We start from the raw sequence: 71,627 nt of genomic DNA, 5'->3' as shown, positions 1-71,627 counted from the left end.
CTCCAGATACTTTTAACTGTACTTTCAAATCCGTAGTTTTATGTGTTTTTATGATACTGACTGCTTTATTTTTTTATGACACTGTATATGAAAAGGCCCAACTAGGGACAAAAGTTCAAATTAGCTAAAGCTCTAAACTCTTCTTGCAACACATCAGTTTCGTGCTCTGTACTGGAACTATGTTAAATTTTATCGTTTCTATCAAATAGAGTAAATTCAAATTCACGAGTATCTTAAAGTCCGACAGAAATCGCATTTAGTTATCCCAAACTACTGAAGTAGTTCTGTTTGGCCCTTCTGACTCCACCAGTCAGATCTGTCATGAACTTGTGCCCACTGTCAACATGTGTAAAAACCTCTGCATAAAACCTGCCAGATCTTTAACAGGTACATAAAAGCGCGAGCATTACTCCCCCGTACTCGCCTCCCTCTACTGGCTCCCTGTCAATTTTTGAATTCATTTTTAAAATTGTATTTCTTGTTATGAAGTCACTTCATGGATCGGCTCTCTCATATTTATCAGAACTCTTATTTTTTATTTCATTTTTATATTTGTTTGTGATCATTTGTTGTGTGTTTTTACAGTTTTATCTGCCACTGCCTGCGAAGCACTTTGGTCAGCTCACATTGTTTTAATGTGCTATACAAATACATTTGACTTGACTTGACTGAAGTGTGTTTTGGGCATCATTTTGTTTTAGTAAATAGTTTCAATATTTGTCACCTATTTGTTCATTTTGTGTCTTCAGTGGGAAGAAATGGGAACCAGTAGTTTGGAACACAGCGATGGTTTTAAAATTGCAACAAAAGATTTTTTTAAAGAAAATTACCCAGAAACTCATATTGCATTTATTTGCAACATAAACGTGACTGTAATCTGAGACACATTAAAAGACAGTTAAAAAGAGTAGCCTGAAATCCGACCAATATTCAACATTTCATACAGGGTCCACTTTTAAAGTGTTCCCAGGAAAACCAAGTTCTCACCTTCAGTAGGTCCAGGTAACCAAGAATAGCGATGAAGACAAACACAGCCAGGAAGAGGAAGCAGCACTTTGGAAGGTTTTTGCAGAACTTGTGTCTTATACAACCTTTGACCTCCATCAGTCCTCCTCTGGTTCTGAATTAAAACATACAACAAAAAACCATTTGGTAACTCAATCCTTGTTAAGCTAATAATACGATTTTTATTTGCTAAAATTTTAACTTAATTGTTAAGGTCCATATGAACGCCCCTCTTTGTGGGCATAAATATGTTGTATAATATTGTATTCGTATAAAAGAGCATCGCACTGGAGCGTCACAAACTCCTCAGCCGTATCTTTGACACCCCTAAATTATGACAAAGCTTCCTCCTTGGAGTGAGTTAGCAAGAACAGCTCCTCATACAGACACTCTTCTGCGTCGTGTGTAATGGTCCAGACCGTCTTGAGGTGAAAGTGTGCCAGTAGCCTATATGCCGAGGTTCAGCCTTGGACAGCCCCGTACTGATTTAACCCCTAGTAATAACAGTAAAAGTAATGTCTTTATGACTTCACAATAAACTGGTGAGACGTGCCCCCTCCCCATCCAGCTCATCATCTGTTGCCTATGTGACAGAATTGAGCTCAGTCAGGATGAGAGCGAAGCTGCAACTTCAAGAATCTATGACAATTAATTAAAAGGAGAGGATGAATTCTTAAAATGAGGCCACAATTTATGATCTCGTGTGCACAAGACTGTAAATCGAAGAAACTTTGACATGCTTGACTGCTTGACTTGCAGAAAAACAAACAAACTTGTCAGACTGGTATGTCAAGTGACACCCAGGTGTTTTAATAGTAGTTTGTATGACAGGTTTTAAAAGAGTTAGAGTTGTGTTTTCTTCTACAAATACAGGGATTAAGGTCACTAATTACATTTACTCAAATATTGTAGATGTAATGGAGTACAAATTACAATTTTCCTTCTGAAATGTATTGGAGCAGTACAAAGCAGCAAATTGGTACAGAAAAACTGAAATACAAATAAGTGAAGAGTTTACGAGAAGGGTTGTTGGAAACTTTTAGTTTTCACAATGTCTATAAAATGAAACTTCTATTACACTCAAAGGAATAGTATGTGTCAGAGTCAGTCAGAGGGCTGGGTTTTTATAACACCAAAGAAAGATAAAACTTGTGAAACAACCTGTGTTGGACAAGCTATAAATGTAGTGAGCTAAGCCACCAGTTACTCGACATTACATCTTGCTGCACTGAAGCTACCCCCCAGAGAAATGTAGCAAGCTAAGCTAAAGTAACAGTGTGTAATGATGGATGGATGGATAGACAGATAGACAAAGGCTTATTGTTCAGTCCAGGTAAAAGGTGCCACCAAAAATCCATCAAATGTCAGCTAACAGGCGACAAAGAGTTTCAAAAGGATAGACATTAGACATATGATAAACTGGCACAGAGACATGGGAAGACAAAGACTATCAAACACAGGTGAGACAACAAGAGGCAGGTGAAAACATCAAGGGCGGAGTGGATAATCAAACAAGCTGGGGCGCTTCTCTTTACATGAATTTGCATATCATCACACCCTGTCTCCTCAGCTGACCCGGAAATCATTCCCCCTCGGCCATGATGGAGGATCTTCCAATGTATTGAATCCACTTGGAGGAGAGAGGAGAGAGGAGAGAGGAGAGAGGAGGCTTCAGAAGGAGCTCAGAGCGAGGATACACAGGTGGATCCTACGCTGAAATGTTTTAACCAAAGACGTGACATGTTTGGTGTAGCAGTGCCGCATTTCAGATGCCGCATATCCACGCAGTTCGCTCTTTATTCTCACAGCGCAGATCTACAGAAAATATAACAGTTTAATGTGCCATGATGGCAAAATATATGATCACATATTACAGCTACATACCTAGATACAGAATAATTATATTACAAAGTGTTGAGGTGTTGGAAAAAAAATTGAAACTTTATAATTAAATGTTTTAGAGTTAAAGTTATATAATCAAAAGTTTTATAATGAAATGTTTTTGTTGAAACTTTATAGTCAAATGTTTTAAAAGTTAAAGTTCTTATAATGAAATGTCTTAAAGTTAAAGTTTTTATTGTCAAATGTCTTAAAGATAAAGTTTAACAGTCAAATGTTTTATAGTGAAGGTTTTACAGTCAAATGTTTTAAAGTAAATTCTTATAATCCAATGCTTTAAAGCTCTAAAATAGAATCCTAAGCTGAGAAACTCTCTGGGCTCATTATAAAAGCCAGGTGCAAATCAAAGGGTGGGAAACTGGCCGCCTTATCTGATCTAGTAGAAAAAAACACAGGTGTACAGTGCATGAGCGTGCCTAATTGGCCGGAGTGAGGAAGAGTCCTATGGAAAAGTTTGAAATGGGTCGGACGAAACTGAAGGGACACAAGCTGAGGGCAGAGAGCCAGAGTTGGGGGAAGGGGGGCTCCAGCAGGTGGTGGCACAAGTCTGCCACTCGCGACACACTTTAACTAATTAGGAGACCTGAAAATGGGAAAAAACTTGCCGAAGCCCAGCGAGGGAGGGGTTTAAAGTATATAAGACCAAGCAGCTAACCTGTGTGCAGTCTCATCCGGATGGACTCGGGTTTATTTGTTTGTATTTATGGTTTTTTTAACCAAGTTTTATTATCTATTGGAGATTGAAATTAAGTGGCTGACAAGAGGGTTCGGGGAACAGAGGCATCAGACACAGCAGCAGTAGGTCTATAATTTTATTATTTATTATTTACTTTACAATGAAATCAATAAATTCGCAGCTCTGTGCTGGATTTTTGTGCAGACGATAAAAAAGAAACTAAATAAAAAAAGAATCTATCTATAAATGCTGTGATCAGCCACCTCACAGGTAGTTTGTCTTAAATAATTATCCACGTCACCTGACCCCCTCTTGCCAGAGTCCAGGAAACAAAAGGTACAACCACTAATCCAACAGAAATGGGAGCCATGAGGAAAATCTAACAGAGCACAGGCAACAGGTAACCAGGGTTCCACGAGCATAGACGCAATGAACTGGGACAGGGACTAAATACACTGGGGAGGTGAGACTAATCGGACACAGGTGAGACAATCAAGGGAGCAGGTGAAAACAATAAGGGCAGTTATTCTATAACAGGCAACAAGGTTCCTCGGCTTCTCTCTGACAGAAGACCAAAGAGCAACGTTCCCTCTTTGCTGCTCTCTCTGCTTCATAAAGAGTAGCAGACTGATGAGCCAGCTCGGCTTGCCTCTGGCCTTCGATTTTGTCCTCAGCAGGCTCTTTTCTGGTTCATGAAGCCTTCCAGAATGGTGACCCAGCTCAGCTCAGGGCTCTCACTTGCTAAAGGGCAGAAAGTTTATTTTACTCAAACTGAATTTAAAGGTTCATAAATGTAAAGGTTAAAGAGCAAGAGGTGTTTCATATTGCATCGAGTCTTTTACAACTTTACAGTTTTTTATGGTTATCGTGGTTTCACAGTTTGGGAAATATGTTCAACTGCTTTTTTTCAGTTTGATAATGAGACTAATATCACTCATATCTGTATGAATGTATGTGTATGAAATTTTGCGTTGGAGCTAAAATTCAGTTAGCCTAGCTTGTTGTTTTACTGCAAATTACGTTTGTGTACAGATGGAATATCAAAGAAATGAGTTGTCCATTGCTTGCCTAACTGGTAAATTCCACCAGATGCGTGTTCGGTGTGTCTCCGCTCTGTAACAGCAGCGGAGCTGATAGGTTTCACTTTAGTCAATGAGAGTGCTTCCACCTGCTCCACTGCGCTGCACCTCAGCTGCGTCACAGCTCCGGCTGCCCGGAGGCAGAGTCAAACCACAGCGCAGCTGTTACGCAACAGACATGCAACCAGTGGAAGTCCGGGATTACAGGTCAGCTCCTTCTTCACCCCGGCGGGCCGGTACGATGCCTGCAATACTGCTAAAGCTGCACCAACCCTGCCTCTGACTCTAGCTAAATACTTTGCACAAACATTAGAGAGTTATCAATCGTATCATGTTACTCAGCATATTCCATTTAAAGTAAATTATTTTATGACAAAAAAAAACTGCTGGGTCCTGGAAGCAAAGGTATTCGCTCTGAAAGGTTTGTCTGCTCATTGCTGAAGTAAAGTGCAATCAAATATTTTGTATTTGTATTCAGCATTTAGAAAGAGGGCAGACTCCTCCACCAATTAATGACACGGTACAGATATGCAACCAGGATGTTAAAGTGGGTGTTGTTAACTTAGCTCTGATGGACGAGTCATAGATACGCATGCAAATGTACATCCACAAAACTTTTGCAATAAAAAGATTCACCCTGTCAAAACTCAAACTCAAAACTACAAGATTTCAAACCTGAAAAGCAAAGAACAGTGTCGCTGAAATTCTGACAATTTGAGACTGAATTTCAACCATGTAGGTGGTGGTGGTTGGTGGTACAGCCGCTGTGGCTCTGCCAGTCTGAATGGTGACTGGCATCGCGCAGGTGACCACATGGGTTGGGCGTCAGGCCTCCACTGGAAAACCTGGAAAACCCTTGCGCCTTACTCCATGAAGGCCACCAGAATGACGATCAAGTCTGTGTGAGAGGATCCAAGTTTTACTCCATGCTGGCTTTTCTTGTAGCACAGCGAGAGTGGTATTAGACTTTAGCACTTTCTCCTTTAACCTATTTTAAAGCATGCTTTATTAGTTATAGACACAGGTCCTAGTTACTGCTACTACCTGGGTTCTCTCAGTGTTTGTCTTGAAATTATGTGAACATTTCATCCCGTGCATGTTCAATGTGGTCATCACTAAGGTTCTCCTTTTAGAGATCATTAAGAATGATGGATGACCATAATTCAATTAACAGGCATCTGTGAAATCTTTGCATTCCTAAAAATGTGGGTGTTAAATCTGAAAATTTAAAAAACATGTAGAAGCAACATTAGGCAGGTAATATTATCATGTTACTTTGTTTCTTGAGCATAAAATACATTTTCATTAAATGATTATATGCGTACAACCTGATTTCTTGACTGTTTTCAATTCCCAGTGAGTTCATCTTTAAACTACTATCAGATTGTATAAGCACATTAAAGGATACTCCCTATTTCATATGCTCACAGGTTCTGTATGCATGATATTTAAAATGTAAAAAAGTGCAATATACAGAGATATCACATGTCCCCACTTTCCATCATCCACAACCAAAAGCATGACCCAGTTATAATTTTATTTTCTATAGATTATTTGGATATTTTAAATTACAAGTAATCACTCAGTAAATATATTATTGTTTAATGCATATAGTAGTTAAGTAGTATAATGTAGAAGCAAGCAGTTTGTATTGGAGTGATCCATGAAACATATTCACGTCTCTTGGGAGAATTTTGATCAATATGTTGCTGTTGCTGTTCCTACAAAGTGAATTCACTCCAATTTTTGCTCCATTGACTTTCTATATGAGAACCTCCCACCCTGCTGGATAACAACATTATCTGGAATATAAACCATCCCAGGAGTCATCTGATAACCATGTTACGCTTCAGTTCAGAAAGAATAAACCCTTGGCTGTAAGGAACAATAAACTGAACTGGTACTACTTACATCCCCAAGGTTTACAGCACTATTTAAACTAAGAAGTAGATATGAATTGGGAGAAGAGAAGCCACAACAATAATGTAATTCTGGTTCATGTGAATATTAAGAAAAATAACTTTTACCATTATGTACCATTGATTGATGTCATCCAATATTTGAGATAAAGACCCTATAATTCTGAACTATTCTTAACTGAACAGTAAGTTCCACCAAGTCCTCCTAAATCCACCTTTCTTCAGGTACTGACTTGCTGGGATGGTGAGGTTATCCAAGCGGTGATGACTGCCTGTAAGATGCTGCTCACCAGCACTGTAACCAGACAGAACTTCTCTGATGAATGGTTGAGAAGGTTCATTGTTCTAGCACCCTTTGGCAATGCCTACTTCCAGTCTCAGCCAGTCATGAGGAAAGCCCCGCAGGCGAACTTTCATGCGTTAACAGGGTGTCTGATCTAGCTTTCTGCTTCATGTTCCTGAACTGGTCAGCCCTATGCTCAAGATGATTGAAGACACGGCCCTGACCTTTTCCAATGTCTCCTGAAATTCCTGTACTCGCAAATGGTCCAACTGCTTAAGTCAGGCCAGATGTCGATCCTAAATTGACCAGATGAGTCAATGAATTGTCAGATCCAGAAATTTACATTCCCACGAAGGTAATGGAGCTTTTGATTTCATAGGTTGGCTTATTAAGAAATTGGCTTCGAGACTGACGTTTAATGAAATTTTGGGATTTTCTTTATCTGCTTGTCTGATTCTACCTTAGGGTGTGATTTCCTGCAGCGCCTGGAAAGTTGCTTTATAATCTCAAGACACAGCTCAAAGAGTTGAATGTGTAAAGCATTGTCACAGCCTCCCTAACTAAAGAAAGAAATGAACCTAAGGCTCAAAGTTGGGACCGCAACATATAAAAAGAGGTACAAGTTTAAACCCACAGGCTTTATTCAACCCAAAAATGTCATGAATACACTATGGAAAACAAAATGGGCTGGAGACCCCAGCCAAAATTAATTTATGATGGGAAGATGTTGCGTCAGCCACGCGATGGACAGTCGTTCTCAGCACCTCCCCCTAAACTAACTATAACCAGGAAAACTAGCATAAAACAAAAGACGAATAACTGGACTATCGGAGATCTCCAGCCCAAACTAAAACAGCAAACTAGCACAACAAACCCGAACAGCAAACAAAACATGCTGGGGAAAGACCTGCTTGGGAAAATTATATTAGAGGACACAAAAAAATAAAACTTTCAGTGTGTGTGTACCTTCCCCCACTCTGCACTCCTTGTACCTTCTCCCTGAGCGCGAGAAACATGGAGAGCAATAACAGGGCAAAACCAAAACGGGCCACACGTAACAAGCATTCAACAGTGTTTTTTATGAAAGCCAAGTTAACTTGGAGCTGTTTTCAGCCCTGTTCCGTCGCTTTTGTGCTCAACATCCACTGGTTAAAAATAGAGTAAAATAATCATACCTACTTAGTCTATGCATGGACTGCTGAAGGAAAATGCAGCACCTAGTAGAAACACAGGAGAACAAAAATAGTGTGGGAGAAATTCAAGTAAATGGATGTGTGCTTGAATTTCCCCAAAGTCTCTTCTTGTCCAAATCCACATCTAGCTGCCTTTTTGGGGGCACACGTAGGACAAGAGAACATCAATCATATTCTTAATGATGGGAGGTTGTGGATGAAGCAAATGTGGCAGGTGGTGAGCCAGAGTCATCTCCCAGGCGTCCACCAGACGAACATTAAGTCCTTTAAACATGGCTCTGAGGACCTTGTCTTCTTGAAGCGCGTACCAGTCACTGTTGGTAAGGGCCGATCTAAGTGTCAAAGTTTTAAGGTTTGGAGTCCTGATGACAACCAGAGTACCTGGAGACCTGTTCAGCAAACGCACCACTGCCCTGCGGATGCTCTGAAGCCGTCGGATGTAGAGCTCAACTGGGAAAGTACCAAAGTGAGCCCAGACGCCAAAAACTATGACAGTGTTGTCGCCGCCAGTTAACCCATCTATTTCATTGGCAATGTAATGCAGCGCGCTGCTTGACATGGTGTAAGAACGAAGAGGAAGACCGTGGCAGCGGTATGTTGCCAAGAATTGGTTTGCTTTGTCCAACAACATGAAAGGTCCTGCTTGTCTCATGCTGTACAGGTTGAACTCCTTGGCATCTGAAAAAAGTACAGAGTGGAGAGGTTAAGCAGAGGTGTAAATAAAATAAAACTGTTTCCAGAAATCCCTGTGGATCAGCTACCTGGTAGGAAAGCATCGAGGTATTCAAACCACTGCCTGATGGTGGAGTCTCCATACAGGTGGACAATCTTGCCTTTCAGACACTGATTGACGGCAGAGGTGGTGTTGAATTGGCGAACTTTGATTTCACCAAGTGCTCTCCACACACCCTGGTAGTAATAGCCAGAAACTCCAGACTTCCCAATGTTTTTCTTGTCCTCAGGTTGACCTGAGAGAAAAGGATGTGGGAAGAGTTATTTTATATTTTACTGATTGCAGACAATTCCCATGAAAAGACAAGAACCAGCAAATGACCCAGAGAAAAGTGAAAAGAATGGTCACGATCTTGACTTTCTTTCAATAAAAGTTAAACCATTTGTGGCACACCATTCATTTAATTTCTACAGAAAACATAAATCTTTATAAATGGGTCGATTACAAATACATTTATTGATCTAATGAGGTTCAGTTTTAGCAATACTCAAATATTGTGCATTTAGGACTTTGTACAGCTGCAGATAAAACATTTGTGCTTCTTACTGTGATCGACTCTAAATTAGTAGTTTTGAAATAAATAAGCACTTTGGCTACACAGGCAATGCAAAGTACAATCAGCCCATTCTTGGTTTTCTTCTTTTCCTGTGACTTGTTTAGACAAAAGGGAAAACATGGAACACTATCAGCCTTATTAGTTACAAAAGTTGCCTTTTCAGGGATCAAAACCTAAACTGACTTAACATCACACACCAACCTTTGAGTATGGTCTTCCAGAAATAATAATAATGCAAAAGCTAAAATAAGAGATCCATTTTGACTGCCTTGGATTCTAGTGTATCTACTAATAGCAGCCACTGAAGCTAACATGAAAATGTTCATCATTTAAGCAGAACATTGGCAGTTGTTAAGGTGTTGTTTATTATAATGGTTAACTTGTACTAAAAAGTTCTAGCTCTTGAGCTGTGTTTTTATGGTTTAATGAGCCTTTTATGGGATATTATTAATCCGGAGCAACTACATACACAGCGACTCTTTTCTGCCAACACTTTGCTCTGGCGTCAATACAGAGCTAGGTTGTGTGCGATTTTTGCAGACACTTTTACTTTCATGGTCTTAAGCACACAAGGTTTTGAATTGTTATCATAGGTAACGGTGAAGGTAGGAAAGATCCTGCTTTACCTTTCCTTTGAGGCAAAACAGCGACGTTAGCAGGTCCTGAAGCCTGAATGAAGACTTTCATGTTGACACCCCTGAAGAAAAGCTCACATAATAAAGTATCTCATACACACATTCAACATGTAAAACCAACGTCATGTTATTTATCAGAAGAAAATGCTTTAACATTCAATAATTCTGCTTCCTTAGTTGGACTTTGAAGATACGCTGTCTACTTTGTTAATATAAGTCAACGAATTGATTCAGACTGTTTTTTGTTATTCTTACTCTGGTAACATCTTTAGACTCGATCTTTACTGCCTGTTGTTACAAACTTGACATATTACACCAAGAAGAAACATAGTTAGCTCTACTGTATATATATATATATATATATAAATATGTATTATAATTGAAACTAAATTAACTTTCTTCTCTCTCCTCCCTCACCTTTGGAAAAGCTTATCCTCTGTGGCCTTGAGTGTTTGGAGTTCTTTGGAGTTTCCTATCATGTGGCTAATCCTGTCATCACAGCTCAGCTGTTTTGGCTTGTAGCAGAACCAAGGCTCACCCGTCCGGAGGTCCGTGAAGTTGCACAGCGGCTGCCCGGTTTCACGTAGGCAGACGTTACAGATGGTAGTTTGAGAAATTGAGCCTGAGCGGAAAAGGCTCTTGAAGGAAACCCTATCAGGCTCTTCTTTGGTCAGCCTGCGCAGCACTGTGACAGCCTCACTAGAGTGAACCAGCGTCACCTGATAGTACAGAGAACCAGAGTTTTCACTCAGTCATGTCAAGTTACCCGGCAGCTTACTTCATAGAGCAAATGTTTACTGATTAGCTACATGAAGCTAGCAACAGTTTGTTACATGCTACTGACAGTTTTAAGGTGACAAAAATGACAGCTGGTGATTAGAAATAAGAAGGAGAAGAATTGTTTTTTTTGTTGTTTCTTTGAGTCAGTAGAGAGGAGCGAGGAGTTATCACAGTTATATTACAAACTGTCTGCCCAAGGCTAATTCATAGATTAGCAAACTAAATAGTTAAGCACAGAATGAAATTGTTGTGTATGAGCCACATCGGCACCGGTCATGGCTGTAGTTTAATGGCAGTTACGACAGTCTGCCAGAAACAAGTGTTGTAAAAATCAGGAGGTTTTTCAGAGTTGTGATTTGCAGAGCACAATAAAGTAAAGTGTGTAAATTGGAGATGCGGTCCACACGTTCTTCAACACAACAGAAATGAACCTGGCACCCTCTTGTTAGCGAGTACAATTGGTCCTCTTACCACTACAGCCAGCCATTCTAAGTGACAAAAAACAATCCTGACATTTATGTACGGGCACCACAAATCAATCAGTGACAAACACTCGACTAGCTAACAAGCCAGGTAAAGCAAGTGCAGACACAGTTACCTGCTAGTAAGTGCTAACAGTTGAATAAAATTATACTAGATATTCACTCACCAAAAAAAATGGAGCAAGGACTTCTTGGGCAGTCATATAGTGCATTAACTACACAACTAGCCAATTAATTGATTGATAAAAATAAAAACAAGAATACTCTTAATTAAAGCCTAAATATTAAAACCCTGTTTTTAGTCTCTATAGTTCAAAGAAATATCCTCAAGAGTCTAAAAACATAAGAACCAAGCTGTAAACATGTTTATTTGGGTAGTAAAGTTGGGCATTTAACATGGAGATCAGTGGAGATTGGCTCACTATTAGAGGCAGCCTCCAGTGGTTATTAAAGGTACTGCAGTTTTTGGCACTTCCACAATGACTTAATTTATTGGTTCTGGAAGTTGACACTTGTTAGCAACAGTAAGTCAGTGGGGAGAGGTTTATATAACATATTTTAAACACCTATAGAACAATTACATTTAAAAAGATAGCCTTTAGCATTACCTCAACCTGTGCACTTCCTTCCCAGAGTAAAGAGAATACAGCAGAGTAGGAGCCATTGAGGTGATCCACCACTTGCCCGGCCACACCTGCTCCAAGTGTCTTGTTGTGCAACCGTGCAATTAAGACATCTCCTCCAGACTTCTTGGCTTGACCTTGAAAGTCGTATATTTTGATCATAACCTCCAGCTGATCCCCTACATGCCACTGCCCCCCCTCCCTCTTCCCTGGGAGAATGGTGAAGGTGCTGTGGGCAGGATCACTTGTCTGCTTCAGTGGAAGAGGAGCTGGCAAAAGTGGAGTTTCTGGCCAAGCAATCGAGTCTAATATGAGGCGTTCCTCTACAGCGTCTGTAGAGGACAGTGGCTGGAAGGTGCAGAAGCCATGATGCTTCTGAGGATCAGTGGTAGCTCCCTGGAGGTTGATGGGGGAGGTTTCTTCATACTTTAACTGGCAGGGGGTTGAGACAGAAAGATTGTGACAAAGATGCCTTAAACAAATGTAAGAAAAGCAAATGAACTAAATAAAACAAAAAGGGCAAGAAGGACATTTTTTTCTGCTCTACACAACAAAATGACACAATATTTATGGATGATAACAAACGTTGATCTGTTAGGTGTAAGCTGCTGGAATTCACTCTTAAATAGTTCTTGTTCTTTGTAGGTCATGGCGCAAGTGCATTTAGGACCCGCTCCACTTTTGCTTGTTATATGGCGCAAAATCTGGGCACACAGTAAAGCACATATTTAGTCTCTTAATTAATCAAAGATGTATTTTGCGTATAACATTAATCATATATAATCGCTTTCTTATGGCATAGCACCAACAGTGGTTGGTGCATCTTACCACACCCCATTTTAAGTCCTAGAGGCCCACAAGTGCTACTAATACAATATGGACGCTAGGTGTGAACAAATCTGCTATTTGCACTATGCACCTTTTTGCACTGCAGAAAGACTGGGCACTTTGTTTTTCTGACAATCAGGGGAGCATTAAGTAAAGCCAGTACATCTCACTGATTCCCCCAATGAATCTTTGCAGATCACAGCGGGGGAGATTGAGGTAAAGTGACGCAAATAGTTCAGGAGGGATTATAAGCTTTGAACACAACAGGGCAGTTAGATGCAGAGTCAAAAGTCATATTTAAATATATCCTCCAGATACTTTTAACTGTACTTTCAAATCCGTAGCTTTATGTGTTTTTATGATATTGACTGCTTTATTTTTTTATTACACTGTATATGTAAAGGCCCAACTAGGGACAAAAGTTCAAATTAGCTAAAGCTATAAACTCTTCTTGCAACACATCAGTTTCGTGCTCTGTACTGGAACTATGTTAAATTTTATCGTTTCTATCAAATAGAGTAAATTCAAATTCACGAGTATCTTAAAGTCCAACAGAAATCGCATTTAGTTATCCCAAACTACTGAAGTAGTTCTGTTTGGCCCTTCTGACTCCACCAGTCAGATCTGTCATGAACTTGTGCCCACTGTCAACATGTGTAAAAACCTCTGCATAAAACCTGCCAGATCTTTAACAGGTACATAAAAGCCTGAGCATTACTCCCCCGTACTCGCCTCCCTCTACTGGCTCCCTGTCAATTTTTGAATTCATTTTTAAAATTGTATTTCTTGTTATGAAGTCACTTCATGGATCAGTTCTCTCATATTTATCAGAACTCTTATTTTTTATTTCATTTTTATATTTGTTTGTGATCATTTGTTGTGTGTTTTTACAGTTTTATCTGCCACTGCCTGTGAAGCACTTTGGTCAGCTCACATTGTTTTAATGTGCTATACAAATACATTTGACTTGACTTGACTGAAGTGTGTTTTGGGCATCATTTTGTTGGGCATCATTTGGTTTTAGGAAATAGTTTCAATATTTGTCACCTATTTGTTCATTTTGTGTCTTCAGTGGGAAGAAATGGGAACCAGTAGTTTGGAACACAGCGATGGTTTTAAAATTGCAGCAAAAGATTTTTTCAAAGAAAATTACCCAGAAACTCATATTGCATTCATTTGCAACATAAACGTGACCGTTATCTGAGACACATTAAAAGACAGTTAAAAAGAGTAGCCTGAAATCTGACCAATATTCAACATTTCATACAGGGTCCACTTTTAAAGTGTTCCCAGGAAAACCAAGTTCTCACCTTCAGTAGGTCCAGGTAACCAAGAATAGCGATGAAGACAAACACAGCCAGGAAGAGGAAGCAGCACTTTGGAAGGTTTGTGCAGAACTTGTGTCTTATACAACCTTTGACCTCCATGTTTGGGGATCAGTCCTCCTCTGGTTCTGAATTAAAACATACAACAAAAAAGTAATTGGTAACTCACTCCTAGTTAAGCTTATAATATGACTTTATTAGCTAAAATTTTAACTTAATTGTTACAGTCCACATGAACGCCCCTCTTTGTGTGTTTGCTTATATATTAGGAAATGGCCGAGGCCATTATCTTTTTTTCAGAGCGGGGTGATATATAGTTATTCTGATTGTGTAAAGATTGTCTTTGTAATAATGTGTAAGAAAGATGTTGATTTTACCATTGGCCTCCTTTTTCCCCTCTGCCCTAATGCCCTTACATTTCCTGCACTATGTTATGGTAACATAATGCCGGATCCATTAAGCTCTATGGGGACATTTTTGCTGTTGTCTAGCAGTGTTGTTCTCTTGACTTTTGAGGAAACAAAAATTAAAACACATAAACACATCAAAACGTCCCATCGACACTTTCAGTTAGGCACATGATGTCATGTGATAACACAGAGACGAGACAAAGTTTGGCATGCTTGCACCTCAGCGAGGACAACAAAGGAAATCGTTAGGCTGGAATGTCAGGTCACTATCAGGAGTTTGTATTACAGGTTTTACAAGAGTTAGAGTTACGTTTTCTGCAGTCTGGCTACAAATACAGGCATTAAGGTCATTAATTATACTTTCTTGTTCTTCAGGTGTTTCCGATTGTTTCTTTAAACTTCTACACTTCAGATTTTAAAAACTGTACTTTTTATTCATCAAAATTCATTTTTAAGTTTCAGTTACTTTGCAGGTGAAGATAAATACAAAAGACAATCTACAAATAAATAAGGATGTATCGCTGAAGATCATATACATTAAGTAGTTCTAATTAGCCTTGTCTTTAGTAGCTTCCCAAAATCAATGCATCAATACAATACAAAAATACACTATAATATAAACAGTTTAAATGGATCATTTTGTTTTATGACTGCTTTTATTTTTGGTATTTTAAGTATATTTTGATGCCAATACTTCTTTATTTCAATAACATTTTTAATGCAGGACTATTTTTTGAAGATTTATAAGACTTATGGTGCATAAACAGATATAACATTAATTATTAAGTATCAACAAACCAACCCAGTAAATGTTATGGAGCACAAATTACGATTTTCCTTCTGAAATGTATTGGAGCAGTACAAAGCAGCAAATTGGTACAGAAAAACGAAAAAGTATACACATACACGAGAAGGGTTGTTCAAAAGATTTAGTTTCCACAATGTTCATAAAATGAAACTCAAAGGAATATTATGAGTCTTACCTTAGCACGGATTTATCCCGAGAGAACACAGTGATGAAATCTTAGTTTGATTCTTCAGTTTATCTCGAGGTTTTTTTCTGTTCGTTTAATTTCCTGGCAGTCAGTCAATGAAGCATAAATAAACCGTTCAGACATATGGCTGCTTACGCCTCTTTTTTAAGGCGTAGTCAGAGGGCTGTTTTTTTATAACACCATGGAAAGATGAAACTTGTGAAACACCCTGTGTTGGACAAGCTATAAATGTAGTGAGCTAAGCCACCAGTTACTCTATCACATTTAACTGCACTGAAGCTACCCCCCAGAGAAATGCAGCAAGCTAAGCTAAAGCAAAAAGGCAAAGTAGCTTGCTCTTTAAATCTATTTTCTTTTACAGTGTGTAATGGTAAAATTAATGTGAGCCTGTATCATCGTTGTAGAAGTGTACACATCGTTCCCCTCTCATTGCACAGGTTTAAAGTTATTATAATTAGGTGTTTATCAAAGACTGACTTCACTTCTCAGGCAGAAATAATTAGCAAAACTACCTCGAGAAGAGTTTGATGAGCATACTGTATTTTAAAAACTCCCAGTGATTGGCTACTCTTATCTCATTATTGCTTCACTAAAGCTTGAAGAAGAAACTGTTAACATGTTTGATAAATGACTCATGTACTCCCTATTTGCTATATAATATTCCATCTCGACTTAGCTGTTTTGTCAGACACTGTCAGGCTCCACTCAGTGTAAGCGGCTGAAATACAGCTGAGGTTTCTTTATTATAGATTTTGCCTCCCCACAGTGAACTGATTTTATTCCAAGTCAATGCTGTTGTTATGGTATTAATATTAGGAGCACTCTGTACTGAAAGTAGCTTTAGCTACATTTATATCAAGCAATTTACCCCACAGCATTTGGCTCAACTTAACCAACAGCCAAAGGTTCGGGGGTGGGGGACTTTGCAATTGAGTGTTGTGTCTGCTAAGATCAAGGCCTGGGCCAGATAAGAGTCCTTGACCCCCTTGGCACCGTGTGATGGCCTGTAACGAAGAGCCCATCGTTACTGGTGACTGATGGCTTGGTTGCCATGTAAATATTGCACACTGGGTTTGGTTAGAGGCACAACTTAAATTATGAATGGCACTTGGCACTTTGATAGCAGTATTTGCACTTTATTAGCAATCTTTGCACAGTACATTTATCACATTGCATATTTGCACATTTTAGGATTCAACATTATTTATTGATTGTGTACAAACAGTATTTATTCACGTTTTAAGCCCATGATTGAGGTGGTCTTCCGGCGGGTGCTGGCTTGAGAGCGCTGCTCCGCCTAAAAGAGAGGGGTCAGTTACACATAAAACACTCTCAAATTATTTGGTTTAGAATGCGGTTAATAGCATTCTATATATTACATGGTTTCTTTATTAATTAAACACAAAATTTACAAAGCTTTGTCATTGGTTTGATTAAGTTATACTAGTTCATTTTTCCTTTCTTTGAGTTACCTGGCTGCTGGCTCTCGTTCCTGGTTTGGCCAAAAGATGTGTCTTTGGGTGGAGTCTGGCTTTATGGAGGAGGACCATACCAAGTGCGCTGACAACATGGGGGGGGGTAGGGTTTTGTTGTATTCAGGTTTAGTTATGTTGTATGTTGTCCTCCCCTGCACGTTTAGTCTTGGTTTGGTCAGCTTGTATAAATGTCCCCCTCAGTTCTCATTTCATTAGGTTTGTTGGTTGAGTTTACATCTAGTTTAGTTATTTTTCAGTAGAGTTCTGTTCTGTAGACCTCTTTTAATTTGCTTGTTTAAGCAATATTGCTTTTGTTGAACCCCTTTGGAATAAAAATCCTGATTTTTGAGCTTCAAACCTCTGTTCCTTTGTGCCTTGACTGTTTGGTCCACGACACACCGTCAAATCAAAAATGCTTCTTAAAAACAATTGAAGTCTTGAAGTATAAACCGCAGACTGGCAGGACCTGATGCAATCAACAGTATATTGAAGTATTGACAGCAAATGCTACAATACACTCTCAGTGTCCCGGGATGGACTGACACTGTGCTGTAGGTTCCCATCTTAAATAGATTGGATGGTTATACATGGTTAACCGTGGTTCTCTGAGTGAAGAGACTATCCCTCCAGCTCAAGGCTGCTCTGGGATTCGTAACATCAAAATTATGACCAGTGAGGGTAGGTGCACAGGTGCTTTTATGCTGTGATCACTGCCACTACACAGGTAGCTTGTCTTAAATAATGATCCACGTCACCTGACCCCCTCTTGCCAGAGTCCAGGAAACAAAAGGCACAACCAATAATCCAACAGAAATGGGAGCCATGAGGGAAAATCTAACAGAGCACAGGCAACAGGTAACCAGGGTTCCACGAGCATAGACGCAATGAACTGGCACAGGGACATGGGAAGACACGGACTAAATACACTGGGGAGGTGAGACTAATCGGGCACAGGTGAGACAATCAAGGGAGCAGGTGAAAACAATAAGGGCAGTTATTCTATAACAGGCAACAAGGTTCCTCGGCTTCTCTCTGACAGAAGACCAAAGAGCAACGTTCCCTCTTTGCTGCTCTCTCTGCTTCATAAAGAGCAGCAGCCTGATAAGCCAGCTCGGCTTGCCTCTGGCCTTCGATTTTGTCCTCAGCAGGCTCTTTTCTGGTTCATGAAGCCTTCCAGAATGGTGACCCAGCTCAGCTCAGGGCTCTCACATGCTAAAGGGCAGAAAGTTTATTTTACTCAAACTGAATTTAAAGGTTCATAAATGTAAAGGTCACCTTAATCTCTTAGTGTACATCTACATTAATGTATAAGTGCAAACCCTCTCAGTTTACAGTATTGCAGAGAGACTAGACAATTGCTAATGGCTTAGAATCAATTTGGCATCAAATCAGGAGCATGCACATTCATGTTTAATTAATGTCAACTAACAGAGTCAAATTAGCTCATCTATAAATGTGAACAACACACATTTTATCATACACAAGTTTCATTAACTTTACGGTTCAGAACACCCAGAGTGCAGGAGCAGAAATGATCCCTAACTGAAAGCTATGTAAACACATTAGCAGCGGCAACAATGGCTAGCACTCTGTTTACATTGCTAGGTAGCTATAAAGTTATAAACTATTAAGCTATAAACTCTCACAAACTTCATACATGTAGTTCGACATGTTACGGTACTGTACCGCGACCACTGGCATGCATGCGCATGTAAATACATACCTAAAACAGGATATGTGAAAAAAGAAGGAAAACGTGCTGCCGTTCAGTATGGCTGCTCATATGAGAATGAGCAATAGCGGAAGCTCCTTGCCAATCCATAGCCCAGGCCACAGGTAAGGTCTCATACTGCCCTCTACTGACAACAACTGGAATAATACACTTAATTCAGGAAAGTTAAATGCTGCTGCCAGCCTTAATTATTCTGTTTACACAATTTATAAAACAACAACAACATGTGATAATACATTTTGTGTATGTCACACCATGTTTGAGAAGTGTATTTGTCGTGCATTTTGATTTTATAGTTTGACTCATGTCCCCTCTGTTAACATGGAGGAGGCGGGCTTTATGACCTATACTGCAGCCAGTCAGCAGGGGGCGCTCTAATGTTTTGGCTTCACTTTTAGGGAGCTGTCATGTCTGTGTTCAACAAACAAACATTTTAAAAGCAGTTTTCTTCTCCTCTTGAGGATGGACATTTTTACTTTTTACAAATCTGCATCAATGATGTTGAAACTTCGGCAAAGGCAGGAACAACAAAAACGGTTTCTTTTTCTGTAAACAATGCAGCACGCGGTAAAGGAAGTCTTGACTGGAAGTCATTAATCGCTAACCGCTGGCTATGTTCACCATTGTCCCCAGAGGCTATATCGTCGTTGGGATCTGAGATCATTAGAACACTAAAAACAACCGTTGTCATGACAACGCCGTCATGCTTGTGTAGAGCACTACTGATCTATGCTCAGCTGAAACTACTAAAACCCCGGATATTTGGCTTTACCTGATGCCTTATGATGTTGCTTCACTATATTATATTTTGTCTGCTATATTTCTATTTGTAGATGGTATTCATGTGATTTTGCATGCATATAGGTCTACCCACCAGCAGGCCAAAAAATTCAACCCACAGCAACAATTCAAAAGTAGCACTTTTGCGAGGGACATCAGCAAACCTGTCAACCCTGTACAGACGGGAGTGCTTCTTAGGCGAACATACTGGAATATGCTGGCTTAATTTGGCTGCAGCCAATTGCACACTTGGGAGGGGTGTCACACACTTATGTTTTCCTTGACAAATGGAAATAAATAGAAAATAAATAGGAAAGAACGGCAGACAAATCCGTTCATAGGGTCATATTTTCGACTGTATGTTGGGGGGGGGCAGATTGGTATTTTCTCCCATTTTTCGGCCCATCCAGTCGAGGCAGATGGCTGTTCAACATGAGTCTGGTTCTGCTCGAGGTTTCTGCCTGTTAAAAGGAGGTTTTTCCTTGCCAATGTGCCGAATATTGCCAAGTGCTACTCATGGTGATTCATGTTGGGCCTCTCTTTAAATAACATAAAGAGTCGGTCTATACCTGCTCTTTTTGTAAAGTGTCTCGAGATAACTCTGGTTATGATTTAGCGCTATACATATAAAATTTAAAATTTGAATTTGATTTGCTGAAAAAATCTAATCTCTGCTAATATGATTTTGTGTTTCCTTCTTTACAACTGAAGCACTAAATGTATAGTGTTTCTCCCACACAATTTAAGAGTAATATTTTCAAACTTTTGCAGATTCACATTTGCTCTTGTACTGCTGGTCTATGAAAGCTGAGTTTATAACACACACTTTTCAGAGACTCACCACACAAGAGCTTGCGTGAATCATTATTTCCGGCACTGTTGTCTACCAGCTCTGGTCTGAAACTCCCACACAAATATTATGACAAAAAAACAGCTGGGTCCAGCAAAGCAAAGGCATTCTCTCTTAAAGATATGTTTGCTCATTGCTGATGGAGTCAAACCACAGCGCAGCTGTTACGCAACAGACATGCAACCAGTGGTCATTAATGTTGTCAGTAAATTTGAGAAGCTTTGTATGAAAACTTTTCAAGATACATTCATTCTAATTTAAAAGTTTGGGCTGATGGTGGTGCGTGGCACTAGAGAACAGGTCAACTCACCAATAGGTTTCATTATCGAGGGGTTATTTCTTTATTCAACAGAAAAACAAAGTGCCTGACACAAAGACTTGGTCAACAATTGTATGTAAATCATTTTCTGGAGGCAAATATCCCTGGGGTCAGATTGACCCCAAGGGTAAAATGTGTTAGTTTAAAAAACGTGTGGGGGAAATTCAAGCAAATGGGTGTTTGCTGAATTTAGCAAAACTCTCATTGACCAAATCCACATCTAGCTGCCCTTTTGGGGGCACACGTAGGACAAGAGAACATCAATCATATTCTTAATGATGGGACGTGGTGGATGGATGTTGTGTGGCATATGGTGAGCCAGAGTCATCTCCAAGGCGTCCACCAGACAAACATTAAGTCCCTTGAAAATGGCTCTGAGAACCTTGTCTTGCTGAAGCGAGAACCAGTCACTGTTGGTAAGAGCCATTTTAAGCGTCAAAGCTCTCAGATTTGGAGTCCTGATGACAACCAGCGTGCCTGGAGCCCTGTCCAGCAGATGCACCACTGCCCTGCGGATGCTCTGAAGCCGTCGGATGTAGAGCTCAATTGGGAAACTGTTGAAGTGAGCCCAGACAGTTAAAACTATGACAGTGTTGTCGCCACCAGTTACCCCATCTATTTCATTGGCAATGTAATGCAGCTCACTGATTGGGACGTTGCGAAAAGAAATAGGAGGACCGTGGCAGCGGTATGTTACCAAGAATTTGTTTGCATTGTCCAACATCATGAAAGGTCCTACTTGCTTAAAGCTGTACAGGTTGAACTCCTTGGCATCTGAAAGTAGTACAGAGTGGAGAGGTTAAGCAGAGGTTTAAACAAAATAAAACTGTTTCCAGAAATCCCTGTGGATCAGCTACCTGGTAGGAAAGCATTGAGGTATTCAAACCACTGCCTGATGGTGGAGTCTCCATACAGGTGGACAATCTTGCCTTTCAGACACTGATTGACGGCAGAGGGGCTGTCGAATTGGCGAACTTTGATTCCACCTAGTGCTCTCCACACACCCTGGTAGTAATAGCCAGAAACTCCAGACTTCCCAATGCTTTCCTTGACCTCAGGTTGACCTGAGAGAAAAGGATGTGGGAAGAGTTATTTTGTATTTTACTGATTGCAGACAAATCCCATGAAAAGACAAGAATCAGTTTCTCTGCTTAACCTGTCTGTGGCACACCATTCATTTAATTTCTACAACATAAATCTTTATAAATGGGTCGAATACAAATACATTTATTAATCTAATGAGGTTCAGTTTAAGCAATACTCAAATATTGTGCATTTATTGGACTTTATTGTACAGCTGCAGATAAAACATTTATGTGGTTCTTACTGTGATCAACTCTAATTTAGTAGTTTTGAAATAAATAAGCACTTTGGCTACAAAGGCAATGCAAAGTACAATCAGCCCATTCTTGGTTTTCTTCTTTTCCTGTGACTTGTTTAGACAAAAGGGAAAACATGGAACACTATCAGCCTTATTAGTTACAAAAGTTGCCTTTTCAGGGATCAAAACCTAAACTGACTTAACATCACACATCAACCTTTGAGTATGGTCTTCCAGAAATAATAACAATGCAAACGCTAAAATAAGAGATCCATTTTGACTGCCTTGGATTCTAGTGTATCTACTAAAAACAGCCACTGAAGCTAACATGAAAATGTTCATCATTTAAGCAGAACATTGGCAGTTGTTAACTAACTTTGCTCTGGCGTCAATACAGAGCTAGGTTGTGTGCAATTTTTGCAGACACTTTTACTTTCATGGTCTTAAGCACATAAGGTTTTGAATTGTTATCATAGGTAACGGTGAAGGTAGGAAAGATCCTGCTTTACCTTTCCTTTGAGGCAAAACAGCGACATTAGCAGGTCCTGAAGCCTGAATGAAGACTTTCATGTTGACACCCCTGAAGAAAAGCTCACATAATAAAGTATCTCATACACACATTCAACATGTAAAACCAACGTCATGTTATTTATCAGAAGAAAATGCTTTAACATTCAATAATTCTTCTTCCTTAGTTGGACTTTGAAGATACGCTGTCTACTTTGTTAATATAAGTCAACGAATTGATTCAGACTGTTTTTTGTTATTCTTACTCTGGTAACATCTTTAGGCTCAATCTTTACTGCCTGTTGTTACAAACTTGAAATTTTACACCAAGAACAAACATAGTTAGCTCTACTGCATATATATATATACATATATATATATATATATATATATAAATATTTATTATAATGGAAACTTAATGAAAGTTTTTTCTCTCTCCTCCCTCACCTTTGGAAAAGCTTATCCTCTGTGGCCTTGAGTGTTTGGAGTTCTTTGGTGTCTCCGTTCACGTGGTTAATCCTGTCATCACAGCTCAGCTGTTTTGGCTTGTAGCAGAACCAAGGCTCACCCGTACGGAGGTCCGTGAAGTTGCACAGCGGCTGCCCGGTTTCACGTAGGCAGACGTTACAGATGGTAGTTTGAGAAATTGAGCCTGAGCGGAAGAGGCTCTTGAAGGAAACCCTATCAGGCTCTTCTTTGTTCAGCCTGCGCAGCACTGTGACAGCCTCACTAGAGTGAACCAGCGTCACCTGATAGTACAGAGAACAAGAATTTTCACTCAGTCATGTCAAATTACCCGGCAGCTTAGTGCAAATGTTTACTGATTAGCTACATGAAGCTAGCAACAGTTGTTAACGTGCTACTGACAGTTTTAAGGTGACAAAAATGACAGCTGGTGATTAGAAATAAGAAGGAGAAGAATTGTTTGTTTTTTTTTTGTTTCTTTGAGTCAGTAGAGAGGAGCGAGGAGTTATCACAGTTATATAATAAACTGTCTGCCCAAGGCTAATTCATAGGTTAACAAATTAAATAGTTAACCACAGAATGAAATGAACCTGACTCTCTTGTTGGCGAGTACAATTGGTCCTCTTACCTCTACAGCCAGCCATCTTCGAAGTGACAAAAAACAATTCTGACATTTATGTATGTGCACAACAAATCAATTAGTGAGAAATGACAAACACTTGACAAGCTAACAAGCCAGGTAAGGCAAGTGCAGACACAAATATCTGCTGATAAGTGCTAACAGTTAAATAACAGTATACTAGATATTCACACTGAGGTATATAAACCCTGTTTTTAGTCTCTATAGTTTAAAGAAATATCGTCAAGAGTCTAAAAACATAAGAACCAAGCTGTAAATATGTTTATTTGGGTAGTAAAGTTTTGCATTTAACATGGAGATCAGTGGAGATTGGCTCACTATTAGAGGCAGCCTCCAGTGGTTATTAAAGGTACTGCAGTTTTTGGCACTTCCACAATGACTTAATTTATTGGTTCTGGAAGTTGACACTTGTTAGCAACAGTAAGTCAGTGGGGAGAGGTTTATATAACATATTTTAAACACCTATAGAACAATTACATTTAAAGAGATAGCCTTTAGCATTACCTCAACCTGTGCACTTCCTTCCCAGAGTAAAGAGAATACAGCAGAGTAGGAGCCATTGAGGTGATCCACCACTTGCCCGGCCACACCTGCTCCAAGTGTCTTGTTGTGCAACCGTGCAATTAAGACATCTCCTCCAGACTTCTTGGCTTGACCTTGGAAGTCGTATATTTTGATCATAACCTCCAGCTGATCCCCTACATGCCACTGCCCCCCCTCCCTCTTCCCTGGGAGAATGGTGAAGGTGCTGTGGGCAGGATCACTTGTCTGATTCAGTGGAAGAGGAGCTGGCAAAAGTGGAGTTTCTGGCCAAGCAATCAAGTCTAATATGAGATGTTCCTCTAGAGCGTCTGTAGAGGACAGTGGCTGGAAGGTGCAGAAGCCATGATGCTTCTGAGGATCAGTGGTAGCTCCCTGGAGGTTGATGGTGGAGATTTCTTCATACTTTAACTGGCAGGGGGTTGAGACAGAAAGATTGTGACAAAGATGCCTTAAACAAATGTAAGAAAAGCAAATGAACTAAATAAAACAAAAAGGGCAAGAAGGACATTTTTTTCTGCTCTACACAACAAAATGATTTATGGATGGTAACAATCGTTGATCTGTTAGTTGTAAGCTGCTGGAATTCACTCTTAAATAGTTCTTGTTCTTTGTAGGTCATGGCGCAGGTGCATTTAGGACCCGCTCCACTTTTGCTTGTTATATGGTGCAAAATCTGGGCACACAGTAAAGCACATATTTAGTCTCTTAATTAATCAAAGATGTATTTTGCATATAACATTAATCATATATAATCGCTTTCTTATGGCATAGCACCAACAGTGGTTGGTGCATCTTACCACACCCCATTTTAAGTCCTAGAGGCCCACAAGTGCTACTAATACAATATGGATGCTAGGTGTGAACAAATCTGCTATTTGCACTATGCACCTTTTTGCACTGCAGAAAGACTGGGCACCTTGTTTTTCTGACGATCAGGGGAGCATTAAGTAAAGCCAGTACAGCTCACTGATTCCCCCAATGAATCTTTGCAGATCACAGCGGGGGAGATTGAGGTAAAGTAACGCAAATAGTTCAGGAGGGATTATAAGCTTTGAACACATCAGGGCAGTTAGATGCAGAGTCAAAAGTCATATTTAAATATATCCTCCAGATACTTTTAACTGTACTTTCAAATCCGTAGTTTTATGTGTTTTTATGATACTGACTGCTTTATTTTTTTATTACACTGTATATGAAAAGGCCCAACTAGGGAAAAAGTTCAAAATTAGCGAAAACTATAAACTCTTCATGCAACACATCAGTTTCGTGCTCTGTACTGGAACTACGTTAAATTTTATCGTTTCTATCAAATAGAGTAAATTCAAATTCACGAGTATCTTAAAGTCCGACAGAAATCGCATTTAGTTATCCCAAACTACTGAAGTAGTTCTGTTTGGCCCTTCTGACTCCACCAGTCAGATCGGTCATGAACTTGTGCCCACTGTCAACATGTGTAAAAACCTCTGCATAAAACCTGCCAGATCTTTAACAGGTACATAAAAGCCTGAGCATTACTCCCCCATACTCGCCTCCCTCTACTGGCTCCCTGTCAATTTTTGAATTCATTTTTAAAATTGTATTTCTTGTTATGAAGTCACTTCATGGATCGGCTCTCTCATATTTATCAGAACTCTTATTTTTTATTTCATTTTTATATTTGTTTGTGATCATTTGTTGTGTGTTTTTACAGTTTTATCTGCCACTGCCTGTGAAGCACTTTGGTCAGCTCACATTGTTTTAATGTGCTATACAAATACATTTGACTTGACTTGACTGAAGTGTGTTTTGGGCATCATTTTGTTTTAGGAAATAGTTTCAATATTTGTCACCTATTTGTTCATTTTGTGTTTTTAGTGGGAAGAAATGGGAACCAGTAGTTTGGAACACATCGATGGTTTTAAAATTGCAACAAAAGATTTTTTTTAAAGAAAATCACCCAGAAACTCATATTGCATTCATTTGCAACATAAACGTAACCGTTATCTGAGACACATTAAAAGACAGTTAAAAAGAGTAGCCTGAAATCTGACCAATATTCAACATTTCATACAGGGTCCACTTTTAAAGTGTTCCCAGGAAAACCAAGCTCTCACCGTCAGTAGGTCCAGGTAACCAAGAATAAAGATGAAGACAAACACAGCCAGGAAGAGGAAGCAGCACTTTGGAAGGTTTTTGCAGAACTTGTGTCTTATACAACCTTTGACCTCCATGTTTGGGGATCAGTCCTCCTCTGGTTCTGAATTAAAACATACAACAAAAAACTAATTGGTAACTCACTCCTTGTTAAGCTAATAATATGATTTTATTAGCTAAAATTTTAACTTAATTGTTAAGGTCCATATGAACGCCCCTCTTTGTGGGCATAAATATGTTGTATAATATTGTATAAATGAGGCCACAATTTATGATCTCGTGTGCACAAGATTGTAAATCGAAGAAACTTTGACATGCTTGACTGCTTGACTTGCAGAAAAACAAACAAACTTGTCAGACTGGTATGTCAAGTGACACCCAGGTGTTTTAATAGTAGTTTGTATGACAGGTTTTAAAAGAGTTAGAGTTGTGTTTTCTTCTACAAATACAGGGATTAAGGTCACTAATCACATTTACTCAAATATTGTACAGTTTTGAAGCAGGTTCTTTAGGTGTTACTGTGGTCAGTGAACTTTTGGGCCTTTGAATTTTCCTTTAGAAACAGAAAACAAATGTTTCTGCTTTATAAAAGGAGAAAAAGAAATTTAGTGGTATTTCAATTATGTATCTGCCAATTCTGACCAGGAAAACTGAAAATGACTTGTTTTTCATTTTGAAATGAAAATCAAATAACTATTAGGTTTTTGTTTTTTGATTTCTGTTTCTAAAATTTAAAGACCAAAAAGTACACTGACCCTGTTCTCTATACTTCTACTCTACATTCCAGATTCAAAAACTAGTTTTTATTCATCAAAATTAATCTGTAAGTTTCAGTAACTATACAGATTAAGATAAATACAATCAACATATAAATGATGATGTCTGAGATCATATACATTAAGTAGTTCTAATTAGCCCGGGTTATCAGCTTCAACAAAAAGTCATATCAATGCCTCAATAAAATATAAAAATATGATCTAAACTGTTGAAACTAACAATTTTGTTTTATGACTGCTTTTAATTTTGGTATTTTAAGTATATTTTGATGCCATTACTTCTTGGATGATGATACCAAGTAGATGTAATAGAGTACAAATTACAATTTTCCTTCTGAAATGTATTGGAGCAGTACAAAGCAGCAAATTGGTACAGAAAAACTGAAATACAAACATGTGTTCACAAACATCTTCAACACCTCATTAGAGACCTGCCACGTGCCAGCCTGCTTCAAGGCCTCCACCGTCATTCCTGTCCCCAAAAAGCCAAGGACCACAGGACTTAATGACTACAGACCCGTCGCACTGACCTCTGTGGTAATGAAGTCCTTTGAGCGCCTGGTGCTCTCACACCTCAAAGACATCCCAGACCCTCTCCTGGACCCTCTCCTGTCTCTGACGCCAGGACCATCAGCACCGGCTCCCCTCAAGGCTGCGTTTTGTAAAACCACAAAATGTATTCAATGATTACATTTAAGAATAATACATAAATGGAATTTATGCATAAAATTAACATACTAAGATCTGCCATTATGAACATGGTCTTTGTCACTTAAAGTCGAGGTGAAATGAAAAATGTCATTTTAATCCTTTTCGATCACATCCCCGGTCATATTTTGCATCTATTTGACAATATAGGGCAAAAAAAATACAGAAAATCAATTTCTTCGTATTCTTATATCAAAATCAGATCATTTTTTCTTCCAGTAAAAATAAATTTTATGCGTGCTTACGTAAGTCAGCACCAAACAATTTCAACCAATCAATCTGCAACTCTAGCCGCAGAGCACCAAGAACATTCGGTCAGTTAGCTAGCTACTGCGCTGTGGAGAACGTCTGTCTACGCCCACTTCTCAACAATCAAATCAAATCCCTCTAATGATATGTCCCGCCTGCATGTCCTGTTTCACTCGGACATACGTCACGATAGGGAAGCTAGATACTCTGGAAATGCCGTTTCAGCTCGACTTTAATGGTACTCATGAATGAATGAAACGAGAGAAAGAGAGACGCTTACTGCTTCACTCACTTCAGCTGCATTCTCCCTGACTCCTGAAGGAATAAGGTATTACCCAACAAGTAACTACAAATGGGTGACTGTTTCATTAGGCTCCTGTAGTCAGACTGAACTGAACTTCTGCACAGCTGTAGACCTAACTTAAAAACCTCCTATGGCCAAAGGACTCCTCACTGAACTCCTGTCTACCTCTCCCTTCCTCGCTGCCTTAGTGACCAATATTTGTGTGGGTTAGTTTTGACCTTGTTTTATTTCTGTCAATTATTAATATGTGTTCGTCTGTAATACTTCATGCTAAATTATGCAAGTGGCAAGTCAGGGCCTTTTAATCACATGCTGAGGTTTTACCTTAAGTGTCCCATCGCAACCAAAGACGCCAGGGCATGAGGGAATAGCAACTTTATGATATTTTAACACTTTTTTCCCCTGGCCCCAGTGAGAGAGAGATAGAGAGAGGCATGGGGTAGACATTGGCATCGGTAAAACCAAACATCCGGGGCTTTTTGAGCCTAGCCGCTTTGTTCCGGAGTTGATTTTAATGTAGCCTACTGTGATAGAACGGAACTTTAGTTGTAGTTTCAATTGTTTTTGGGGCGCATTAGAGCTCTGCGCAAGCATGATGTTGTTGTCATGATGGTTTTAAGTGTTGCGCAACGTTGCTGAATGGTCAGGCTGTGCCAAATATGGAGAGTCGAAAACAAACCAGCCTTCTTGTTTTTTTGCAAAGAGAAGAAAAGGTCACTTAGAAACAGGTCAACAAGCTTTTAAAATGATATCCAAAAAGTGATTATACAGAAAGAGGTTCTGTCACAAGACATATAAATGCATTAGCCTAATATCAGCAAGCTAGCACAACTAAACGTAAATTATGGCTAACACTATTTTTACTCATCCTCTTTGTGATGGACAGGCTGTTCACTATATGTTTGAGTCTGTTGCAAACTAATGTTGTTTCTGCTCAACTTTTTGCCGTGTTGTTCCTTGTCTGCACCTCACACCAGAATGTTGTCGATGACGTTCACAACTCAAAAGGTACATAACTTAGAACTGTCCTCATCTAGTTGTATTTGCCAGAAGCCATGGTTTGCATCCAAAACCGAAAATAACTTTGCATTTGGCATCTCCGCCACAACCTTCTCCACTGTCCGCAGAGGATAGTGTTTATAGCTTTGTTGAGGTCTTGGGGGTCAATGCAGAATCTTAGTTTTTTGTTTAGCTTTTGAACAGGGACCATGTGCTTAACCCAGTTAGTGGGTTCTGTTTGTATTTCAACCACTCCAAGTTTCTCCATTCTTTCCAGTTCACATTTGATTTTGTCTTTCAGTGCTAAAGGCACCTTTCTGGGTGGGTGAATAACTGGAGCTACGGCTGGATCAACCTGAATGTGAGGCTGTCCAGGTACACACCCCAAACCTGTGAACACATCTTTGTATTCCCTTTGGATGTCCTTTTCCTCTTTGTTGTCCACCTTGTAGATTCTTTTTTATTAGATCCATTGGTGTGCAAGAATCTTCTCCTGAGATAGCTTGAAGGTTTACTTCTAATGTCTGGAATTCCACTTCATGCATTTCAGTTTTAGACTCACACATCAGCTTTGCCATGCCCAATGGCACCACCTTGTGGCGGGAATATGTCACCAACATGCATCCTTTTCAGCCACTTGTAGAGGTGGTTTGACTATAGGCAGGACACTAGTTCATCATAACTAAACTACATAAATTAAAAAGCTTGACTTTCAGTGATCAAACTTCTATTAAATAATATCCTGGAGCGTGGAGACCTTGGATTGACTTTCTGTCATAAAATGAAGTAATTGATGTGGTTTTTGTAAACATATTTACAGCAGTAATGCTGCTGATGGATAAACTGGCACTGCTGGTGAACTACGTGAATGCAGTAACAACTTGCTGTCACTCGCTGATTTTTCTTTTTTCTTTCTTTTGTGTCCTAGAAACAACACATGCTTTCTGAACTCCACCTCAGTCACAAGCACCTGAAGCTCATTTCCTTCGGCTTCCTCTCAGTTGTTTCTGTGATTCACCGTAAACAACCTTCTGTCAGCCCACTAATTTCTATGCATTTCCATTCACGAGGTGCTTTGCATTGACCATTTATGGTGTAATGTTGGCGTGTAGAGGGTGCAATAAGTGGCTAATTCATGTGCGCACATTTCCAAGGGGATTATGAATTATTAGCATTATTTTTGGCGCACGCCATTTCCGGGTTTCCTCCGTAGGTACACTTTTAGTATTTAGGATTCTACGCACTCTTTCACTAATGAGACCCCTGATCTTTTATCACCCAATAGTTGGACGCATATATGTAGCGGTGAAGTCCACTCTTCCCTTATTCATCGCTTCCTGTCCCTGCATAGGAACTCAGCTCTATGAAAAAAATGTCCCGAAGGTTCCCTCAAATTTCATTGATTGCTAGCTTCTCATACTATCACTTAACAGAAAGCCTTCTTGCTCTCATCTTTAGGCTTCTTTTTTCTTTTTAACTGGGTGCCTGAAACGAAACGAAACAAATAATGACTGTGGAAAAGGCACCCCTCTCCAACTCCTATTAATCGTAGAGCCCATGTTTCTCCTATGCTGATTGGCCCATTCACGTGCCAGTCAAGCACCCTGATGACCAATCATGTCGCTACATTTTCGGGACTAATAGTTTTTCCCGCTCTCTCCACTCGACGACTGCTGAGTGAAGACCAGAGATCGTCAGAGGACTAGAGGGAAAGACTACAGTATGAGTTGAGCTTTGGAGCTTTCTTTTCCAGTCAAGTTATTAGTTGCTGCTTGTTGTTTATGTGTGCGTGCAGCTAAATGTAAGTACTGAATATAATTCTTTATGGTTTGTAATGTTTCAGTGGATGTTTCCACATGCTAGCAAGCAAATTGGCTTCATGCTATTTCCCTTGTTTCTGGTCATATGCAGCCACCTACTGTTTAGCCACTGTATAGCCTAAGCCTATTCATTAAGACTAAGATGGATATGTAACTGGCAAGCGTAGAGATTGTTGTTTGATTCTTGATACACCTTGTAATAACTGATGTCAATGGATGTGTAATTAAGCGTACACTGTTATTCTTTAATTTCTTTAAACAGAACCACATTTACATAACAAGTGGAGTGGTGTGAGTTTACTGGTGGGGACAATTTCTCATAAGAATTAAAATAAAACAGTATAATAAACATTTAAACCCACAGGCTTTATTCAACCCAAAAATGTTCAATAATATCATGAATGAACTAATGAAAAACAAACGTGGAAATGAACAAAAGATGGGAAGATGCTGGGTCAGCCATGCGATGGACTGTCGCTCCCAGCACATCCCCCTAAACTAACTATAACCAGGAAGACTAACATAAAACAAAAGACGAAAAACTGGACTTGTCAGGGTTCATTGTTCCCAAAAAGGTGAGGACCCAGAATTAAATGATTTAATAAAACAAAAATCCAACTGAAGAGCCAACAAAAACAGGCAAAACCACAAGGAGCCGGGTAATCCAAAATCCCAAATCCCAAATGATACATCGGCAAACACAGGAAGACATGTGTAGGGTTTTCACAGACAAAGACAATGAACCAGCACAGAGACAGGGGAGCACAAAGACTAAATAAACCTAGGAGGTGAGGCTAATCAGACACAGGTGAGACAATCAAGGGCAGGGGAAAACAATCAAACAAGCAGGAAACACAAAGGCAGGAAGTGGATCAACACGAGAGACAAGGTGACAAAGTAAAACAGGAAATGATCTAACCAAAGAGACACAAGTGAAATACTAAACTAAACAAGACTAACTACTGACAAGAACACAGAATAAACTAAATACAAAACTAAACGACGAGAACTCATGACATTAGACAAAGTGACAATGTGAAACAATAATAACTGAACACAGAAATACAAGACAAAACCAGAACTAAACTAGAAACTCATGACAGGACTACCAGAGATCTTCAGCCCAAACTAAAACAACAAACTCCCACAACAAAACCAAGCAATCAAACAAATTTCACTCAGGCCGAGCAGTCGCAGGGGGTGTGTGAGGCCCTGTGCGCATAGGCGCCGATTTATGTTTCTACCGGTGGGTGCTCAAAACAGTTGAATGTCCCACCCCCCCGCCCAAGTTAACCTTCTGAAATCACCATAGCCTCCATGTCTGGTTGCTATACGGATTTATTTTTATATTATTGATTCGATCTTATTGAGCCAAAGACAGAAGAGGAGCAGAGCTAACACAGATCTGTGTGTTTCTCATGCTCTGACGTCTGTGGTTAAAAAGGAAAAAAATAACTGAATTCTGATTTTTACCGTCTATTACCATGGCAACGACTGAAGCTTTGAAGCATGCGGGTCAGCCCTAAGCCACCTTCAATTCAATATGTCTCTTTCTCTATCTCTCTGTTTCTTTACAGAGAAATTAAGTGGGTGGTAAGCAAACTGTATCTAAGTTTTTAATACGGGACAATCCTGAAACGACTAGGGCAGGGGTCATCAACTAGATTTGTCCAATGGCCAGATTTTTTCTAAACAGACACTGTGGGGGCCAAACTCTCAAAAAATAAAAAAAATAATATTTAGGCCTAATTAGCAGGGTTTCCGTTAGAAATGAATCTGTGCCGGTCCACGTGTCCTGGAAGTTTTCAATGTTCCTGACAAATGGGTGAAATTACGGTCAAATATTATCTGCTCATCATCACTGGCTTAGAGTAAGGATTTTAGCAAGTCTATGCTGTCAAACCTGCAGTCTAAAGACCTAGAAGTCGTAGATGAGTTCCTAGCAAGAGGTTACTAAAGGGTATGTGTAAATACCTTAATTCCTCAGGAGCCCCTTTTTCTTCTGTGCTTTGTCGTTTAACGCCTCTTTCTGACCTTTTCTTCCATGATGAAATTCCAATGTCACCGCTCCCTGACCCTTGGGTTGGCTACCCCCTTCATTGATGGTTGCAAAGAAACGACGAGATCCTGGTTCCCCCGAAAGCTGTACGATCTATACCTGAGCTGTGGCCTGCCCCAATAAGGAAATCTTGGCTGCCCAAAGTTCCTACAGTCCTTGATGCTTGACTAATATCTGTAACAGCTTTGCTGCATAATTCAGTCATTGCATTTCAGGTGGTTTGCTGGGTTTAGAGCAGTCATATCTTTACTAACAATTGCTAATATGCTGGTAGGATAACAATTTTCTCTAGGAATTATATTTATCATGCAGCGCGGTGCTCATGAGAATTGCCACTAGGCGGGGTCTGAGGCCCAAACTTAGCACTGTCACTAGGTAGTATATTCCTCATGTAGCCGCGGTGCTTATGGGGAATGGCCACAAGGCAGGTGCCTAGTCTCACACATAGAGGTTCACTAGGTAGTATATTTCTCATGTAGCCGCGGTGCTTATGAGGAATGGCCACAAGGCGGGGTGCCTAGGCCAGCACATAGAAGATCCTCACAGCTTTAGTGTCAGGCTCCGCATATCTGCAGTTTTGGGGGGTTTAAGATATTATCTCATCACTCCTCAATTTCTGCATGTAGAATAAATCAGCGAGGAGTGATGAGGTCGGAGCCTAGACGCCAAACAAGCTATGTTCTGCTGCAATAAACATTTCAAACTAAAACAACGTGAGTTGTTTGACTGAACTATAATTTTGTTCAAAAATTAATATATGATACGCCTAATGTTGCACTTTCAACCTGCGGAGGAGTCGTGCATGAGACAGCCATCACTCTGTCTGTCCGTCACTGTTAACAAGGACTCCCGTCTACAGTTCACAGGAGCCCAGTGCACCAGCTGGGCATAAAAAATAGGTCTAATCTCTTACGTCAGACATAGCTATGACCAACTTCTTGATTGGAATTCATATGGAGTGCAGCAAGTCTAACTGGCGCCGATCGTAGCTGCGCCCGGTCTCATGATGTGCGTCCACGCGAACACTCGAAAAGCGGTGACTGTTACCAAGCAATGAAGATGAGGCAACATAAATAATTAAGCATGCAGTTGTCCAATGTACATTTTTCTTATCTCCCTCTTTTGTTTTTCAAAGGCCCTACTGGCACAAAATCTGAGCTCAATCAGCACCTGCAGGGCGGGGACAGCGCCGCATTTCTGTCCAACACATGCTGCAGCTGAGGGGAGAGCTCTTTAATTCTTTCCAACAGGACTTGTCTGACAGAACGAAACCTGTCTATCAACTTACTGCCTGATCACGGATGACACTCTCATTTTAACACCCTTTTATTTAAGTCTCACCTAAGTCTAACCAGTAAAAAAACGGCAATTACCGGATAACAGAAACCCAGGTATTATTTTGCGGGCCGTATGGGAAGCTTTGGCAGGCCGGATGTGGCCCGCGGGCTGCCAGTTGACGATCACTGGACTAGAGGGAGAGACAGCGGCAATACTGTAATCATGCAGCGCAGTGATGACACCTATCTGTGTGTGTTTCTCATGCTCTGCCCCTGACTCAATAGGGTTGCGATCTGTCCTGTATTTCTGTGAACCAGCTTTATAAAGGATAAACTACATCTCCACATGCTGTAAATGAGATTATTATTAGGGTTGGGTATCGTTTGGATTTTATGGATTCTGATTCTGCTTACTGATTCCGGTTCTTAACAATTCTCAAGTCAAGTCTTTGAAGAAAAAAACGTGCAAGGCCTCGCTCCTCTAAAGAAGAGGTCTTCACAGGTCCAAAATTTCGTGCCCGAACCCTAAGAGACCCGATATTGTGTGATCCGGAACCGAACCGGACATGTCTATCATTTGAAAGCTGGGACCTGAACTTTGCACAACCGAGAAATGCCGGACCCGACCCGAACCTATTCCGTGCACAGTTACTATAAAGTATAAGCTACCTCTCCACATGCTGTCATATGTCCATATGCTGTGTAGTTAATAAATTTCACTGATAAACACAGAGATGTAGAGGTGCATCAGGCAATTTTATATCATGTCATCACTTCAGTCTGTACTCACCCGATCCCTCCCTCCCTCCCTCTGTGCTCTTGCGCAGCAACTCTACCCGTCTTTGTGCTGCGAGTCTGCTTCACATTTTTTTGTATTATAGTATGATGTGTTTTAAAGTCTTATTACGATGCATAATGGAATTGACCAACAGGAATTTCATTTCAGAATCATTTTGGGTCAACCACATCCTTGAAAATATTATATGTAGTAAAAAACAAATGCAGGATTCAAAGCCTCATTCAAATATTCAAGTGACCTGTTTTGAACCTGCACTTCAAAGAATTGGAATCGAGAATCGTTAAAGCCCCTGGAAACTCAGCTTGAAATAGCAAAAATGCATATATGATATCAGTTGTGAGTGTGTCATAAAGCATCCACAAAAATCTGAGTGCAAATAAACGTTCAGAACCACTAGAAAATCTTCTTGAAAAACAGCTCGTTTGGCCGTGCAGACAATTTCTCAGGACTGTGTAGGCGTGGCAGCTCCCGTGTTGATTGACACCTGCCGGGGTCTGAGTTCTCATGGCAACTGGCAACACAACAATGGCGCATGGGAAAGCAGTGTTTCCTCTAGGATTTTTTTCAGCAGCAGGGTAGAGGGTGTTGTACCACCCAGGTGCGCATGTGCACATCATATCAAAACTATTGCTGTCAGGTGATTCAAAAAATTAATCTAATTAATTACAGGCTTTGTAATTAATTGATTTCAATTAATCTCATATATCAATGATTTCTGTGAGAAGCACATAACATGTAGACTTACCCTCTTTCTAGACGGTTATTTCTTACTTCCACACTTTAATTGTACTTTCTTCTTCACCTCATTAAGTTTTAATTCACAAACTACTTTAATCTGATCACTTTGCTTCAGTCCCCCAACACACCTGCACGTCTGCTCCCTGCACCACTACTGGCCCGGCTCAACCCCCCCGCCCCCGCTTCTGTCTGTCTCTCTGTCTGCTGTGTTGACTGTCTTCATCAGCAGTCTGTTTAATTAAGTCACAAAAGTTACATATTTTCTCTTTCACAATTCAGTTCTCACAGCACGTGAGTCGCGTGTGCACGAGGGACGTTATTAATGACGGAGTGATCTAAACGATCGATCGTTACCAAATGACATCTCCTTTTATAAGCTTTATAAAGCGTGACAATCAATGTATTTACAGTAGGGACGTACGGAGTTAGACAGACAATATCTCCTCATTTCAGTATAATATTGTGCAGCTTGCTGGAGGGAGATCGCCAGGGAGCTGAAAGTTTGATACTGAGCGCACAGCTGATATGGGCACGTGGATTGTTTACATTGCGTATTAGAACTGCGTATGTATGCCGATGTCAGCAATGTGGAGCGGACCCTCTTTTGCTGTTAGAAGTAAACTGGTTCCGCTGTTGTTTATGTGGTTGCCAAGACTTCACGAGTTCACTGTTTCAGTGCTCTTCCTCAATGAGGAGAGGATGGACGATCATTGATTTGCAGTGGAAATCTCCAAAGAGTCGTTCAATTACAACTTCTGAAGCAGCGGCTGCAACAATTCATTAAATGTATGTAGCGGAAACACTGCTGCTTCTCCAAGTCCGCCCCATTTAGAAAATAAAAGAATGACACGTTGTCATCTCAGGTGGTGGATGTGCACCCGGGGACAGCAGACACAGGCATGATGGGGAAAAAAGGCGATCCTTAGGTATATAACTGCAACAGGTATGTGCAGAGATGTTCAAGGTATGTGGACACGAGTTAGCGCAGACTCAGAGAGAGGGATTGATCGCGAGCCCAGAAGTGTTAGTGTGAACTGCTGTTGATCATTTCACGATTGGTTCGAGTAAATTTATGACGAATAAATAAATATCTTCACTGACCACACCCAATTTAACCCCAGCGTCAGGGAAGTTAACAAAGTAAGAATGACAATAACTCCAGTTTGGATTAAAAGTCATTTCTGAAACTTTTAACATGCTTACAAGTATGTACATAAGACTTTAAATTGAGAAGGATTTTGTGGATTTGGGTTTCCAGGGGCTTTAAGAACCGGAATCGATAAGCAGAATCTGAAGCAGAATCGTTAAAATCAATACCCTAGCAAAACGATACCCAACCCTAGTGCTCATTGCACTCAGGTGCGCAGCAGTCAGAAGGAGAAGGGAACGTAACAAGCATTCACCACTGTTTTTTATGAAAGCCAAGTTAACTTGGAGCTGTTTTCAGCCCTGTTCCGTCACTAAAATAAAATAATCATACCTACTTAGTCTATGCATGGACTGCTGAAGGAAAATCCAGCACTTAGTAGAAACACAGGAGAACAAAAAAACGTGTGGGAGAAATTCAAGCAAATGGGTGTTGGCTGAATTTCCCAAAAGTCTGTCATTGACCAAATCCACATCTAGCTGCCTTTTTGGGGGCACACGTAGGTCAAGAGAACATCAATCATATTCTTAATAATGGGAGGTTGTGGATGAAGCAAATGTGGCAGGTGGTGAGCCAGAGTCATCTCCCAGGCGTCCACCAGATGAACATTAAGTCCTTTAAACATGGCTCTGAGGACCTTGTCTTCCTGTAGGGAGTACCAGTCACTGTTGATAAGCGCCGAACTAAGTGTCAAAGTTTTAGGGTTTGGAGTCCTGATGACAACCAGAGTACCTGGAGACCTGTTCAGCAAACGCACCACTGCCCTGCGGATGCTCTGAAGCCGTCGGATGTAGAGCTCAACTGGGAAAGTACCGAAGTGAGCCCAGACGCCAAAAACTATGACAGTGTTGTCACCGCCAGTTAACCCATCTATTTCATTGGCAATGTAATGCAGCGCGCTGCTTGACATGGTGTAAGAACGAAGAGGAAGACCGTGGCAGCGGTATGTTGCCAAGAATTGGTTTGCTTTGTCCAACAACATGAAAGGTCCTGCTTGTCTCATGCTGTACAGGTTGAACTCCTTGGCATCTGAAAAAAGTACAGAGGGGAGAGGTTAAGCAGAGGTGTAAACAAAATAAAACTGTTGCCAGAAATCCCTGTGGATCAGCTACCTGGTAGGAAAGCATCGAGGTATTCAAACCACTGCCTGATGGTGGAGTCTCCATACAGGTGGACAATCTTGCCTTTCAGACACTGATTGACGGCAGAGGTGGTGTTGAATTGGCGAACTTTGATTCTACCAAGTGCTCTCCACACACCCTGGTAGTAATAGCCAGAAACTCCAGACTTCCCAATGCTTTCCTTGTCCTCAGGTTGACCTGAGAGAAAAGGATGTGGGAAGAGTTATTTTATATTTTACTGATTGTAAATGCCTGTCTGATCTAATGAGGTTCAGTTTAAGCAATACTCAAATATTGTGCATTTATTGGACTTTGTACAGCTGCAGATAAAAACATGTATGTGGTTCTTACTGTGATCAACTCTAATTTAGTAGTTTTGAAATAAATTAGCACTTTGGCTACAAAGGCAATGCAAAGTACAATCAGCCCATTCTTGGTTTTCTTCTTTTCCTGTGACTTGTTTAGACAAAAGGGAAAATATGGAACACTATCAGCCTTATTAGTTACAAAAGTTGCCTTTTCAGGGATCAAAACCTTAACTGACTTAACATCACACACCAACCTTTGAGTATGGTCTTCCAGAAATAATAACAATGCAAACGCTAAAATAAGAGATCCATTTTGACTGCCTTGGATTCTAGTGTATCTACTAAAAACAGCCACTGAAACTAACATGAAAATGTTCATCATTTAAGCAGAACATTGGCAGTTGTTAACTTGTAATAAAAAGTTCTAGCTCTTGAGCTGTGTTTTTATGGTTTAATGAGCCTTTTATGGGATATCATTACTCCGGAGCAACTACATAGACAGCGACTCTTTTCTGCCAACACTTTGCTCTGGCGTCAATACAGAGCTAGGTTGTGTGCGATTTTTCCAGACACTTTTACTTTCATGGTCTTAAGCACACAAGGTTATGAATTGTTATCATAGGTAATGGTGAAGGTAGGAAAGATCCTGCTTTACCTTTCCTTTGAGGCAAAACAGCGACATTAGCAGGTCCTGAAGCCTTAATGAAGACTTTCATGTTGACACCCCTGAAGAAAAGCTCACATAATAAAGTATCTCATACACACATTCAACATGTAAAACCAACGTCATGTTATTTATCAGAAGAAAATGCTTTAACATTCAATAATTCTGCTTCCTTAGTTGGACTTTGAAGATACGCTGTCTACTTTGTTAATATAAGTCAACGAATTGATTCAGACTGTTTTTTGTTATTCTTACTCTGGTAACATCTTTAGACTCAATCTTTACTGCCTGTTGTTACAAACTTGACATATTACACCAAGAAGAAACATAGTTAGCTCTACTGTATATATATATATATATATATATATATATATAAATATGTATTATAATTGAAACTAAATTAACTTTTTTCTCTCTCCTCCCTCACCTTTGGAAAAGCTTATCCTCTGTGGCCTTGAGTGTTTGGAGTTCTTTGGTGTCTCCTTTCACATGGTTAATCCTGTCATCACAGCTCAGCTGTTTTGGCTTGTAGCAGAACCAAGGCTCACCCGTCCGGAGGTCCGTGAAGTTGCACAGTGGCTGCCCGGTTTCACGTAGGCAGACGTTACAGATGGTAGTTTGAGAAATTGAGCCTGAGCGGAAGAGGCTCTTGAAGGAAACCCTATCAGGCTCTTCTTTGTTCAGCCTGCGCAGCACTGTGACAGCCTCACTAGGGTGAACCAGCGTCACCTGATAGTACAGAGAACCAGAGTTTTCACTCAGTCATGTCAAGTTACCCGGCAGCTTACTTCATAGAGCAAATGTTTACTGATTAGCTACATGAAGCTAGCAACAGTTGTTAACGTGCTACTGACAGTTTTAAGGTGAGAAAAACTACAGCTGGTGATTAGAAATAAGAAGGAGAATTGTTTTTTTTGTTGTTTCTTTGAGTCAGTAGAGAGGAGCGAGGAGTTATCACAGTTATATTACAAACTGTCTGCCCAAGGCTAATTCATAGATTAGCAAACTAAATAGTTAAGCACAGAATGAAATTGTTGTGTATGAGCCACATCGGCACCGGTCGTGGCTGTAGTTTAATGGCAGTTACGACAGTCTGCCAGAAACAAGTGTTGTAAAAATCAGGAGGTTTTTCAGAGTTGTGATTTGCAGAGCACAATAAAGTAAAGTGTGTAAATTGGAGATGCGGTCCGCACGTTCTTCAACACAACAGAAATTAACCTGGCACCCTCTTGTTAGCGAGTACAACTGGTCCTCTTACCACTACAGCCAGCCATTCTAAGTGACAAAAAACAATCCTGACATTTATGTACGGGCACCACAAATCAATCAGTGACAAACACTCGACTAGCTAACAAGCCAGGTAAAGCAAGTGCAGACACAGTTACCTGCTAGTAAGTGCTAACAGTTGAATAAAATTATACTAGATATTCACTCACCAAAAAATATGGAGCAAGGACTTCTTGGGCAGTCATATAGTGCATTAACTACACAACTAGCCAATTAATTGATTGATAAAAATAAAAACAAGAATACTCTTAATTAAAGCCTAAATATTAAAACCCTGTTTTAAGTTTCTATGGTTTAAAGAAATATCGTCAAGAGTCTAAAAACATAAGAACCAAGCTGTAAACATGTTTATTTGGGTAGTAAAGTTGGGCATTTAACATGGAGATCAGTGGAAATTGGCTCACTATTAGAGGCAGCCTCCAGTGGTTATTAAAGGTACTGCAGTTTTTGGCACTTCCACAATGACTTAATTTATTGGTTCTGGAAGTTGACACTTGTTAGCAACAGTAAGTCAGTGGGGAGAGGTTTATATAACATATTTTAAACACCTATAGAACAATTACATTTAAAAAGATAGCCTTTAGCATTACCTCAACCTGTGCACTTCCTTCCCAGAGTAAAGAGAATACAGCAGAGTAGGAGCCATTGAGGTGATCCACCACTTGCCCGGCCACACCTGCTCCAAGTGTCTTGTTGTGCAACCGTGCAATTAAGACATCTCCTCCAGACTTCTTGGCTTGACCTTGGAAGTCGTATATTTTGATCATAACCTCCAGCTGATCCCCTACATGCCACTGCCCCCCCTCCCTCTTCCCTGGGAGAATGGTGAAGGTGCTGTGGGCAGGATCACTTGTCTGCTTCAGTGGAAGAGGAGCTGGCAAAAGTGGAGTTTCTGGCCAAGCAATCAAGTCTAATATGAGGCGTTCCTCTACAGCGTCTGTAGAGGACAGTGGCTGGAAGGTGCAGAAGCCATGATGCTTCTGAGGATCAGTGGTAGCTCCCTGGAGGTTGATGGTGGAGATTTCTTCATACTTTAACTGGCAGGGGGTTGAGACAGAAAGATTGTGACAAAGATGCCTTAAACAAATGTAAGAAAAGCAAATGAACTAAATAAAACAAAAAGGACAAGAAGGACATTTTTTTCTGCTCTACACAACAAAATGACACAATATTTATGGATGGTAACAATCGTTGATCTGTTAGTTGTAAGCTGCTGGAATTCACTCTTAAATAGTTCTTGTTCTTTGTAGGTCATGGCGCAGGTGCATTTAGGACCTGCTCCACTTTTGCTTGTTATATGGCGCAAAATCTGGGCACACAGTAAAGCACATATTTAGTCTCTTAATTAATCAAAGATGTATTTTGCGTATAACATTAATCATATATAATCGCTTTCTTATGGCATAGCACCAACAGTGGTTGGTGCATCTTACCACACCCCATTTTAAGTCCAAGAGGCCCACAAGTGCTACTAATACAATATGGACGCCAGGTGTGAACAAATCTGCTATTTGCACTTTGCACCTTTTTGCACTGCAGAAAGACTGGGCACTTTGTTTTTGTGACGATCAGGGGAGCATTAAGTAAAGCCAGTACATCTCACTGATTCCCCCAATGAATCTTTGCAGATCACAGCGTGGGAGATTGAGGTAAAGTAACGCAAATAGTTCAGGAAGGATTATAAGCTTTGAACACAACAGGGCAGTTAGATGCAGAATCAAAAGTGTAGCGTAAATCGGTCGATTAATTATTTAATAATTAATTAGACTCGTCATAGAATGCCTGCACTCTATATTGACGAGAAGTTAACTTTAAAGTTAATTAAAAGACTTAACCTATCATAGGTATTTAACGGGGCACCACCCAATCTTGACAAAACAGGGAAAACGTATAATTAATTACCTAATTATTTAATTCAGTCTCATAATCTGAAAGTTGCTACAGGTTAGAATTGAGTTCGTTTCGCGGTGTACAGAGGCTTAGTACTTCACACACACAAAGACACTTGAATCAGTACTTTATAAATGAAGAATTTATTGACTAATACTACTAAACATACATGAGATAACTAAATATGGTGATGAACGTGAAATGACAAACAGGATGAATATGATGAAAGATGGATTGAAACCTGTTCAAAGGAGTGAAGTGTAGCAGCTGAGATATTAGGAGGTATATCGCCTAAAACCTTATACTAACCTTCCTAACAAATCTGTGACTAAAGCATCAACCCCAATATACAGTAAAACCAAAGTTAGACCTCCTCGGAGGGTGAGGAGGGTCAACCGCGTTGCTGATGAGGCGTGTGGAGAGCGTCAGGTCGGAGTGGTTCGGTGCTGATGCTGGGGTTTGTACCCGGGTTCCCTCGGAGCGGCACCGCACGGCCGGTTCGGTCTCTCTAGATGATGACGTGCCGGTCAGCCCCGCATTGCGGCCTGAGCCGGATGGAGGCTGAATGCGTCTTCTGGATTCGGGACTGAGATTCTGTCTGAGCACCGGGGCTTGAGCACCGGGAGAACTAGAGTCTGTATTTTGAGCAGTCAGATCTAATCAGATCTAATGCTGGAGCAATAGGGACACGCGAGGTCTTCAGCACCGTCCCTGGATCAAAGCCGGTGGTTCCTTATTTCCCCACAGCTAATCAACTAAGACAAACATTAACCGACTGTAATCCCATGGTTTATCAGGTGACGTCCTTCATCTGGTGTCTGTGGAATGTTGGTCCTGCAGACGAAGAGTTATAAAGTTTCCCCTGTGGACACAATCTTTACTTTATTGGTCCCCAGAACAGAGCTAGTGGTCTAGCTCTCTTCCTGGTGGGGTCAAATGACCAGGTCAGGCCTGGATCAGGCCTATCCTGATACCACGCTACAAAAGTCATATTTAAATATATCCTCCAGATACTTTTAACTGTACTTTCAAATCCGTAGTTTTATGTGTTTTTATGATACTGACTGCTTTATTTTTTTATGACACTGTGTATGAAAAGGCCCAACTAGGGACAAAAGTTCAAATTAGCTAAGGCTATAAACTCTTCATGCAACACATCAGTTTCGTGCTCTGTACTGGAACTATGTTAAATTTTATTGTTTCTATCAAATAGAGTAAATTCAAATTCACGAGTATCTTAAAGTCCAACAGAAATCGCATTTAGTTATCCCAAACTACTGAAGTAGTTCTGTTTGGCCCTTCTGACTCCACCAGTCAGATCTGTCATGAACTTGGCCCACTGTCAACATGTGTAAAAACCTCTGCATAAAACCTGCCAGATCTTTAACAGGTACATAAAAGCCTGAGCATTACTCCCCCGTACTCGCCTCCCTCTACTGGCTCCCTGTCAATTTTTGATTTCATTTTTAAAATTGTATTTCTTGTTATGAAGTCATTTCATGGATCGGCTCTCTCATATTTATCAGAACTCTTATTTTTTATTTCATTTTTATATTTGTTTGTGATCATTTGTTGTGTGTTTTTACAGTTTTATCTGCCACTGCCTGTGAAGCACTTTGGTCAGCTCACATTGTTTTAATGTGCTATACAAATACATTTGACTTGACTTGACTGAAGTGTGTTTTGGGCATCATTTGGTTTAAGTAAATAGTTTCAATATTTGTCACCTATTTGTTTATTTTGTGTCTTCAGTGGGAAGAAATGGGAACCAGTAGTTTGGAACACAGCGATGGTTTTAAAATTGCAACAAAAGATTTTTTTAAGAAAATTACCCAGAAACTCATATTGCATTTATTTGCAACATAAACGTGACCGTTATCTGAGACACATTAAAAGACAGTTAAAAAGAGTAGCCTGAAATCTGACCAATATTCAACATTTCATACAGGGTCCACTTTTAAAGTGTTCCCAGGAAAACCAAGTTCTCACCTTCAGTAGGTCCAGGTAACCAAGAATAAAGATGAAGACAAACACAGCCAGGAAGAGGAAGCAGCACTTTGGAAGGTTTTTGCAGAACTTGTGTCTTATACAACCTTTGACCTCCATGTTTGGGGATCAGTCCTCCTCTGGTTCTGAATTAAAACATACAACAAAAAACTAATTGGTAACTCACTCCTAGTTAAGCTTAAAATAAAAACTTAATTGTTACAGTCCATATGAACGGCCCTCTTTGTGTGTTTGCTTATATATTAGGAAATGGCCGAGGCCATTATCTTTTTTTCAGAGCGGGGTGATATATAGTTATTCTGATTGTGTAAAGATTGTCTTTGTAATAATGTGTAAGAAAGATGTTGATTTTAACATTGGCCTCCTTTTTCCCCTCTGCCCTAATGCCCTTAAATTTCCTGCACTATGTTATGGTAACATAATGCCGGATCCATTAAGCTCTATGGGGACATTTTTGCTGTTGTCTAGCAGTGTTGTTCTCTTGACTTTTGAGGAAACAAAAATGAAAACACATATTACCAAAACGTCCCATCGACACTTTCAGTTAGGCACATGATGTCATGTGATAACACAGAGACGAGACGAAGTTTGGCATGCTTGCACCTCAGCGAGGACAACAAAGGAAATAGTCAGGCTGGAATGTCAGGTCACTATCAGGAGTTTGTATTACAGGTTTTACAAGAGTTAGAGTTACGTTTTCTGCAGTCTGGCTACAAATACAGGCATTAAGGTCATTAATTATACTTTCTTGTTCTTCAGGTGTTTCCAATTGTTTCTTTAAACTTCTACACTTCAGATTTTAAAAACTGTACTTTTTATTCATCAAAATTCATTTTTAAGTTTCAGTTACTTTGCAGGTTAAGATAAATACAAAAGACAATCTACAAATAAATAAGGATGTATCGCTGAAGATCATATACATTAAGTAGTTCTAATTAGCCTTGTCTTTAGTAGCTTCCCAAAATCAATGCATCAATACAATACAAAAATACACTATAATATAAACAGTTTAAATGGATCATTTTGTTTTATGACTGCTTTTATTTTTGGTATTTTAAGTATATTTTGACGCCAATACTTCTTTATTTCAATAACATTTTTAATGCAGGACTATTTTTTGAAGATTTATTAAACTTATGGTACATAAACAGATATAACATTAATTATTAAGTATCAACAAACCAACCCAGTAAATGTAATGGAGCACAAATTACGATTTTCCTTCTGAAATGTATTGGAGCAGTACAAAGCAGCAAATTGGTACAGAAAAACTAAAAAGTATACACATACACGAGAAGGGTTGTTGGAAACATTTCGTTTCCACAATGTTCATAAAATGAAACTCAAAGGAATATTATGAGTCTTACCTTAGCACGGATTTATCCCGAGAGAACACAGTGATGAAATCTTAGTTTGATTCTTCAGTTTATCTCGATGTTTTTTTCTGTTCGTTTAATTTCCTGGCAGTCAGTCAATGAAGCATAAATAAACCGTTCAGTCATATGGTTGCTTACGCCTCTTTTTTAAGGCGTAGTCAGAGGGCTGTTTTTTTATAACACCATGGAAAGATGAAACTTGTGAAACACACTGTGTTGGACAAGCTATAAATGTAGTGAGCTAAGCCACCTATTACTCTATTACATTTAACTGCACTGAAGCTACCCCCCAGAGAAATGCAGCAAGCTAAGCTAAAGCAACAAGGCAAAGTAGCTTGCTCTTTAAATCTATTTTCTTTTACAGTGTGTAATGGTAAAATTAATGTGAGCCTGTATCATCGTTGTAGAAGTGTACACATCGTTCCCCTCTCATTGCACAGGTTTATAGTTATTATAATTAGGTGTTTATCAAAGACTGACTTCACTTCTCAGGCAGAAATAATTAGCAAAACTACCTTGAGAAGAGTTTGATGAGCATACTGTATTTTAAAAACTCCCAGTGATAGGCTACTCTTATCTCATTATTGCTTCACTAAAGCTTGAAGAAGAAACTGTTAACATGTTTGATAAATGACTCGTGTACTCCCTATTTGCTATATAATATTCCATCTCGACTTAGCTGTTTTGTCAGACACTGTCAGGCTCCACTCAGTGTAAGCGGCTGAAATACAGCTGAGGTTTCTTTATTATAGACTTTGCCTCCACACAGTGAACTGATTTTATTCCAAGTCAATGCTGTTATTATGGTATTAATATTAGGAGCACTCTGTACTGAAAGTAGCTTTAGCTACATTTATATCAAGCAATTTACCCCACAGCATTTGGCTCAACTTAACCAACAGCCAAAGGTTCAGGGGTGGGGGACTTTGCAATTGAGTGTTGTGTCTGCTAAGATCAAGGTCTGGGCCAGATAAGAGTCCTTGACCCCCTTGGCACCGTGTGATGGCCTGTAACGAAGAGCCCATTGTTACTGGTGACTGACGGCTTGGTTGCCATGTAAATATTGCACACTGGGTTTGGTTAGAGGCACAACTTAAATTATTAATGGCACTTGGCACTTTGATAGCAGTATTTGCACTTTATTAGCGATCTTTGCACAGTACAGTTATCACATTGCATATTTCCGGGAGGGACCAAGGGCTAAGATAGGCAGAGGGGAGGTGAAATAGTGTGGTGTATATTTATATTTATTGTAAGTACGGGTAATGGGGTTTATTTTGTGTTCAATAGCGGTCTGTGTTTATTGTTAATATTATGGATAGGGGTATAATATATACCTATTTTGGCAGCCCATTTTGTTTATCCATAATATTTTGGAGAGCACCTCCAAATAGGTTGGTCCAATACAAGTCTACCGGTGGCACAGTATAAAAGGCGCCATACATCATCTGTCTGTGTTGCCGGTCGTAGTTATGTTGGACCCTGTTAACTGCTGCTGTTTTTGTTGATGGCTGAATAAACATGTCTTTTGGTACACCTTACCACCAACTTGCCGTCATTTTCCACCCTGAACACTGCATCATCCAGCCGCTGAACGGGTCATTCTAACGCCGGGAACACACCGGATGCCGAAGCACTGCGAAGCGCCGCGCAACGAAAATCGCGCGCGAGCCAGAGCACTTCCGTTAACACCAGACGCGCATTTCTCCGCGCCGGTCGACAAGCGCCTCTGCTCCTCAGCTGTCGTTTACTCACATTTGGAGCTGTTTTCATGTTTTCATCATGCTCTCTCTCTCTGTTTGCGTGTGTGTTGTGACACCCCGCCCGCACCCCCTATAGCCAGTTCACTTTGTGTCTCTCTCTTTCTTGCACGAGCCGGCCGCGGAGGTGCGCGCCGCAGCGCGCCTGGTGTGAACGACACAATCGGTTAACATGGGCGCCGAAAGGAAACTGGCTCCGCTTCTCGGCGCTTCGCGGCTATTCGTGGCGCTTCGGCGTCCGGTGTGTTCCTGGAGTAACATGGCCACAGCCCCACAGTGAAAGGTTGTCTTACACACACACATCATTATCACATGTTAACTTAATCTTTATTTTAATTTGCAGTCAGTTACACATAAAACACTCTCAAATTATTTGGTTTAGAATGCGGTTAATAGCATTCTATATATTACATGGTTTCTTTATTAATTAAACACAAAATTTACAAAGCTTTGTCATTGGTTTGATTAAGTTATACTAGTTCATTTTTCCTTTCTTTGAGTTACCTGGCTGCTGGCTCTCGTTCCTGGTTTGGCCAAAAGATGTGTCTGTGGGTGGAGTCTGGCTTTATGGAGGAGGACCATACCAAGTGCGCTGACAGCATGGGGGGGGGTAGGGTTTCGTTGTATTCAGGTTTAGTTATGTTGTATGTTGTCCTCCCCTGCACGTTTAGTCTTGGTTTGGTCAGCCTGTATAAATGTCCCCCTCAGTTCCCATTTCGTTAGGTTTGTTGGTTGAGTTTACATCTAGTTTAGTTATTTTTCAGTAGAGTTCTGTTCTGTAGACCTCTTTTAATTTGCTTGTTTAAGCAATATTGCTTTTGTTGAACCCCTTTGGAATAAAAATCCTGATTTTTGAGCTTCAAACCTCTGTTCCTTTGTGCCTTGACTGTTTGGTCCACGACACACCGTCAAATCAAAAATGCTTCTTAAAAACAATTGAAGTCTTCAAAGTATAAACCGCAGACTGGCAGGACCTGATGCAATCAACAGTTTATTGAGTATTGACAGCAAATGCTACAATACTCTCTGAGTGTCCCGGGATGGACTGACACTGTGCTGTAAGTTCCAATCATTAAATGATTGGATGGTTATACATGGTTAACCGTGGTTCTCTGAGTGAAGAGACTATCCCTCCAGCTCAAGGCTGCTCTGGGATTCGTAACATCAAAATTATGACCAGTGAGGGTAGGTGCACAGGTGCTTTTATGCTGTGATCACTGCCACTACACAGGTAGCTTGTCTTAAATAATTATCCACGTCACCTGACCCCCTCTTGCCAGAGTCCAGGAAACAAAAGGCACAACCAATAATCCAACAGAAATGGGAGCCATGAGGGAAAATCTAACAGAGCACAGGCAACAGGTAACCAGGGTTCCACGAGCATAGACGCAATGAACTGGCACAGGGACATGGGAAGACACGGACTAAATACACTGGGGAGGTGAGACTAATCGGGCACAGGTGAGACAATCAAGGGAGCAGGTGAAAACAATAAGGGCAGTTATTCTATAACAGGCAACAATGTTCCTCGGCTTCTCTCTGACAGAAGACCAAAGAGCAACGTTCCCTCTTTGCTGCTCTCTCTGCTTCATAAAGAGCAGCAGCCTGATGAGCCAGCTCGGCTTGCCTCTGGCCTTCGATTTTGTCCTCAGCAGGCTCTTTTCTGGTTCATGAAGCCTTCCAGAATGGTGACCCAGCTCAGCTCAGGGCTCTCACTTGCTAAAGGGCAGAAAGTTTATTTTACTCAAACTGAATTTAAAGGTTCATAAATGTAAAGGTTAAAGAGCAAGAGGTGTTTCATATTGCATCGAGTCTTTTACAACTTTACATTTTTTTATGGTTATCGTGGTTTCACAGTTTGGGAAATATGTTCATCTGCTTTTTTTCAGTTTGATAATGAGACTAATATCACTCATATCTGTATGAATGTATGTGTATGAAATTTGGCGTTGGAGCTAAAATTCAGTTAGCCTAGCTTGTTGTTTTACTGCAAATTATGTTTGTGTACAGATGGAATGTCAAAGAAATGAGTTGTCCATTGCTTGCCTAACTGGTAAATTCCACCAGATGCGTGCTTCCACCTGCTCCACTGCGCTGCACCTCAGCTGCGTCACAGCTCCTGCAGCCCGGAGCACTGCGCATCGATTCAGCACGAAGCAGATCGAGTGAGACAGGAAATCAGACACCGAAACCACATTGAAACATCTGGTTAATTTTCAGAATAAAATACTATGTATATACAGTGTACTCCGTACATATTCTCCATACATGGACTGCATGCATATAACATACTCCGTAATACCCCAACAATAACCTCACGTGTGTATTATATTTATGTTTGTAATTGTTTTATAGCACATATGTCGTATTATCTCGCACAATCACGCATGATTCTGTAAGTACTCCAGCTGTCCGGCGATGCTGCAGAGGCGGAGTCAAACCACAGCGCAGCTGTTATGCAACCAGTGGATGTCCGGGATTACAGGTCAGCTCCTTCTTCAACCCGGCGGTCCAGTACGATGCCTGCAATACTGCTAAAGCTGCACCAACCCTGCCTCTGACTCTAGCTAAATACTTTGCACAAACATGAGAGTTATCAATCGTATCATGTTACTCAGCATATTCCATTTGAAGTTCATTATATTATGACAATAAAAAACTGCTGGGTCCTGGAAGCAAAGGCATTCTCTCTGAAAGGTTTGTCTGCTCATTTCTGAAGTAAAGTGCAATCAAATGTTTTATTTACAAAGAGGGCAGACTCCTCCACCAATTAATGACACGGTACGGATATGCAAACAGGATGTTAAAGTGGGTGTTGTTAACTTAGCTCTCATGGACGAGTCATCAATACGCATGCAAATGTACATCCACAAAACTTTTGCAATAAAAAGATTCACCCTGTCAAAACTCAAACTCAAAACTACAAGATTTCAAACCTGAAAAGCAAAGAACAGTGTCGCTGAAATTCTGACAATTTGAGACTGAATTTCAACCATGTAGTTTTTTTCTGTTTTAAAATTCTATATAATCACATTGGCCAATGAGAAGCGCTGATTTCTAAAAGTCAGACTTCATTAAATATTTCCACGTTTGTCCAAAGGTGATGCCCTCCGTGACCAGAACAACTACGGCTTCAGCACCAGCGACCGTGACAATGATGGTTGCTCCCCATGCATCTTTGGTGATATCGCTCAGATGGAGTGTACGCTTACAGGAGGTGGTGGTTGGTGGTACAGCCGCTGTGGCTCTGCCAGTCTGAATGGTGACTGGCATCGTGCAGGTGACCACATAGGTTGGGCGTCAGGCCTCCACTGGAAAACCTGGAAAACCCTTGCGCCTTACTCCATGAAGGCCACCAGAATGATGATCAAGTCTGTGTGAGAGGATCCAAGTTTTACTCCATGCTGGCTTTTCTTGTAGCACAGCGAGAGTGGTATTAGACTTTAGCACTTTCTCCTTTAACCTATTTTAAAGCATGCTTTATTAGTTATAGACACAGGTCCTAGTTACTGCTACTACCTGGGTTCTCTCAGTGTTTGTTTTGAAATTATGTGAACATTTCATCCCGTGCATGTTCAATGTGGTCATCACTAAGGTTCTCCTTTTAGAGATCATTAAGAATGATGGATGACCATAATTCAATTAACAGGCATCTGTGAAATCTTTGCATTCCTAAAAATGTGGGTGTTAAATCTGAAAATTTAACAAACATGTAGAAGCAATATTAGGCAGGTAATATTATCATGTTACTTTGTTTCTTGAGCATAAAATACATTTTCATTAAATGATTATATTTGCCCAACCTGATTTCTTGACTGTTTTCAATTCCCAGTTAGTTCATCTTTAAACTACTATCAGATTGTATAAGCACATTAAAGGATACTCCCTATTTCATATGCTCACAGGTTCTGTATGCCTGATATTTAAAATGTAAAAAAGTGCAACATACAGAGATATTACATGTCCCCACTTTCAGAAGCAAACAGTCTTTGTTGGAGTGATCCATGAAACATATTCACGTCTCTTGGGGGAGGTTTTTTAAAAATATGTTGCTGTTGCTGTTCCTACAAAGTGAATTCACTCCAATTTTTTCTTCATTGACTTTCTATATGAGAACCTCCCACCCTGCTGGATAACAACATTATCTGGTGTATAAACCATCCCAGGAGTCATCTGATACTGATCACTGATCACTGAGATTGTGCACCCCTTGGCCAGTCGTTAGCAAAGCCCCGCAGGTAAACTTTTGTGCGTTAACAGGGTTTCTGATCTAGCTTTCTGCTTCATGTTCCTGAACTGGTCAGCCCTATGCTCAAGATGAAGACCTGGCTGCACGCTTTGGCACTTTGCGCTGGGTATACGATGGGGCCCAGAGTCATTTATCTGTTTAATACAGATTTAGTTCAAAACATCCCCCTTGTGCCAAAAAAGTACGAGGGGGAAGAGAAAAGAAAACCTTCACGCTCTGCCAATTAAAGGCGCCTGGTACTCCCATCACAACAGGGCCCTAAGTCGCTAACTAGACTCTTCTCCTCAGCAGTCCCCAGGTTTGAGGAACGAGCTACCAAACTCCATTCGGTCCCTTTCACCTTTCAGAAGAAGCTACAGACCCAGCTCTTTCATGAACACCTCTGACCTTTATGACATTGATGCTATTGATGATGACGACATCAAGGATGTTGTTTATGCTGATTAGGATTTTCATGATGATAATGACTATACTGATCTTGTTGATGTTGCTGATGATGATTATTATTATTTAAAAAAAACAAAAAAACAACGCCCTTTACACTGCCTGTTGGCACCAGTGTCTAATCGCACTTGAAGCTGTTTTTTGACACTTACTGACTTGCTGACTTCGTTCCCTCCTGTCTTGATCGTTGCTTGTGTTGTATTAACTAGATGTACGTCACTTTGGACAAAAGCGTCTCCTAAATAAAATTCTAACATTGTAACCATGTAACAACCAAACAATCCTCAGGGACACGAGGCACCTGCACAAAATGTGACGGATTACTGGCTGTAACGTGCACTACTTACCTGTCTCAGATGAGGCGAGAAAAGCAAAGAGGAAGAGGCGTCTGCCCCCGCTGCTTATATGCTGTGGGGCCAGCCTCTTAAGGTCAGGTACTTTTTTGATATTATGGTCTCGAAGATAGGTAGAAGGATCATTCACGGTAAGACCGTGGTGACAGTCTGAGTGAGGTCGAAATAGATCTGTCAGGGTTTGTGGTAAAACCAAAAAGGTGAGGACCCAGATACAGACTTATACTTAGGTTTAATAAACAGAAGGCAAAAAATGCAAATTGCGTCAGGTGAGCGTATTGCGTCATTTCCTGTTTTCTCGCTGCTACTGTGTTGTTCTGTGCAGTTTGTAGCTGCTGCTAGAGCTCGAGCTAAATCGATTAATCTGCTGTAATTATCATCACTGCGGTTATTCAGCTGCTGTGCACTTAAACAGACACTAGTTTTCATCAAGCACTCTCGTTGTTGCATTAGCGTCATATCTGCTAAACCCTTAACTTTATACTCGGCTAGCTTAATCAATTGAAATGTCTTCTCCTTCTCCCTCCTGCTCTCCTGATCTGCCCTGTTCGGTGTGTCAGATGTTTAGCTCTACCTCGACCTCCTTTACGGATAATGGTACTTGTATGAAATGTAGTATTTTTGGAGCTATGGAGGCGAGGATCACGGAATTAGAGACGCGGCTCCGCACCTTGGAAAACCAAGCATCGCTAGCTGCTGTAGTCAGCAGCAAGCCCCCAGGGCCAGTAGCAGGTGCGGGCCGACCTAGCGTAGCTTCTCCCCCGGCAACTCCTGAGCAGCCGGGATGCAGTGGCTGGGTTACTCTCAGAGGGAAGCATAGCCGCAAGACGAAGCACACGGTTCACCACCAACCACTTCACGTTTCGAACAAGTTTTCCCCACTCAGCGACACACCCTCTGAGAAACCAACTCTGGTTATTGGCAGCTCCATAGTCAGAAACGTGAAGTTAGCGAAGCCAGTGGCCATAGTGAAATGTATTCCTGGGGCCAGAGTGGGCGACATCGAGTCAAATTTAAAACTGCTGACAAAGGATAATCGTAAATTTGATAAGATTGTAATTCATGTCGGCGTTAATGACTCCCGGTTACGCCAATCGGAAGTCACTAAAATTAATGTTGAGTCGTTGTGTGCATTTGCAAAGACGATGTCGGACTCCGTAGTTTTCTCTGGACCCCTGCCCAATCTGACGAGTGATGACATGTATAGCCGCATGTCATCATTCAACCGCTGGCTATCGAGGTGGTGCCCAGCAAACGATGTGGGCTTCATAGATACCTGGCAGACATTCTGGGGAAAGCCTGGTCTGATCGGAAGAGACGGCATTCATCCCACTTTGGATGGTGCAGCTCTTTTGTCTCGTAATATGGCTTAATATAAGTTTGTTAGTCGTAAAACCTCACAAACCAGAGTTGAGACCAGGAGGCAGAGCTGTAGTCCTACACACTCCTCTGAGCTTCCCTGTGAGCAGTTTCCCAGCCACAATGTTAATGTTATAGAGACTGTGTCTGCCCCCCAACCCAGGCCTGTTATTACAGTTAATTCAAACTCAAATAAAAAAGTAGTAAATCAAAACAATTTAATAAAAATTAAAACAACAACCGAAGTTATGCCAAAAAATATGAGAATTAAATGTGGTCTGTTAAATATCAGATCCCTGTCATCTAAAGCTCTATTAGTGAACGATCTGATATCAGTTTATCATATTGATTTACTCTCTTTAACTGAGACTTGGTTGTGTCAGGAAGAATATGTCAGCTTAAATGAATCCACTCCTCCCAGTCATCTTAATACTCATATTCCTCGAGACACTGGTCGAGGTGGAGTGGCAGCTATCTTCAGTTCCAGTCTTCTTATCTCTTCTTCTTTTTCACACCCAGCCTGGAAAACTTCACAGCCTGTTTTATTTGTGATAGTATACCGCCCTCCTGGCGCATACTCTGATTTTCTAACTGAATTCTCAGAGTTTTTATCAGATTTAGTCCTGAGTTCAGATAAAATAATTATTGTAGGGGACTTCAATATTCATGTAGATGTTGATAATGATAGTCTTAGCATGGCATTTATGTCCCTTTTGGACTCTATTGGTTTCACTCAAAGTGTAAACCAGCCTACTCACCGCTTTAACCACACCCTTGACCTTGTTCTAGCTTATGGCCTTGAAACCGAAAACTTAATTGTCTTCCCACAAAATCCTCTTTTATCAGATCACTATTTAGTAACATTAGATGTCCTATTAACCGACTACTCTCCAGTTAACAAAAATGTTCAACAAAAATTCTTTACCACATCTGTTTACTACAGAAAGCTCTAATGTTAGTCCCTCTCAGCTTGATCAGTTTGTTGATAGTACTGCAGGTTTGCTGAGAAGTACTCTAGACTTGATTGCCCCCTTAAAAAAGAAGATTATTAAACGACAGAGGCTAGCTCCATTGTATGACTCAGAAACTCGTAACTTGAAGCAAATGTCGCGAAGAAGAAGAACTAACTACACTGCTCAAAAAAATAAAGGGAACACTTAAACAACACATCATAGATCTCGATGAATGAAATATTCCAGTTGAAAATCTTTATTCATTACATAGTAGAATACGTTGAGAACAAAATAACATAAGAATGATCAATGGAAATCAAAATCGTTAACCCATGGAGGACTGGATTCAGAATCATACTCAAAATAAAAGTGGAAAAAAATCAGATCACAGGCTGATCCAACTTCTGTGGAAATTCCTCAAGACAATTCAAAATGAGGCTCAGTAGTGTGTGTGGCCTCCACATGCCTGTGTGCACTCCCGACACTGTCTGGTTATGCTCCTGATGAGACGACGGATGTTCTCCTGAGGGATCTCCTCCCAGACCTGGATCAGGGCATCAGTCAACTCCTGGACAGTCTGTGGTGCGACGTGGCGTCGGTGGATGGAAAGAGACATGATGCCCCAGAGGTGCTCGATTGGATTCAGGTCTGGGGAACGGGCAGGCCAGTCCATAGCATCAATGCCCTCGTCATGCAGGAACTGCTGACACACTCCAGCCACATCAGGCTTGCATCAGAAGGAACCCAGGGCCCACCGCAGCAGCATATGGTCTGACAATGGGTCTGAGGATCTCATCCCGGTACCTAATGGCAGTCAGGGTACCTCTGGCTAGCACATGGAGGTCTGTGCGGCCCTCCAAGGTTATGCCTCCCCAGACCATCACTGACCCACCACCAAACTGGTCATGCTGAAGGATGTTGCAGGCAGCAGAACGTTCTCCATGGCATCTCCAGACTCTTTCACATCTGTCACATGTGCTCAGTGTGAACCTGCTCTCATCCATGAAGAGCACAGGGCGCCAATGGCGAATCTGCCAATCCTGGTGTTCTCTGAAAAATGCCAATCGGGCTGCATGGTGCTGGGCTGTGAGCACAGGCCCCACTTGTGGATGTCGGGCCCTCATACCACCCTCATGGAGTCTGTTTCTGACAGTTTGAGCAGAAACATGCACATTAGTGTCCTGCTGGAGGTCATTTTGTAGGGCTCTGGCAGTGCTCCTCCTGTTCCTCCTTGCACAAAGGAGCAGATAGCGGTCCTGCTGCTGGGTTGTTGTCCTCCTACGGAACCATTCCACGTCTCCTGGTGTACTGGTCTGTCTCCTGGTATCTCCTCCATGCTCTTGACACTGTGCTGGGAGACACAGCAAACCTTCTTGCCACAGCGTGCATTGATGTGCCATCCTGGATGAGTTGCACTACCTGAGCAACTTCTGTGGGTTGCAGACACCGCCTCATGCTACCTCTAGTGGCGAGGGCACTTTCAAAATGCAAAAGTGACCAAAATCAGCCAGAAAGGATGAGGTCAGGGAAATGGTAGAACCATTTCCTTTATAGGGGTTGTCTTGCTAATTCCCTCTCATTTCCACCTGTTGTATGTTCCATTTGCACAACAGCAGGTGAAATTAATTCACAATCAGTGTTGCTTCCTAACTGGTCAAGTTGATATCCCAGAAGTGTGATTGACTTGGAGTTACATTTTGATGTTTATGTGTTCCCTTTATTTTTTTGAGCAGTGTATAATGACAGAAACCATTGTGACACCTCGGTCAGTGCTAACAGGTTAAGTATCCTGAAACAGGATATGTGAAAAAAGAAGGAAACGTGCTGCCGTTCAGTATGGCTGCTCATATGAGAATGTTTATTTCACAAAGATTCACATTTCAGTGCAATGTCATTAAGTCTATTTTCTGTTCAGTGTATACATAATATAAAAACATATTTCTTTAAGAAAATAAACAGTAGAAATATACACAAGCCTAACGCCGGGAACACACCGGATGCCGAAGCGCTGCGCAACGAAAATCGCGCGCGAGCCGGAGCACTTCCGTTCACACCAGACGCGCATTTTTTTTAATCATGCTCTCTCTCTCTCTGTTTGCGTGTGTGTTTTGACACCCCGCCCGCACCCCCTATAGCCAGTCCACTTTGTGTCTCTCTCTTTCTTGTGTGTGTGTGTGTGTGTGTGTGTGTGTATGTGTGCGTGTGTGCCTGTCTGTGTCTGTGTCTATGTCCATGTGTGTGTGTGTGTGTGTGTGTGTGTGTGTGTGTGTGTTTGTATCTTCATCTCTCTCGCCCTCTGTTTAGATACTGACAAATATATAAAAGCACACAAATATAACATCGCATTTGTCAATCGCGGTGTTTTATTTTGAAAATTGTTTTAATTTTGAAAATTGACTGGATTCTCTCGTTGTTTCATGTGTGACTTCCTGCCAGGATTGACGCGATCGCTCGCGGCTCGCGCAAAAAATAGACCAGACGCCGAAACGATCGCTGCAGGGCGCGAGCCGGCCGCGGAGGTGCGTCTGGTGTGAACGACACAATCGGTTAACATGGGCGCCGAAAGGAAACGGGCTCCGCTCCGCGGCTATTCGCGGCGCTTCGGCGTCTGGTGTGTTCCCGGCGTAACTGTTACCAAAATAAATGACTCAGTTTCTTCCTAATGTGTAGCAGATTACACCTGTACAACATTCATATCTGTATTATACATTCTAAACATTATATACTTATGCGTCACCTTAATCTCTTAGTGTACATCTACATTAATGTATAAGTGCAAACCCTCTCAGTTTACAGTATTGCAGAGAGACTAGACAATTGCTAATGGCTTAGAATCAATTTGGCATCAAATCAGGAGCATGCACATTCATGTTTAATTAATGTCAACTAACAGAGTCAAATTAGCTCATCTATAAATGTTAACACACATTTTTATCATACACAAGTTTCATTAACTTTACGGTTCAGAACACCCAGAGTGCAGGAGCAGAAATGATCCCTAACTGAAAGCTATGTAAACACATTAGCAGCGGCAACAATGGCTAGCACTCTGTTTACATTGCTAGGTAGCTATAAAGTTATAAACTATTAAGCTATAAACTCTCACAAACTTCATACATGTAGTTCGACATGTTACGGTACTGTACCGCGACCACTGGCATGCATGCGCATGTAAATACATACCTAAAACAGGATATGTGAAAAAAGAAGGAAAACGTGCTGCCGTTCAGTATGGCTGCTCATATGAGAATGAGCAATAGCGGAAGCTCCTTGCCAATCCATAGCCCAGGCCACAGGTAAGGTCTCATACTGCCCTCTACTGACAACAACTGGAATAATACACTTAATTCAGGAAAGTTAAATGCTGCTGCCGGCCTTAATTATTCTGTTTACACAATTTATAAAACAACAACATGTGATAATACATTTTGTGTATGTCACACCATGTTTGAGAAAAGTGTATTTGTCGTGCATTTTGATTTTATAGTTTGACTCATGTCCCCTCTGTTAACATGGAGGAGGCGGGCTTTATGACCTATACTGCAGCCAGTCAGCAGGGGGCGCTCTAATGTTTTGGCTTCACTTTTAGGGAGCTGTCATGTCTGTGTTCAACAAACAAACATTTTAAAAGCAGTTTTCTTCTCCTCTTGAGGATGGACATTTTTACTTTTTACAAATCTGCATCAATGATGTTGAAACTTCGGCAAAGGCAGGAACAACAAAAACGGTTTCTTTTTCTGTAAACAATGCAGCACACGGTAAAGGAAGTCTTGACTGGAAGTCATTAATCGCTAACCGCTGGCTATGTTCACCATTGTCCCCAGAGGCTATATCGTCGTTGGGATCTGAGATCATTAGAACACTAAAAACAACCGTTGTCATGACAACGCCGTCATGCTTGTGTAGAGCACTACTGATCTATGCTCAGCTGAAACTACTAAAACCCCGGATATTTGGCTTTACCTGATGCCTTATGATGTTGCTTCACTATATTATATTTTGTCTGCTATATTTCTATTTGTAGATGGTATTCATGTGATTTTGCATGCATATAGGTCTACCCACCAGCAGGCCAAAAAATTCAACCCACAGCAACAATTCAAAAGTAGCACTTTTGCGAGGGACATCAGCAAACCTGTCAACCCTGTACAGACGGGAGTGCTTCTTAGGCGAACATACTGGAATATGCTGGCTTAATTTGGCTGCAGCCAATTGCACACTTGGGAGGGGTGTCACACACTTATGTTTTCCTTGACAAATGGAAATAAATAGAAAATAAATAGGAAAGAACAGCAGACAAATCCGTTCATAGGGTCATATTTTCGACTGTATGTTGGGGGGGGGCAGATTGGTATTTTCTCCCATTTTTCGGCCCATCCAGTCGAGGCAGATGGCTGTTCAACATGAGTCTGGTTCTGCTCGAGGTTTCTGCCTGTTAAAAGGAGGTTTTTCCTTGCCAATGTGCCGAATATTGCCAAGTGCTACTCATGGTGATTCATGTTGGGCCTCTCTTTAAATAACATAAAGAGTCGGTCTATACCTGCTCTTTTTGTAAAGTGTCTCGAGATAACTCTGGTTATGATTTAGCGCTATACATATAAAATTTAAAATTTGAATTTGATTTGCTGAAAAAATCTAATCTCTGCTAATATGATTTTGTGTTTCCTTCTTTACAACTGAAGCACTAAATGTATAGTGTTTCTCCCACACAATTTAAGAGTAATATTTTCAAACTTTTGCAGATTCACATTTGCTCTTGTACTGCAGGCTGGTCTATGAAAGCTGAGTTTATAACACACACTTTTCAGAGACTCACCACACAAGAGCTTGCGTGAATCATTATTTCCGGCACTGTTGTCTACCAGCTCTGGTCTGAAACTCCCACACAAATATTATGACAAAAAAACAGCTGGGTCCAGCAAAGCAAAGGCATTCTCTCTTAAAGATATGTTTGCTCATTGCTGATGGAGTCAAACCACAGCGCAGCTGTTACGCAACAGACATGCAACCAGTGGTCATTAATGTTGTCAGTAAATTTGAGAAGCTTTGTATGAAAACTTTTCAAGATACATTCATTCTAATTTAAAAGTTTGGGCTGATGGTGATGCGTGGCACTAGAGAACAGGTCAACTCACCAATAGGTTTCATTATCGAGGGGTTATTTCTTTATTCAACAGAAAAACAAAGTGCCTGACACAAAGACTTGGTCAACAATTGTATGTAAATCATTTTCTGGAGGCAAATATCCCTGGGGTCAGATTGACCCCAAGGGTAAAATGTGTTAGTTTAAAAAACGTGTGGGGGAAATTCAAGCAAATGGGTGTTTGCTGAATTTAGCAAAACTCTCATTGACCAAATCCACATCTAGCTGCCCTTTTGGGGGCATACGTAGGACAAGAGAACATCAATCATATTCTTAATGATGGGACGTGGTGGATGGATGTTGTGTGGCATATGGTGAGCCAGAGTCATCTCCAAGGCGTCCACCAGACAAACATTAAGTCCCTTGAAAATGGCTCTGAGAACCTTGTCTTGCTGAAGCGAGAACCAGTCACTGTTGGTAAGAGCCATTTTAAGCGTCAAAGCTCTCAGATTTGGAGTCCTGATGACAACCAGCGTGCCTGGAGCCCTGTCCAGCAAACGCACCACTGCCCTGCGGATGCTCTGAAGCCGTCGGATGTAGAGCTCAATTGGGAAACTGTTGAAGTGAGCCCAGACAGTTAAAACTATGACAGTGTTGTCGCCACCAGTTACCCCATCTATTTCATTGGCAATGTAACGCAACTGGCTGATTGGGACGTTGCGAAAAGAAATAGGAGGACCGTGGCAGCGGTATGTTACCAAGAATTTGTTTGCATTGTCCAACATCATGAAAGGTCCTACTTGCTTAAAGCTGTACAGGTTGAACTCCTTGGCATCTGAAAGTAGTACAGAGTGGAGAGGTTAAGCAGAGGTTTAAACAAAATAAAACTGTTTCCAGAAATCCCTGTGGATCAGCTACCTGGTAGGAAAGCATTGAGGTATTCAAACCACTGCCTGATGGTGGAGTCTCCATACAGGTGGACAATCTTGCCTTTCAGACACTGATTGACGGCAGAGGGGCTGTCGAATTGGCGAACTTTGATTCCACCTAGTGCTCTCCACACACCCTGGTAGTAATAGCCAGAAACTCCAGACTTCCCAATGCTTTCCTTGACCTCAGGTTGACCTGAGAGAAAAGGATGTGGGAAGAGTTATTTTATATTTTACTGATTGCAGACAAATCCCATGAAAAGACAAGAATCAGTTTCTCTGCTTAACCTGTCTGTGGCACACCATTCATTTAATTTCTACAACATAAATCTTTATAAATGGGTCGAATACAAATACATTTATTAATCTAATGAGGTTCAGTTTAAGCAATACTCAAATATTGTGCATTTATTGGACTTTATTGTACAGCTGCAGATAAAACATTTATGTGGTTCTTACTGTGATCAACTCTAATTTAGTAGTTTTGAAATAAATAAGCACTTTGGCTACAAAGGCAATGCAAAGTACAATCAGCCCATTCTTGGTTTTCTTCTTTTCCTGTGACTTGTTTAGACAAAAGGGAAAACATGGAACACTATCAGCCTTATAAGTTACAAAAGTTGCCTTTTCAGGGATCAAAACCTAAACTGACTTAACATCACACACCAACCTTTGAGTATGGTCTTCCAGAAATAATAATAATGCAAAAGCTAAAATAAGAGATCCATTTTGACTGCCTTGGATTCTAGTGTATCTACTAAAAACAGCCACTGAAGCTAACATGAAAATGTTCATCATTTAAGCAGAACATTGGCAGTTGTTAACTAACTTTGCTCTGGCGTCAATACAGAGCTAGGTTGTGTGCAATTTTTGCAGACACTTTTACTTTCATGGTCTTAAGCACATAAGGTTTTGAATTGTTATCATAGGTAACGGTGAAGGTAGGAAAGATCCTGCTTTACCTTTCCTTTGAGGCAAAACAGCGACGTTAGCAGGTCCTGAAGCCTGAATGAAGACTTTCATGTTGACACCCCTGAAGAAAAGCTCACATAATAAAGTATCTCATACACACATTCAACATGTAAAACCAACGTCATGTTATTTATCAGAAGAAAATGCTTTAACATTCAATAATTCTTCTTCCTTAGTTGGACTTTGAAGATACGCTGTCTACTTTGTTAATATAAGTCAACGAATTGATTCAGACTGTTTTTTGTTATTCTTACTCTGGTAACATCTTTAGGCTCAATCTTTACTGCCTGTTGTTACAAACTTGAAATTTTACACCAAGAACAAACATAGTTAGCTCTACTGCATATATATATATACATATATATATATATATATATATATATAAATATTTATTATAATGGAAACTTAATGAAAGTTTTTTCTCTCTCCTCCCTCACCTTTGGAAAAGCTTATCCTCTGTGGCCTTGAGTGTTTGGAGTTCTTTGGTGTCTCCGTTCACGTGGTTAATCCTGTCATCACAGCTCAGCTGTTTTGGCTTGTAGCAGAACCAAGGCTCACCCGTACGGAGGTCCGTGAAGTTGCACAGCGGCTGCCCGGTTTCACGTAGGCAGACGTTACAGATGGTAGTTTGAGAAATTGAGCCTGAGCGGAAGAGGCTCTTGAAGGAAACCCTATCAGGCTCTTCTTTGTTCAGCCTGCGCAGCACTGTGACAGCCTCACTAGGGTGAACCAGCGTCACCTGATAGTACAGAGAACAAGAATTTTCACTCAGTCATGTCAAATTACCCGGCAGCTTAGTGCAAATGTTTACTGATTAGCTACATGAAGCTAGCAACAGTTGTTAACGTGCTACTGACAGTTTTAAGGTGACAAAAATGACAGCTGGTGATTAGAAATAAGAAGGAGAAGAATTGTTTGTTTTTTTTTTGTTTCTTTGAGTCAGTAGAGAGGAGCGAGGAGTTATCACAGTTATATAATAAACTGTCTGCCCAAGGCTAATTCATAGGTTAACAAATTAAATAGTTAACCACAGAATGAAATGAACCTGACACTCTCTTGTTGGCGAGTACAATTGGTCCTCTTACCTCTACAGCCAGCCATCTTCGAAGTGACAAAAAACAATCCTGACATTTATGTATGTGCACCACAAATCAATCAGTGAGAAATGACAAACACTCGACAAGCTAACAAGCCAGGTAAGGCAAGTGCAGACACAAATATCTGCTGTAAGTGCTAAGTGTTAAATAACAGTATACTAGATATTCACACTGAGGTATATAAACCCTGTTTTTAGTCTCTATAGTTTAAAGAAATATCGTCAAGAGTCTAAAAACATAAGAACCAAGCTGTAAATATGTTTATTTGGGTAGTAAAGTTTTGCATTTAACATGGAGATCAGTGGAGATTGGCTCACTATTAGAGGCAGCCTCCAGTGGTCATTGGAGGTACTGCAGTTTTTGGCACTTCCACAATGACTTAATTTATTGGTTCTGGAAGTTGACACTTGTTAGCAACAGTAAGTCAGTGGGGAGAGGTTTATATAACATATTTTAAACACCTATAGAACAATTACATTTAAAGAGATAGCCTTTAGCATTACCTCAACCTGTGCACTTCCTTCCCAGAGTAAAGAGAATACAGCAGAGTAGGAGCCATTGAGGTGATCCACCACTTGCCCGGCCACACCTGCTCCAAGTGTCTTGTTGTGCAACCGTGCAATTAAGACATCTCCTCCAGACTTCTTGGCTTGACCTTGGAAGTCGTATATTTTGATCATAACCTCCAGCTGATCCCCTACATGCCACTGCCCCCCCTCCCTCTTCCCTGGGAGAATGGTGAAGGTGCTGTGGGCAGGATCACTTGTCTGATTCAGTGGAAGAGGAGCTGGCAAAAGTGGAGTTTCTGGCCAAGCAATCGAGTCTAATATGAGGCGTTCCTCTACAGCGTCTGTAGAGGACAGTGGCTGGAAGGTGCAGAAGCCATGATGCTTCTGAGGATCAGTGGTAGCTCCCTGGAGGTTGATGGTGGAGATTTCTTCATACTTCAACTGGCAGGGGGTTGAGACAGAAAGATTGTGACAAAGATGCCTTAAACAAGCAAATGAACTAAATAAAACAAAAAGGGCAAGAAGGACATTTTTTTCTGCTCTACACAACAAAATGACACAATATTCATGGATGGTAACAATCGTTGATCTGTTAGGTGTAAGCTGCTGGAATTCACTCTTAAATAGTTCTTGTTCTTTGTAGGTCATGGCGCAAGTGCATTTAGGACCCGCTCCACTTTTGCTTGTTAAATGGCGCAAAATCTGGGCACACAGTAAAGCACATATTTAGTCTCTTAATTAATCAAAGATGTATTTTGCATATAACATTAATCATATATAATCGCTTTCTTATGGCATAGCACCAACAGTGGTTGGTGCATCTTACCACACCCCATTTTAAGTCCTAGAGGCCCACAAGTGCTACTAATACAGTATGGACGCCAGGTGTGAACAAATCTGCTATTTGCACTTTGCACCTTTTTGCACTGCAGAAAGACTGGGCACTTTGTTTTTCTGACGATCAGGGGAGCATTAAGTAAAGCCAGTACATCTCACTGATTCCCCCAATGAATCTTTGCAGATCACAGCGGGGGAGATTGAGGTAAAGTGACACAAATAGTTCAGGAGGGATTATAAGCTTTGAACACAATAGGGCAGTTAGATGCAGAGTCAAAAGTCATATTTAAATATATCCTCCAGATACTTTTAACTGTACTTTCAAATCCGTAGTTTTATGTGTTTTTATGATACTGACTGCTTTATTTTTTTATGACACTGTATATGAAAAGGCCCAACTAGGGACAAAAGTTCAAATTAGCTAAAGCTCTAAACTCTTCTTGCAACACATCAGTTTCGTGCTCTGTACTGGAACTATGTTAAATTTTATCGTTTCTATCAAATAGAGTAAATTCAAATTCACGAGTATCTTAAAGTCCGACAGAAATCGCATTTAGTTATCCCAAACTACTGAAGTAGTTCTGTTTGGCCCTTCTGACTCCACCAGTCAGATCTGTCATGAACTTGTGCCCACTGTCAACATGTGTAAAAACCTCTGCATAAAACCTGCCAGATCTTTAACAGGTACATAAAAGCGCGAGCATTACTCCCCCGTACTCGCCTCCCTCTACTGGCTCCCTGTCAATTTTTGAATTCATTTTTAAAATTGTATTTCTTGTTATGAAGTCACTTCATGGATCGGCTCTCTCATATTTATCAGAACTCTTATTTTTTATTTCATTTTTATATTTGTTTGTGATCATTTGTTGTGTGTTTTTACAGTTTTATCTGCCACTGCCTGCGAAGCACTTTGGTCAGCTCACATTGTTTTAATGTGCTATACAAATACATTTGACTTGACTTGACTGAAGTGTGTTTTGGGCATCATTTTGTTTTAGTAAATAGTTTCAATATTTGTCACCTATTTGTTCATTTTGTGTCTTCAGTGGGAAGAAATGGGAACCAGTAGTTTGGAACACAGCGATGGTTTTAAAATTGCAACAAAAGATTTTTTTAAAGAAAATTACCCAGAAACTCATATTGCATTTATTTGCAACATAAACGTGACCGTAATCTGAGACACATTAAAAGACAGTTAAAAAGAGTAGCCTGAAATCCGACCAATATTCAACATTTCATACAGGGTCCACTTTTAAAGTGTTCCCAGGAAAACCAAGTTCTCACCTTCAGTAGGTCCAGGTAACCAAGAATAGCGATGAAGACAAACACAGCCAGGAAGAGGAAGCAGCACTTTGGAAGGTTTTTGCAGAACTTGTGTCTTATACAACCTTTGACCTCCATCAGTCCTCCTCTGGTTCTGAATTAAAACATACAACAAAAAACCATTTGGTAACTCAATCCTTGTTAAGCTAATAATACGATTTTTATTTGCTAAAATTTTAACTTAATTGTTAAGGTCCATATGAACGCCCCTCTTTGTGGGCATAAATATGTTGTATAATATTGTATTCGTATAAAAGAGCATCGCACTGGAGCGTCACAAACTCCTCAGCCGTATCTTTGACACCCCTAAATTATGACAAAGCTTCCTCCTTGGAGTGAGTTAGCAAGAACAGCTCCTCATACAGACACTCTTCTGCGTCGTGTGTAATGGTCCAGACCGTCTTGAGGTGAAAGTGTGCCAGTAGCCTATATGCCGAGGTTCAGCCTTGGACAGCCCCGTACTGATTTAACCCCTAGTAATAACAGTAAAAGTAATGTCTTTATGACTTCACAATAAACTGGTGAGACGTGCCCCCCTCCCCATCCAGCTCATCATCTGTTGCCTATGTGACAGAATTGAGCTCAGTCAGGATGAGAGCGAAGCTGCAACTTCAAGAATCTATGACAATTAATTAAAAGGAGAGGATGAATTCTTAAAATGAGGCCACAATTTATGATCTCGTGTGCACAAGACTTTAAATCGAAGAAACTTTGACATGCTTGACTGCTTGACTTGCAGAAAAACAAACAAACTTGTCAGACTGGTATGTCAAGTGACACCCAGGTGTTTTAACAGTAGTTTGTATGACAGGTTTTAAAAGAGTTAGAGTTGTGTTTTCTTCTACAAATACAGGGATTAAGGTCACTAATTACATTTACTCAAATATTGTAGATGTAATGGAGTACAAATTACAATTTTCCTTCTGAAATGTATTGGAGCAGTACAAAGCAGCAAATTGGTACAGAAAAACTGAAATACAAATAAGTGAAGAGTTTACGAGAAGGGTTGTTGGAAACTTTTAGTTTTCACAATGTCTATAAAATGAAACTTCTATTACACTCAAAGGAATAGTATGTGTCAGAGTCAGTCAGAGGGCTGGGTTTTTATAACACCAAAGAAAGATAAAACTTGTGAAACAACCTGTGTTGGACAAGCTATAAATGTAGTGAGCTAAGCCACCAGTTACTCGACATTACATCTTGCTGCACTGAAGCTACCCCCCAGAGAAATGTAGCAAGCTAAGCTAAAGCAACAGTGTGTAATGATGGATGGATAGATAGATAGATAGACAAAGGCTTATTGTTCAGTCCAGGTAAAAGGTGCAACCAAAAATCCATCAAATGTCAGCTAACAGGCGACAAAGAGTTTCAGAAGGATAGACATTAGACATATGATAAACTGGCACAGAGACATGGGAAGACAAAGACTATCAAACACAGGTGAGACAACAAGAGGCAGGTGAAAACATCAAGGGCGGAGTGGATAATCAAACAAGCTGGGGCGCTTCTCTTTACATGAATTTGCATATCATCACACCCTGTCTCCTCAGCTGGCCTGGAAATCATTCCCCCTCGGCCATGATGGAGGATCTTCCAATGTATTGAATCCACTTGGAGGAGAGAGGAGAGAGGAGAGAGGAGGCTTCAGAAGGAGCTCAGAGCGAGGATACACAGGTGGATCCTACGCTGAAATGTTTTAACCAAAGACGTGACATGTTTGGTGTAGCGGTGCCGCATTTCAGATGCCGCATATCCACGCAGTTCGCTCTTTATTCTCACAGCGCAGATCTACAGAAAATATAACAGTTTAATGTGCCATGATGGCAAAATATATGATCACATATTACAGCTACATACCTAGATACAGAATAATTATATTACAAAGTGTTGAGGTGTTGGAAAAAAAATTGAAACTTTATAATTAAATGTTTTAGAGTTAAAGTTATATAATCAAAAGTTTTATAATGAAATGTTTTTGTTGAAACTTTATAGTCAAATGTTTTAAAAGTTAAAGTTCTTATAATGAAATGTCTTAAAGTTAAAGTTTTTATTGTCAAATGTCTTAAAGATAAAGTTTAACAGTCAAATGTTTTATAGTGAAGGTTTTACAGTCAAATGTTTTAAAGTAAATTCTTATAATCCAATGCTTTAAAGCTCTAAAATAGAATCCTAAACTGAGAAACTCTCTGGGCTCATTATAAAAGCCAGGTGCAAATCAAAGGGTGGGAAACTGGCCGCCTTATCTGATCTAGTAGAAAAAAACACAGGTGTACAGTGCATGAGCGTGCCTAATTGGCCGGAGTGAGGAAGAGTCCTATGGAAAAGTTTGAAATGGGTCGGACGAAACTGAAGGGACACAAGCTGAGGGCAGAGAGCCAGAGTTGGGGGAAGGGGGGCTCCAGCAGGTGGTGGCACAAGTCTGCCACTTGCGACACACTTTAACTAATTAGGAGACCTGAAAATGGGAAAAAACTTGCCGAAGCCCAGCGAGGGAGGGGTTTAAAGTATATAAGACCAAGCAGCTAACCTGTGTGCAGTCTCATCCGGATGGACTCGGGTTTATTTGTTTGTATTTATGGTTTTTTTAACCAAGTTTTATTATCTATTGGAGATTGAAATTAAGTGGCTGACAAGAGGGTTCGGGGAACAGAGGCATCAGACACAGCAGCAGTAGGTCTATAATTTTATTATTTATTATTTACTTTACAATGAAATCAATAAATTCGCAGCTCTGTGCTGGATTTTTGTGCAGACGATAAAAAAGAAACTAAATAAAAAAAGAATCTATCTATAAATGCTGTGATCAGCCACCTCACAGGTAGTTTGTCTTAAATAATTATCCACGTCACCTGACCCCCTCTTGCCAGAGTCCAGGAAACAAAAGGTACAACCACTAATCCAACAGAAATGGGAGCCATGAGGAAAATCTAACAGAGCACAGGCAACAGGTAACCAGGGTTCCACGAGCATAGACGCAATGAACTGGGACAGGGACTAAATACACTGGGGAGGTGAGACTAATCGGACACAGGTGAGACAATCAAGGGAGCAGGTGAAAACAATAAGGGCAGTTATTCTATAACAGGCAACAAGGTTCCTCGGCTTCTCTCTGACAGAAGACCAAAGAGCAACGTTCCCTCTTTGCTGCTCTCTCTGCTTCATAAAGAGCAGCAGACTGATGAGCCAGCTCGGCTTGCCTCTGGCCTTTGATTTTGTCCTCAGCAGGCTCTTTTCTGGTTCATGAAGCCTTCCAGAATGGTGACCCAGCTCAGCTCAGGGCTCTCACTTGCTAAAGGGCAGAAAGTTTATTTTACTCAAACTGAATTTAAAGGTTCATAAATGTAAAGGTTAAAGAGCAAGAGGTGTTTCATATTGCATCGAGTCTTTTACAACTTTACAGTTTTTTATGGTTATCGTGGTTTCACAGTTTGGGAAATATGTTCAACTGCTTTTTTTCAGTTTGATAATGAGACTAATATCACTCATATCTGTATGAATGTATGTGTATGAAATTTTGCGTTGGAGCTAAAATTCAGTTAGCCTAGCTTGTTGTTTTACTGCAAATTATGTTTGTGTACAGATGGAATATCAAAGAAATGAGTTGTCCATTGCTTGCCTAACTGGTAAATTCCACCAGATGCGTGTTCGGTGTGTCTCCGCTCTGTAACAGCAGCGGAGCTGATAGGTTTCACTTTAGTCAATGAGAGTGCTTCCACCTGCTCCACTGCGCTGCACCTCAGCTGTGTCACAGCTCCGGCTGCCCGGAGGCAGAGTCAAACCACAGCGCAGCTGTTACGCAACAGACACGCAACCAGAGGAAGTCCGGGATTACAGGTCAGCTCCTTCTTCACCCCGGCGGGCCGGTACGATGCCTGCAATACTGCTAAAGCTGCACCAACCCTGCCTCTGACTCTAGCTAAATACTTTGCACAAACATTAGAGAGTTATCAATCGTATCATGTTACTCAGCATATTCCATTTAAAGTAAATTATTTTATGACAAAAAAAAACTGCTGGGTCCTGGAAGCAAAGGTATTCGCTCTGAAAGGTTTGTCTGCTCATTGCTGAAGTAAAGTGCAATCAAATATTTTGTATTTGTATTCAGCATTTAGAAAGAGGGCAGACTCCTCCACCAATTAATGACACGGTACAGATATGCAACCAGGATGTTAAAGTGGGTGTTGTTAACTTAGCTCTGATGGACGAGTCATAGATACGCATGCAAATGTACATCCACAAAACTTTTGCAATAAAAAGATTCACCCTGTCAAAACTCAAACTCAAAACTACAAGATTTCAAACCTGAAAAGCAAAGAACAGTGTCGCTGAAATTCTGACAATTTGAGACTGAATTTCAACCATGTAGGTGGTGGTGGTTGGTGGTACAGCCGCTGTGGCTCTGCCAGTCTGAATGGTGACTGGCATCGCGCAGGTGACCACATGGGTTGGGCGTCAGGCCTCCACTGGAAAACCTGGAAAACCCTTGCGCCTTACTCCATGAAGGCCACCAGAATGACGATCAAGTCTGTGTGAGAGGATCCAAGTTTTACTCCATGCTGGCTTTTCTTGTAGCACAGCGAGAGTGGTATTAGACTTTAGCACTTTCTCCTTTAACCTATTTTAAAGCATGCTTTATTAGTTATAGACACAGGTCCTAGTTACTGCTACTACCTGGGTTCTCTCAGTGTTTGTTTTGAAATTATGTGAACATTTCATCCCGTGCATGTTCAATGTGGTTATCACTCAGGTTCTCCTTTTAGAGATCATTAAGAATGATGGATGACCATAATTCAATTAACAGGCATCTGTGAAATCTTTGCATTCCTAAAAATGTGGGTGTTAAATCTGAAAATTTAAAAAACATGTAGAAGCAACATTAGGCAGGTAATATTATCATGTTACTTTGTTTCTTGAGCATAAAATACATTTTCATTAAATGATTATATGCGTACAACCTGATTTCTTGACTGTTTTCAATTCCCAGTGAGTTCATCTTTAAACTACTATCAGATTGTATAAGCACATTAAAGGATACTCCCTATTTCATATGCTCACAGGTTCTGTATGCATGATATTTAAAATGTAAAAAAGTGCAATATACAGAGATATCACATGTCCCCACTTTCCATCATCCACAACCAAAAGCATGACCCAGTTATAATTTTATTTTCTATAGATTATTTGGATATTTTAAATTACAAGTAATCACTCAGTAAATATATTATTGTTTAATGCATATAGTAGTTAAGTAGTATAATGTAGAAGCAAGCAGTTTGTATTGGAGTGATCCATGAAACATATTCACGTCTCTTGGGAGAATTTTGATCAATATGTTGCTGTTGCTGTTCCTACAAAGTGAATTCACTCCAATTTTTGCTCCATTGACTTTCTATATGAGAACCTCCCACCCTGCTGGATAACAACATTATCTGGAATATAAACCATCCCAGGAGTCATCTGATAACCATGTTACGCTTCAGTTCAGAAAGAATAAACCCTTGGCTGTAAGGAACAATAAACTGAACTGGTACTACTTACATCCCCAAGGTTTACAGCACTATTTAAACTAAGAAGTAGATATGAATTGGGAGAAGAGAAGCCACAACAATAATGTAATTCTGGTTCATGTGAATATTAAGAAAAATAACTTTTACCATTATGTACCATTGATTGATGTCATCCAATATTTGAGATAAAGACCCTATAATTCTGAACTATTCTTAACTGAACAGTAAGTTCCACCAAGTCCTCCTAAATCCACCTTTCTTCAGGTACTGACTTGCTGGGATGGTGAGGTTATCCAAGCGGTGATGACTGCCTGTAAGATGCTGCTCACCAGCACTGTAACCAGACAGAACTTCTCTGATGAATGGTTGAGAAGGTTCATTGTTCTAGCACCCTTTGGCAATGCCTACTTCCAGTCTCAGCCAGTCATGAGGAAAGCCCCGCAGGCGAACTTTCATGCGTTAACAGGGTGTCTGATCTAGCTTTCTGCTTCATGTTCCTGAACTGGTCAGCCCTATGCTCAAGATGATTGAAGACAC

At 40.5% G+C, this 71,627-nt stretch overlaps 4 protein-coding genes across 4 annotated transcripts; all 4 read right to left on the bottom strand.

The window, feature by feature from the left end:
• Nucleotides 1–8,178: 8,178 nt before the first annotated feature.
• On the bottom strand, nt 8,179–12,220 carry LOC138599863 (NXPE family member 3-like). Its single transcript, XM_069671618.1, has 5 exons — nt 11,849–12,220; nt 10,396–10,697; nt 9,970–10,040; nt 8,816–9,022; nt 8,179–8,732 (listed from the first exon to the last, which is right to left on the bottom strand). Exons 1-5 carry the CDS (start codon nt 12,023–12,025, stop codon nt 8,179–8,181), a joined length of 1,311 nt encoding a protein of 436 aa, XP_069527719.1. The 5' UTR covers nt 12,026–12,220.
• Nucleotides 12,221–20,797: 8,577 nt separating this feature from the next.
• Nucleotides 20,798–24,386, bottom strand: LOC138599862 (NXPE family member 3-like). The gene is made up of 5 exons (XM_069671617.1): nt 24,015–24,386; nt 22,853–23,154; nt 22,408–22,478; nt 21,435–21,641; nt 20,798–21,351 (listed from the first exon to the last, which is right to left on the bottom strand). The coding sequence occupies exons 1-5, from the start codon at nt 24,189–24,191 to the stop codon at nt 20,798–20,800; spliced, it is 1,311 nt and encodes a 436-aa protein (XP_069527718.1). The 5' UTR covers nt 24,192–24,386.
• Nucleotides 24,387–37,537: 13,151 nt separating this feature from the next.
• LOC138599861 (NXPE family member 3-like) lies at nt 37,538–41,404 on the bottom strand. Its single transcript, XM_069671616.1, has 5 exons — nt 41,033–41,404; nt 39,583–39,884; nt 39,147–39,217; nt 38,175–38,381; nt 37,538–38,091 (listed from the first exon to the last, which is right to left on the bottom strand). The coding sequence occupies exons 1-5, from the start codon at nt 41,207–41,209 to the stop codon at nt 37,538–37,540; spliced, it is 1,311 nt and encodes a 436-aa protein (XP_069527717.1). The 5' UTR covers nt 41,210–41,404.
• An 18,793-nt stretch (nt 41,405–60,197) lies between these two features.
• Nucleotides 60,198–63,789, bottom strand: LOC138599859 (NXPE family member 3-like). The gene is made up of 5 exons (XM_069671613.1): nt 63,418–63,789; nt 62,255–62,556; nt 61,808–61,878; nt 60,835–61,041; nt 60,198–60,751 (listed from the first exon to the last, which is right to left on the bottom strand). The coding sequence occupies exons 1-5, from the start codon at nt 63,592–63,594 to the stop codon at nt 60,198–60,200; spliced, it is 1,311 nt and encodes a 436-aa protein (XP_069527714.1). The 5' UTR covers nt 63,595–63,789.
• Nucleotides 63,790–71,627: the final 7,838 nt, after the last annotated feature.

This window comes from Semicossyphus pulcher, unplaced genomic scaffold, assembly GCF_022749685.1.
Source record: "Semicossyphus pulcher isolate SPU_LCO1_2020_fin unplaced genomic scaffold, fSemPul1.0.p SCAF_20, whole genome shotgun sequence".
Classification (NCBI taxonomy): domain Eukaryota; kingdom Metazoa; phylum Chordata; class Actinopteri; order Labriformes; family Labridae; genus Semicossyphus; species Semicossyphus pulcher.
Note: the sequence above shows the minus strand (reverse complement) of the source record. Positions and strands in the feature narration are given on the sequence as shown.

Bases quoted from the DNA above. Each gene is read 5' to 3' on its own strand.
- LOC138599863 (XM_069671618.1), bottom strand. From the start codon at position 12,025: ATGATCAAAATATACGACTTTCAAGGTCAAGCCAAGAAGTCTGGAGGA. The intron at 10,698-11,848 runs GTAATGCTAAAG...CTGTACTATCAG, and splicing joins AAGGAAGTGCACAGGTTGAG to GTGACGCTGGTTCACTCTAG. The intron at 10,041-10,395 runs GTGAGGGAGGAG...GCTTTTCTTCAG, and splicing joins GAGGATAAGCTTTTCCAAAG to GGGTGTCAACATGAAAGTCT.
- LOC138599862 (XM_069671617.1), bottom strand. From the start codon at position 24,191: ATGATCAAAATATACGACTTCCAAGGTCAAGCCAAGAAGTCTGGAGGA. The intron at 23,155-24,014 runs GTAATGCTAAAG...CTGTACTATCAG, and splicing joins AAGGAAGTGCACAGGTTGAG to GTGACGCTGGTTCACTCTAG. The intron at 21,352-21,434 runs GTAGCTGATCCA...TACTACTTTCAG, and splicing joins CCTCAATGCTTTCCTACCAG to ATGCCAAGGAGTTCAACCTG.
- LOC138599861 (XM_069671616.1), bottom strand. From the start codon at position 41,209: ATGATCAAAATATACGACTTCCAAGGTCAAGCCAAGAAGTCTGGAGGA. The intron at 39,218-39,582 runs GTGAGGGAGGAG...GCTTTTCTTCAG, and splicing joins GAGGATAAGCTTTTCCAAAG to GGGTGTCAACATGAAAGTCT. The intron at 38,382-39,146 runs GTAAAGCAGGAT...CTTTTCTCTCAG, and splicing joins TGTTTTGCCTCAAAGGAAAG to GTCAACCTGAGGACAAGGAA.
- LOC138599859 (XM_069671613.1), bottom strand. From the start codon at position 63,594: ATGATCAAAATATACGACTTCCAAGGTCAAGCCAAGAAGTCTGGAGGA. The intron at 61,879-62,254 runs GTGAGGGAGGAG...GCTTTTCTTCAG, and splicing joins GAGGATAAGCTTTTCCAAAG to GGGTGTCAACATGAAAGTCT. The intron at 60,752-60,834 runs GTAGCTGATCCA...TACTACTTTCAG, and splicing joins CCTCAATGCTTTCCTACCAG to ATGCCAAGGAGTTCAACCTG.